At 37.1% G+C, this 72,089-nt stretch overlaps 2 protein-coding genes, 1 long non-coding RNA gene and 1 pseudogene across 3 annotated transcripts; all 4 read right to left on the bottom strand.

Moving 5' to 3' along the window:
* Window positions 1–27,690: 27,690 nt before the first annotated feature.
* Window positions 27,691–29,501, bottom strand: LOC113330185. The gene is made up of 3 exons (XR_003350106.1): window positions 29,007–29,501; window positions 28,233–28,397; window positions 27,691–28,139 (listed from the first exon to the last, which is right to left on the bottom strand). It is a non-coding gene; the product is annotated as an uncharacterized LOC113330185 (long non-coding RNA).
* Window positions 29,502–29,780: 279 nt separating this feature from the next.
* On the bottom strand, window positions 29,781–32,843 carry LOC113330181 (cysteine-rich receptor-like protein kinase 10). Its single transcript, XM_026577027.1, has 7 exons — window positions 31,925–32,843; window positions 31,518–31,646; window positions 31,265–31,389; window positions 30,960–31,170; window positions 30,625–30,694; window positions 30,386–30,536; window positions 29,781–30,294 (listed from the first exon to the last, which is right to left on the bottom strand). Exons 1-7 carry the CDS (start codon window positions 32,799–32,801, stop codon window positions 29,932–29,934), a joined length of 1,926 nt encoding a protein of 641 aa, XP_026432812.1. The 5' UTR covers window positions 32,802–32,843; the 3' UTR covers window positions 29,781–29,931.
* Window positions 32,844–33,980: 1,137 nt separating this feature from the next.
* On the bottom strand, window positions 33,981–35,995 carry LOC113330083. Its single transcript, XM_026576946.1, has 3 exons — window positions 35,711–35,995; window positions 35,357–35,631; window positions 33,981–34,095 (listed from the first exon to the last, which is right to left on the bottom strand). The coding sequence occupies exons 1-3, from the start codon at window positions 35,993–35,995 to the stop codon at window positions 33,981–33,983; spliced, it is 675 nt and encodes a 224-aa protein (XP_026432731.1).
* Window positions 35,996–38,460: 2,465 nt separating this feature from the next.
* Window positions 38,461–41,477, bottom strand: LOC113330082 (annotated as a pseudogene).
* Between the last annotated feature and the right edge of the window lie 30,612 nt (window positions 41,478–72,089).

Raw genomic sequence — 72,089 nt, 5'->3', positions numbered from 1 at the left:
ATTTTTTTCTGAATATATACATCGATTTTTTTTTTTTTTTTTTTTTTTTTTTTTTTTTTTTTTTTAAGGAAACACTTTTGATACATAATACAACAAGAAATAAAAATTACATGACACTTTGCAAGAGGTAGCCCTTTTTGATGCACCCAGTTAAATTCGATGGTTGTCTTTCTTAATGTAACCTCCACCTTCTATCCCAACCAACCAAAGAACAAGCTAGTCAAGTTTCGTTCAGTATTCTAAAGTGATTGGCAATCGTAACTTCCTATCCAACACCTTGAAGATCGAGGCCATACATGTATTGGTAGATCGTGCGCGTGCAAATTTCTTATCACTATGTGAATTGTGCTAGAATCAGGGTGCCTAAATATCTAGACTAAGACTCCTAATAAAAATACATATTTGCACAAGAGTCAACATTTCAAGGTAAATGAGCTCCATTTTTATGATTTTTCATTTTTTAATAATTTTATTTTTTTGAATTTTCAATTTTCAATTTTTTTCAAAAAGATGGAGTTTTGTTTTCAATTATGGCATATTATCGTGGTATCTACTCTATACCCCCAAACCTAAACTAAACATTGTCCTCAATGTTTCAAAATATGGAAAGAATTAAAATGCAACATATGGAAAGGGACATGTTGAGTAGAGTAAAAGGAGAGAGAATACCCGATTTCGGCGAAAGCAGAATTAAAACTCCGTTATTCAAGGCAAAAATCCAACATATTTCAGCCGAGATCATATTGGATTAGCAAAATATATACAAAAGGAACAAAAAGGTTTTTTAAAATTTTATCTACTGGATTATTTACAAAAATATTCACCATACACTAACAATCTAAAGAGTTGAGGATCAACCCAAAAGACGAAGTGTAAAGACAAAGGAAGTTTTAAAACACTAAAATTGGACTTAAATGGGAGTGAGAGTGAAAAACCGAATGAATTACCCCTAAACCTAATAGGTTTACTTTTAAGCACAAAATCTAACAATTTTAGGGGTTCAGGAGTCAAAAGGTCTAACTCATAATGGACTGTTTTCGGGATGGGCAAACATGCAATTTCCAACTGTGGCTCTTTAAAAGTGTTATATTTTGAAGCAAAATAGTCCAAGAGGACTTGGGAAGCACACAGTTCCAATCCTAGATTAGGAATTTTCAGAAAAATCGGTTTGACAATATGGGTACAAACCAAATCTAGGTTGGGTGGAAGGTCAACAGATTGTGACTTAGGTAGAAGGATAGGCATATCATTATCAATTAAATCAAAATCTTCTAACTCATCTACACACGTCACATCATGCTCACAATCATCAATCAAATGGGCAAGATTACAATCAGAATTATCAACATCATCAACAGATTGATTTTCAGGCATCGGCACATCAGGGGAAACATCACATGGAATACGAGAAGAAATATCATGCATTAAGGTCGGGGCAGAGAAGCCTAATGTATTTGAACCCAAAGGTTCCATAACATTTTTAGTATAGACATGTTCTTCTAACATAACATCATAATCATCATCATCATCATGATAGGCATTTTGCAATCTAGGATAATTTTCAATCCTAAGGTCGGAGTTATTACAAGAATAAAACTCTAATTCATGGGGATGATTCATATCATGTGGTGTTGTTCCTGTTTCCCTAACGGATTCCCATTGATGGGTTTTTTCTGCAATCTCGGCTAAAAAATTCCATGCATCATCCACAGATTTATCAATAAATTCACCATTACACATAGATTCAACCATGGTTCGAGATTTAAAGTCTAGTCCCTCATAGAGGATGACGACAAGTCTCCACTTCTCAATTCCATGGTGCGGACATTCACTCAACAAATCATTAAAACGTTCGAAATAGTAAAAAACAGTTTCCTCATCCAGTTGGACAAAACAATTGATATTTTGACGAATAGCGATGGTCCTATGGTGTGGAAAAAATTTTTGGAAAAATTGATTAGTGAGTTGTTCCCAAGTGGTGATTGATTGTGGTCTCAAACCGTAAAACCATGTTTTGGCCCTTTCTTTTAAAGAAAATGTAAACAAACGCAATTTCAGAGAGTCTTCGGACAAATGATCAGGTTGCATAGTCCGACAAATTTGCTCAAACTCTCTTACATGAGTATAGGGGTTCTCAGAATCGAACCCTCGAAATATAGGAAGTATTTGTATCATGCTTGCATTTATTTTAAAAGGGTTATTGGTTTGAGGTAAGACAATACATGATAATGGAATTTTTATTGATGGATACATGTATTCATGGAGAGCATGAGGTTGGCCCATTTTGAAATGACACAAAGCCCACTATTTGGTTTTAAAGGGTTTTAAAAATTTGGTTTTTGATGGGTTTGGATTTTTGGGAAAAATTTGGTTTTGGTGGGAGACATTTTGGTTTTAAAATGGGGAGCAAAAGACAAATTTTTTGTTTTTTTGTTTTTTTTGTTTTTTTTAAGAAATTAAGAAAAATAAAATTTGGTTTTTGAATTGGGAGCAAGCCCACTGTGCAAGCCTCTAATGAAATGAAGGCTGCGGCCCACAATCGGTTATCAGCTGGGTTTAAACCCAGAGTCCAAAATACAAGTCCAAATTTAAACAAGCCCACACAAAATAAACAAGCCCACAAATTAAACAAACAAGCCCAAAAATAAATTATTACAAACCCAAAATAGAAAAATAAAAAGCCCAAAAAAATTGGGTTAATTATTACAAGCCCACAATTAAATAAATTTGGAAGCCCACAGGTTGGGTTCTCTCAATTGAATGGGTTTAGGCTTACCTTTGTAGAACAGCCCAGCTGCTCTGATATTGTTGCAAAAACCCAGTTGGGTTTTGGTTCTTTTCCTTGGTGGCGTCCCAGCAGAGGAAAAACAGGTTCAGAATCAGCAAGTCCAACAGCAAATGAAATGAAGCAGATGCAGATGCAATTGCTATGAAATGAAGTACAAAATAGCTAATAAAACACAGATACAACACAACACCAATCCCCGGCAGCGGCGCCAAAAACTTGGCAGGTCCGGAAAGGTGTATAAAAATGAACGTGATAAAACGCGGGCCTACAGTAATACCGCAAGTGCACGGTCGTCGGTTGTAGCTCGTGCAAGTACGGGTCGATCCACAGAGATCGGGTGTGTTTCGGAAGTGTTTTAGCTAATTGGGTTCCTAGTTTGCTTTGGGCTTAGAAGCCTTTTGGCTTAGATTGGGCTTTGAGTACTAATGGGTTTGTTAACAATAAAATGAACTGAGCTTGGGCTCAGTTGGTCTTTGAAAGTGCAAATTGGGCTTGGCTATTTGAACTAGGCCTTTGGTCTTAACTATGGAATGGGCCTTAGTGAAGTTGGGCTTTGGTCTTAAACAAATGGACTTTGGTTAAGCCCACAGATGACTGAATTGGGCTTCATTTGAACTGAGCCTTGGGCTTGGTAATGAACTAGGTCTTGGGCTTAACTGGGCTTTGTTTTAGTGAACTGATTTGAACTTAGGCTCAGTTGGACTTTGGACTTGGGCTGAACTGTGGTAGTGGTTTGATGCAGGAACTGCAGCTTTGGCAGCAGCCTTGGCAGGAGAAATAAGGCAGCAACAGTGGAGCTGCAGGGAGGCAGCTACAGCAGCAACAGAAGGGGAACTGCAAGGGCAGCAACAACAACAGCAGCAGCTGAAGAGAACAATGCAGCAAAGGAGCTGCAGCAGGCAGGAAAAGGAGCTGCACAGCAAGATAGGAAAGCAGCAGGAATGGAAGACAGCAGTAACAGCAGCAGCAGCTGTAGCAAGACTGCACAAGTGCTGCACAGCAGAAGAAGCTTGCTTGACAGCAACAGACAAGGCAAAAACAAGGGAAAAACTAAACAACAATAAAACAGAACACAAAACAAATGAAGAAAAATCAACAGCAACAAAACAAAATAGAAGCAAAATGAAATGACACAAAGGCAATTAGCCTAAGGCAGGGGAAGAAGGTTAAGCTAACATGGAGCTGAACTAAAGCACTCTTTTAGAGTGGGAGGAGAGCTAGCTTGCTCATTGTCACTAGTGAGCACTAGTTTCTTCCCACTACTCAATTCACACTATGCAGCAAGTTTTACTCCATCTATCTAAACATGTTTCACACTGAATTCTACTATCATTCTTTCACCCCTAGAATCAGTTGTCTTCTTACAGCACAACTGATCACAGATGCATTCATTCAAGCAGATAATATCAGCCCTATGACATTTAAGCACTACAATGCAGTTAACATAACCTGAACTAACAATGTACACATACAAATTTCTAACACATTACTGGATACATACAATTATCAGGAGACAAACTAAACAGAACATTAACAGGATATAACATAACATAACAACCATGACAAGAGTACAACAATTAACAGAAAACACTATTAAGCACAACATGAACTGAAATGAGCATAACAGGAGGCAAATAACATGAGCAAGAAACTGAAAATTGAAATATAACAATTAACAGAACTTGGAAGTTCTGGATGTGGGCTAGTCCCAACATCATTTTTTACATCATACCCACACCACATATTTATACCCAGAACACAATTTGGGTTCTACCCATTTTCACTCAAAAACCCCCAAACTGACAGAGCTAGGGTTAGGAATTTCTCACCTAATTTGATGTAGCAACATCAAATTGAACGCAACCCATGCTTTGAATTAGTCTTCTCTTGCTTCCCATACCTCCAATTGCTCTCTTAACTCACCTAATTTACCAATTTTTCACACGTTAGGGTTTTGAGAAAAACGTGTATAAAAATGGGAAATTAGGTGGCTAGACAGGTTGTAATGATGGTAGTGGAGATGGGTTATGGTGTTTGGCTGATTTGAGAGGAGATGGTGGTGGTTGAGGTGGTGGTTGAGCGGGGCAGGGTAAGGTGGCGGATATGGCAGGAGGTGGTTCTGCAGAGAGGGGGGGATGGTGGTGGATGGGTTCGATAGAATGGGAGAAGGGTCCGTTTGGTTTGGGGTATAGTGTTTGGTCACTAAGGTGTTGAGCGGATGCATCAAGTCTCGATGATACGCAAAGCTGAGCTGCGGGATGCGATGATGGTTGGTAGATCTAACGGTAAGATAAGAGATGAATCGATGCAACCGTTGGATTTTGAAACACAACGAAGTCAACGGTTTTAGATGATGTTAGGTACTGTAGTGTTAAGCGGAAGTATCGAACTTTGATGAACAGCAAGGGAGCGACCGTTGGATTCAACTACCATCTAATCTGAAGGCTTGGAATTTCAGCGCTGTGGTGCTTGGCAGAGACATCAGATTTTGATGCTCAGCAAGGAGCGACCGTCGGATGCTTCTGAGAAATGATCTGATGGCTGAAAACGGAGGCGCTTTTGTGTGTAGAAAATGAGGTTGTGCGCACCATTCTTCGCGGCTTCCTTGCGTAATTTCTCCCGGCTTTTCACTACTTTTCTGCTCTTTTCGCTCCGCGACTCATCCGAACTTTATTTATTACCTAAAAATGCAAAATTAATTAATAAAAATATTTATTCTTGAAAACAATGAAAATACAGAATATGGGATAAAATGTAGAATTAATGCACAAAAGATGAGTTAAAATGCCAACAAAAAGGGATAAATATATACAATATTTGGCACTCATCAAATACCCCCAAACCTGAATTTTACTTGTCCTCAAGTAAAACAAAACTAGGGAAATCCTAACTATACCACTGTCGCTGGTCTCTCGAATGCATTTAGCGTATGCACTAAGCCTTTTAAACCACTAAGTGTCCCTAGTGGACGAGTGAAGTCTCGTGAAGGTTTACCAGAGGTGTGCCTACAAAACCTAAGGAAAAAATATAAGCTCATATTCCATCAAATGTGACATGTGCAAAACAGTTTAAGCTCACAGCAAAATGGAGATGTCAATCTAGCTATCGAAGGCACAATCCTAGCACTGATAACAAAAAAAGACATGTGATAAGAGTGTAAAGTGTATCTACACATGTGTAAAGAAAGATCTGAAGTTATGACTACTAATCACCAAGAGATAGTTTCTCAGGCTAAGAACTGAGGTCGAAATCTAGCTAGCTGTCCGGACTTTACGAGAATTGTAAATGAGTTGGAGGTATTTCACAATTACTCGCGTTGTACATCAATGGCATACACCCTCCTTGCTTATTACAATGAAACAACAAAATGACTCTTTACATGACTCTTATTTACATTGACTATTCTCTTTTTATTTTTGGAACAAGAGATGATGGAATTGATAAATACTTGATTTTTTTGGAAACACTTTTGATACATGTACAAAAGGAAACAAAAGATTACATGACACTTTGCAAGAGGTAGCCCTTTTTGATGCACCCAGTTAAATTCGATGGTTGTCTTTCTTAATGTAACCTCCACCTTCTATCCCAACCAACCAAAGAACAAGCTAGTCAAGTTTCGTTCAGTATTCTAAAGTGATTGGCAATCGTAACTTCCTATCAAACGCCTTGAAGATCGAGGCCATACATGTATTGGTAGATCGTGCGCGTGCAAATTTCTTATCACTATGTGAATTGTGCTAGAATCAGGGTGCCTAAATATCTAGACTAAGACTCCTAATAAAAATACATATTTGCACAAGAGTCAACATTTCAAGGTAAATGAGCTCCATTTTTATGATTTTTCATTTTTTAATTTTTTTGAATTTTTCAATTTTTTCAAAAAGATGGAGTTTTGTTTTCAATTATGGCATATTATCGTGGTATCTACTCTATACCCCCAAACCTAAACTAAACATTGTCCTCAATGTTTCAAAATATGGAAAGAATTAAAATGCAACATATGGAAAGGGACATGCTGAGTAGAGTAAAAGGAGAGAGAATACCCGATTTCGGCGAAAGCAGAATTAAAACTCCGTTATCCAAGGCAAACCTCCAACATATTCGGAGTCACAATGGATGAGCACAAAATATATACAAAAGGAAATTTAACTAACACATTATCTACAAGAAAATTTGGTTTTTAATGGGATTGGACTTTTTGGGAAAAATTTGGTTTTGTCGGGAGACATTTGGCTTTGATGGGAAAAAGAAAAATTTTGGTTTTTTAGGGAAACATTTGGAAAACTTTGGTTTTTATGGGAGAAATTTTTGGTTTTTGAAATTGGGAGCAAGCCCACTGTTGGTCCTCTAATGGAATGGGAGGAAGGCTGCGGCCCACGAAACACTAAGTTTTAATTTTGAAAGTTTAATTTGGCCCAGTTGGTTAAGGCCCGACGTTTGTTTTAAAACTTTGGTTTCGAGGTCCACTCTTGAGTGGAAACAAGCCCACAATCGGTTACAAGCTCAGCTGGGTTTAAACCCAGAGTCCAAAATACAAGTCCAATGAAAGAATTTAAACAAGCCCACACAAAATAAATACAAGCCCACAAATTAAACAAACAAGCCCAAAAATAAATTATTACAAACCCAAAATAGAAAAATAAAAAGCCCAAAAAAATTGGGTTAATTATTACAAGCCCACAATTAAATAAATTTGGAAGCCCACAGGTTGGGTTCTCTCAATTGAATGGGTTTAGGCTTACCTTTGTAGAACAGCCCAGCTGCTCTGATATTGTTGCAAAAACCCAGTTGGGTTTTGGTTCTTTTCCTTGGTGGCGTCCCAGCAGAGGAAAAACAGGTTCAGAATCAGCAAGTCCAACAGCAAATGAAATGAAGCAGATGCAGATGCAATTGCTATGAAATGAAGTACAAAATAGCTAATAAAACACAGATACAACACAACACCAATCCCCGGCAGCGGCGCCAAAAACTTGGCAGGTCCGGAAAGGTGTATAAAAATGAACGTGATAAAACGCGGGCCTACAGTAATACCGCAAGTGCACGGTCGTCGGTTGTAGCTCGTGCAAGTACGGGTCGATCCACAGAGATCGGGTGTGTTTCGGAAGTGTTTTAGCTAATTGGGTTCCTAGTTTGCTTTGGGCTTAGAAGCCTTTTGGCTTAGATTGGGCTTTGAGTACTAATGGGTTTGTTAACAATAAAATGAACTGAGCTTGGGCTCAGTTGGTCTTTGAAAGTGCAAATTGGGCTTGGCTATTTGAACTAGGCCTTTGGTCTTAACTATGGAATGGGCCTTAGTGAAGTTGGGCTTTGGTCTTAAACAAATGGACTTTGGTTAAGCCCACAGATGACTGAATTGGGCTTCAGTTTGAACTGAGCCTTGGGCTTGGTAATGAACTAGGTCTTGGGCTTAACTGGGCTTTGTTTTAGTGAACTGATTTGAACTTAGGCTCAGTTGGACTTTGGACTTGGGCTGAACTGTGGTAGTGGTTTGATGCAGGAACTGCAGCTTTGGCAGCAGCCTTGGCAGGAGAAATAAGGCAGCAACAGTGGAGCTGCAGGGAGGCAGCTACAGCAGCAACAGAAGGGGAACTGCAAGGGCAGCAACAACAACAGCAGCAGCTGAAGAGAACAATGCAGCAAAGGAGCTGCAGCAGGCAGGAAAAGGAGCTGCACAGCAAGATAGGAAAGCAGCAGGAATGGAAGACAGCAGTAACAGCAGCAGCAGCTGTAGCAAGACTGCACAAGTGCTGCACAGCAGAAGAAGCTTGCTTGACAGCAACAGACAAGGCAAAAACAAGGGAAAAACTAAACAACAATAAAACAGAACACAAAACAAATGAAGAAAAATCAACAGCAACAAAACAAAATAGAAGCAAAATGAAATGACACAAAGGCAATTAGCCTAAGGCAGGGGAAGAAGGTTAAGCTAACATGGAGCTGAACTAAAGCACTCTTTTAGAGTGGGAGGAGAGCTAGCTTGCTCATTGTCACTAGTGAGCACTAGTTTCTTCCCACTACTCAATTCACACTATGCAGCAAGTTTTACTCCATCTATCTAAACATGTTTCACACTGAATTCTACTATCATTCTTTCACCCCTAGAATCAGTTGTCTTCTTACAGCACAACTGATCACAGATGCATTCATTCAAGCAGATAATATCAGCCCTATGACATTTAAGCACTACAATGCAACATAACCTGAACTAACAATGTACACATACAAATTTCTAACACATACATACAATTATCAGGAGACAACTAAACAGAACATTAACAGGATATACATAACATAACAACCATGACAAGAGTACAACAATTAACAGAAAACACTATTAAGCACAACATGAACTGAAATGAGCATAACAGGAGGCAAATAACATGAGCAAGAAACTGAAAATTGAAATATAACAATTAACAGAACTTGGAAGTTCTGGATGTGGGCTAGTCCCAACATCATTTTTTACATCATACCCACACCACATATTTATACCCAGAACACAATTTGGGTTCTACCCATTTTCACTCAAAAACCCCCAAACTGACAGAGCTAGGGTTAGGAATTTCTCACCTAATTTGATGTAGCAACATCAAATTGAACGCAACCCATGCTTTGAATTAGTCTTCTCTTGCTTCCCATACCTCCAATTGCTCTCTTAACTCACCTAATTTACCAATTTTTCACACGTTAGGGTTTTGAGAAAAACGTGTATAAAAATGGGAAATTAGGTGGCTAGACAGGTTGTAATGATGGTAGTGGAGATGGGTTATGGTGTTTGGCTGATTTGAGAGGAGATGGTGGTGGTTGAGGTGGTGGTTGAGCGGGGCAGGGTAAGGTGGCGGATATGGCAGGAGGTGGTTCTGCAGAGAGGGGGGGATGGTGGTGGATGGGTTCGATAGAATGGGAGAAGGGTCCGTTTGGTTTGGGGTATAGTGTTTGGTCACTAAGGTGTTGAGCGGATGCATCAAGTCTCGATGATACGCAAAGCTGAGCTGCGGGATGCGATGATGGTTGGTAGATCTAACGGTAAGATAAGAGATGAATCGATGCAACCGTTGGATTTTGAAACACAACGAAGTCAACGGTTTTAGATGATGTTAGGTACTGTAGTGTTAAGCGGAAGTATCGAACTTTGATGAACAGCAAGGGAGCGACCGTTGGATTCAACTACCATCTAATCTGAAGGCTTGGAATTTCAGCGCTGTGGTGCTTGGCAGAGACATCAGATTTTGATGCTCAGCAAGGAGCGACCGTCGGATGCTTCTGAGAAATGATCTGATGGCTGAAAACGGAGGCGCTTTTGTGTGTAGAAAATGAGGTTGTGCGCACCATTCTTCGCGGCTTCCTTGCGTAATTTCTCCCGGCTTTTCACTACTTTTCTGCTCTTTTCGCTCCGCGACTCATCCGAACTTTATTTATTACCTAAAAATGCAAAATTAATTAATAAAAATATTTATTCTTGAAAACAATGAAAATACAGAATATGGGATAAAATGTAGAATTAATGCACAAAAGATGAGTTAAAATGCCAACAAAAAGGGATAAATATATACAATATTTGGCACTCATCACTCATTTAATGGGTACATTTCCCATTCCTCCATTAACTTTCTTCTCTTTCTTTCGAGTATATTAAGGAGAGAAGAAGAATTAATTTCATTCTCCTTCAAAATTAATTTCATTCTCCCTGTCAGTCTTCATTCTTTGTTCTTCAACCATTAAATTATCTCTGCCTTAGCATTAATCACGCTCGCTTCCAGTTGAGAAGATAAAAGAAATTACAGACCTAGTTGATTATATGGATAATGAAGATTATGCAGCTCAGTTTTGGGAGAAAGGCACGAAGAAAAATCATCCCAAGAAAGTAACATCAAAAAACGCTAAAAGAACTTGAGCTTCATCGAGCACTGAAGGTGTTCAAACTGAAGGTGTTCCAGTTGAAGGTGGTGAACATGAAAGTGCTCAAACACGAGGTCGTACAGGTCATGGAGGTATTCATGGTCGTAAAGTCAAAATTAGGAAAAAGTGACATTTGGTTTAACTTATATTTGTGTTGGATTATGTTGTTTTTAAGGTTTGGATGAGATTATTAGTTCTTATATTACGTAATGGTTCAATTTTTGGTTAGTTTTATGAATTATGAATGGTTTATCGTTTTATGGTTATGATACCATGAAAAACTGATTGTTTAGCCACCTTATATTCAGAGATTTAAGTAACTTATATCTCTTCCGAATTTAGCAATTCTCATAAACGGTAGCGATAAAATTCGAATAACTACCGAATTTGAGAACATTCGGAAGTTGTTAACTTAACTTATCTACCGATTCTGGGAACAAGTGAAGAACCTAAAAATCTGATTTTTTTGAGCCACCTTATATTCGGAGGTCTGGTTAACTTATATATCCGCCGATTATAGCAATTTACAAAATCGGTAGCCAAAATATTTCAAATAACTACCGAATATGTAAGTTACGGAGGTTTGGAACTAACTAAAGTACCGATTATGACAAGTCCAATTTTTGGAAATTTTCAGTTTTTACTAAAATCAGAATTTTGAGCCACCTTATATTCGGAGGTTTGGAACTAACTAAACTTCCGATTATGCCAAGTCCAATTTTTGAAAATTTTCAGTTTTTACTAAAATCTGAATTTTGAGCCACCTTATATTCGGAGGTTTGGAACTAACTAAACTTTCGATTATGCCAAGTCTAATTTTTGAAAATTTTCAGTTTTTACTAAAATCTGAGTTTTGAGCCACCTTATATTCGGAGGTTTGGAACTAACTAAACTGACGATTATGACAAGTCCAATTTTTGAAAATTTTCAGTTTTTACTAAAATCTGAATTTTGAGCCACCTTATATTCGGAGGTTTTTAACTAAATAAACTTTCTAATATTCCAAGTACAATTTTTAAAATCTGAATTTTGAGCCACCTTATATTCGGAGGTATTGTAACTAACTAATCTTCCGATTATGACAAGTCAAATTTTGAAAAGTTTCAATTTTTTCAAAATTTTGAATCGCCTTCGCAACGAGTATAAACGAGTCGCAGGACTAATCAGTGAAATTCGTAGCTTTGGGAACTCCGGTGTTCAGTCATGGACAACTATAGCCAAGATGCAACGTCAAGATGCACAATAGCCAGAAGTATCAAAATACTAATGCCAGAAAACAGTGAAGGCAGAGACGGCTAATCTGGTTTGTCCGGAAATAATTTTGTGGCATGCATATAGACTCTCAGTAGATGTCTACGTCTTAAGAGCCATTAGAAGTTTAGGTAATTTTACATTTGAAATCATACTGTGAATTCTAAGAAAGATGAAATGAAAGTGTTATTTGTTTGCCGTATCTTATTTGACAGAGTAAAGATTGGTAGTCATGATCTATCTATCACTCTTCACTTTTCTCTTTGATGTACAAATTTCTTTTGGAATTGGATAAACCTGGAGGTTTTATGTGATGTTCAAGTTCTGCCAAATCACTGGACGATCCAATGGACTTTTGTGCTTGCTGCTGGTAATGGCACCAAATGGACTGCGCTTAAATTAAGAAATGTCTCATCTTCTCCAATTGTCAGTTGACTCTCTTTTTTTCATTTTTGAAATAAAATAGCAGCCTATTGTGTTCTTTATGCAGAAAGGGGGTGCATTGGTATCAGTGGTATTGCCCAAGATTATATTTTTAACTCATAAGGCCAATCACAGGGCCACCTAGAAAACAACCCCTACTGTGTCTCAAATTGGCTTAGCCTATTTGGTGATGAATTTTTATTGTCAAAATCTTAATCTATGGTTTAAAAAGAAAGACAGCCCTTCGTGGGGGTCTTAGAGTTTTACTAAAAACACTTAGGTGGATGAATTTTTAAATGCGTTTCGTACATGGATAGAAATGTTATTATAATGCTAATAGAAGCTGAAAACATTGACACCATTCAGTCATTCGCCATGGTTCCCTGACAGTCTAATTGCAGAGGTTATTATTTTTGTGAACACATAAATTACGAAGGCATCTACATGTTCACGATTAATGTTCGTGTTCTAGATACAGACTCATACTGATGATACATTTGCACTGATTTTTTGGCTCAAAACCCTCGGATTTATCACAGCCTCGTCTAATAACACCGCGAGAGGCGTTTGCGCAAGGAATATGAGTAAAACAAAGAAAACAAAGTATAAAAGTAAAGATACATGGAGCATTAAGAGAATGTAAAGTACTGAAATGTAAATAAGACTGGGATTTACGTGGTTCAGCACAAAGGCCTACATCCACGGGGTTGTTGTTTCACTATGTACTTGGTGATTACAGAGATAGTCGAGTGACTTTGGAGTTTACATTGGTCTGTATATTGTAAAGGACGAACTTACACTCACAATCTCTCTCCTCCCTTCTTCCCCTCGTTTTTCCGATCCCCTCACTCTTGGTGGAGAGGGGGTATTTATAGGGTTAAAGTGTGGGGCCCATTTCCGAGGGCCATTGGAACCTTATCTTCTTGTGTCTTGTGTCCATCACGCGGAGGTGTTCGTTCCTTACTTGATCACGCAGAGCCATCCTCGTTCGTTCCACGGGTTGATCGACACGTATGCTGCTCAGGGTGTTTAATGCGGGTAGTTGAGGCGCCTGCTCGTGTCAGACAAGTGTCTTCTGCCCCTGTCACGTCCATGTCAGTTAACCTTCTCTTCACCGTTGATCCTGACTTCTTTTGGGGATGAGATAAAGTAACTCTTCGGGAGTTATTCGGTGCTCCGCGGTACATCGTGTTTTCGGTACATCTTTTAACTTCTGCCCTTAGATTGATTCGGGCAAAAATCCGACGTCGTCGGGATAGGCTTGTTGGTTATGGGTGTGTGTCATCGTGTTTTGATGACTTTGTCTGCATGTTCTCCACGTATCTTTCTACATACACGTGTTTGATGATGAAATATGTACACACAATTTTTTTCCACCGAATACTGGTGAACACTATCCATCATAGATCCATAGGGAACTGACATTTGGTATTAAAGAATTATTCAACCCATGACAATCATTGTGGAAAGATGTCCATTTTAAATGTGTACCCAAAATCTTGAAACGAAGTAATGCACATTTTGGGGACTATGGCCATTTAAGTATTTTAACTGAAACTTGGATGGAAATAAATTCCTCTGGGTGATGAGATTCATATGTGCCGGTGAATAACAGCTTCAATTGGGGTGCACTATCATCATATTGGAAATAAAGTGACATGCAACAACATGATGCGGCTCAAATAAAAATGAATTCGATAGTGGGGTTTTGTTGTTTCTTATTAGTTGGTTAATAATTACTACATTATAGGAAAAAGAAAAAATTTCCCTCATGAAGAACTCCCAGAAATATTACAGGGGAACGTTTTTTCATTCATGGATTGGAGTGGGTGGTGAAAGGATCAATCTGACGAGGAAAGCGATATGCATATGTTAAAAGATCAATCTAATATAAGCGTGTATGGTGGACATTTGATTTTGTACGGCAATTTTAGTTTCGGCGGTTGGGTAATGTTTTCGCGTGTTCTTTGTTTCGTCTGTTCTTTATCAAATTCGTTAACTACCAACTGTTTGTTCCGGACCATTACGGGATTCTAAAGATAAGTTTCCTAGACTGCCAGAGTAAAGCAAGCGAGAGATTGCAAGATCTAAATCAGGTAAGTTTCATCGTATTTTATCTTTTTTGTTATGATAATCAGTATTAACATTATATGTATGTACATGCCTTTGATAACAATGTTTTCATAATTTAATTATGTTTGTTTCGTAATTTAATAAAAGCAAACCAATTTTAGGCCTCAATTATGAACATAAATGACATGGGGACATGAGTAATACCCTCAAATGATGTCTAGACATGAGTAAGAAAAGCAAACCAAGTCTAGGCCTCAATTATGTCTTTGATACACGACATTTCTCAAAAAAACGATTGATAGTGATGTAGCATCTGTCGTCGTAGGGTGTTAAGTTACTCCTGCCTTGATATGGCGCCACGTATCATGATGTATTTTTTGTAGTTACAGTTTTTCCCTTTTCTTGAGAATTGTTTGGAGACGATTCTTAAGAAAAATCTTCTTGTCTTGCTTATGCCATGTTTTGATTACTTTGACTGCTCCTCGCCTCAGCTACGGGATGAGAAATTTGTTCGTTAATTCTTTCTGGCTGCATCAGCAGCATCCGGTGCACGGCGATTGTGGGTAGACGTAGAAGCTTTGAGGGTGCAGCAAGTGTGTTCACCACTACTTTTATTGTGGTAGTTGTTTGCAATTGGACCTCCGACTGGGGTGGACTGCTCTTTGCTAGATAATCATTTTGGTTGTATACCTGCATAAGAATGAAATAGGATACATTTATTATGTTGCCATGCGGATTGTTTTGAGCTGATTCATTGTTTCTGCGTAGTTGAGTTTGTAGTTGTATGTTGGCAGCAGCGGGATTGTACTGGTCTTTTGGTTGACTATGAAATGTCATCGCTAGCGTTATCGGGGTCGTTGTCTCTGGCACCATGGAGCTTCATCCGTATACCTTGACTCCGGAGGACGTGGCTGTCATGAATGCCGCCTCTCTTTTGCATCGAGCTGCTTCCGGGACCTTTCTCATTCTTGTGAGTTATCGATAGTTTATCTGGTACCAACTTCCTTGTATCGGGTACAGATTCTGTGTAGGCTTGACGACCGAAAACCACCTGGTATGAGTCCTTGGGCCGTTGAGTCATGGTGCGCGGCTTTGTTGTCGTGGGCTAGGCTTGATACATATGGGTCTTGGATTAGATGGGCACTTTCTTCGGATTGCCGATCACGAGCATCATGCCTTAGGCAAGGAACCGTTTTTTGGGCACTACTCCCTTTTTGTGGGGGGACTACTATGGGTGGATAGTGGTAGTAAACATGGGTCACCCCTTATCCTAATCTTTTGTTAATACCCAAAAAGCCCTTGAAACTCAAATTAGTGTTAATGTAATGATTTCTTAGTGTTAGTGTAATAATTAGTTAGTGATTAGTGAGTTAATAATATGATAGGGTTGTTCGAATCAGAATTATTGAGAGTAAGAAGAAGAAGAAAAAAAAATAGGGGTGAACCCAAAAAAATCTTCCCCAAACTCAATGTGACCAACCAAATGATGGATTTTATCAATCACAACCAGAAGATGAAGTTATGGGTACTCATGTATGGCTCAAAAATGTCAATGTAGCTTGAATTGTGCAAAAAAATGGCAAAACCGAAAATTTCAGGAAGAAATTTCGGCTAGGTCAAAGTGGTTCGGTTACCTAAACTGCCTTTGTGACGTAACCGAACTGTTCTGTATGTAGAGTTCGGTTACTTAGTTCAGAAGACGCAGATAACCAAACTCTATTTTAATGGAGATTTCTCAGAGTTCAGTTAAGTATTTCCAGAAAACGTTGTGAACTATATGATGACAAAGTATACAGAGAATAGTTCGGCTAGATCGTATATAACCTTAGGTAACCGAACTTATAAGAAGCAAATTAGTCAAGATTAGTTCGGCTACCAGAGTAATTTTACGAGGTTGCCGAACTTAACAAACCTAAACTAAATATATCAGTAATACACAACCACTCCAAACCAAACTTAAGAGTGCATTTTTGTGATTTATGAATGAAGAGAATGAGTCTTTCAACTTGTGGAAAAAGCAAAATTTGAGTCTACAGAGAGTAGTTCGGCAAGGTATCTGTACTTTGCGAGCTAACCGAACTCATTGTTCGGTGACCTACTAAAATTACCAGCTAACCGAACTAATCTCCTGAACCTGCAATTATATGTACAGAGAGTAGTTCCGCTACCTGAGATATTTTGAGGTCACCGTTCTCTAAGTTCGGTGCCCTAATCAGATTTAACAGGTTGCCGAACTTATTGTTCGGTGACCTACTAAAATTTCCAGATAACCGAACTAATCTCCTGAACCTGCAATTATATGTACAGAGAGTAGTTCGGCAACCTGAGATATTTTCAGGTCACCGAACTCGTAGTTCGATTCCCTAGTCAGATTTAACAGGTTTCCGAACTTGATGTTCGGCATTCTGCTTTGAGTTGCTGGCTAGCCGAACTCTTCCCTGTAGCCTTTTCAATCAAAACAATGTTGCACGCTAATTATGAACAAAATGTAAAATTGAAACACAAACCCGATTTAAATAAATATAAAAGTGTTATACATACCCAAACTCCCTAACTAATTGTTCAAAAACACAAAATCCATAATTGTTTTTTGAAACTAAGAAGGGATTCAACGACCACCACGACAAACTCTTTTACCACGAGTGTTGTGTTGAACTCCCTCATCAGTTGGGGATTGAACTTGTCCACCGGATCCACGAGCGGCGCGGCTTGAACCTTCTCCTTGTTGTCGACCCCTCTTCAATTGCTTAGATCGACTCTCCTCCACTATTCTGTGAGATAGAAGTTCCTCCCACTGCCTGTGGTACAGGGTTTGTTCCTCTACCGACATGGACTCTCCACTACGGATTTTAGTCATCCATTTTTCCAACAAGTTCTTACCCTTCTTCACCTATTTCGAATCCTTTTGACGACGAATTAGACGGATTGCATCATGATGATCCTACAAAAATAACATCACACTATTAATACTTCACGAAACATATGTACACAACATCTTAAACTTGTTTTACTAGTTAATAGTGAACTTAAGAATACCTTTGTCGCAAATATCTTCGCAGCCCATGAGTGTTTGTAGCCAAACAATATAGCCCCTCCATCAATTGGAGTACCATAAGTTGGGCTCACTGGTGGCAAACACAAATTATCAAGGGGAATGTGTGAATATCTTGGACCCGGCGGATTCGGCTTACTTTTCTCTTGAACGGGTACAATTTGTATATCTTGTATCTCTTCCTCATCTTCTTCCTTCTCTTGTTCCTCTTCTTCATCTTCTTCCTCTTCCTCATCTCCCTTCTTTCCCTCCTCTCCCTTATCTGCATCCCCTTCTTCCTCTTCCTCTTGTCCTTCTTCTTCCAAATCCTCTTCTTCTACATCTTCCACTTGTTCTCTTTGTTTTTCAACCTCTTCATTTGTAGTGGATTCATTTTCTTTCTCTTCTTCATCATCATTTTGTTCTTCATCATTCTCCATCACCTCTTTATTTTTAACATTACTAGCATTTTTAGTACCACGGTGTAGGAAATCCAAATGTAATTTACCACGAGGGGTGGGAGTTCTCATATCTTGATCTATATGGGGATTAGATCTCTTTCCTTTCTTCCTAATGAATGAAAATCAATAACACAAATAAATCAAACACAAGTTATAAACAGAGTAAAGTTCGGCAAGCTAAAAAGAGTTGTGAAACAACCGAACTAAAAGTTCGGTTATCTAGCACGAGTTGCGATGTAATCGAACTACATATTTGGTGTTAACAGATCAAAGTTCGGTTACCAACTAGAAATCACGAGCTAACCGAACTAGGCTATAGTAAAGTTCGGTTACCTATAAAATTTATCGACTACACAGATTTCTTCTTTCCCATACTAAAGAATGAGTTTGGTTAGGAATATCTACGGTTGTGTTTTGCGATATGACCGAACTACCCAGTTCGGTTACCTAACAATTTTCTAGATTGCCGAAGTGTTCTAAAGAAAAAGTTCGTTACACAAGTTTTATTTCGACCTAACCGAAATACACAGTTCGGTTACCTAAAAAAGGATAAAGTTTGCGACATAGCTGAAATGTTCTTCATATTGAAAGTTCGGTTAGGAAAAAACTAGAGTTTTCAAAAATTTTCTAGCCGAAAACTCTTTTGTAACTACATTTTTCAATGGGTTTTGATGATTTCAGCTGCAAAAAACGAATTAAAAGGAATGGGTATGAAGGAAATTACCCCCGTATCTGCATTTCACTTGAATCAGACTTCTTGGTTGTTGTTGGATGATCGTTTTTGCCTTTCGACCTTTTTTCAAGTCTTTTATCAATTGCCAATTCTTTTGGGAGATTGGCTATATGTGCGAGTCCCATACTTGATCCTGGAAGTCTTGGAGTTTGCTTGCTACGCGTTGTTTATGAAGATGGATTAATCGACGATGAATTTTTTTTAAATCGACGATTAATGTCGATGTATACGCGAGAGGAAAAGAAGAAGAAGAAACAGTGTTTTTGAAACAGTTTTTTTTAAAACTGTTTTTAGGTTTTAATATGGGTTAGATTAGTGGGTAATGGTTATATTAGTGGATAATGGTTAGATTAGTGGGTAATGGTTAGGTTAGTGGGTTATTAGGATTAATTATAACCTTAATTAGGATAAGGACAGATTAGTATTCCCTAATCTTTTAGGACACCCCTTAAGAATTTTGGGTGGACACCCTATCAATCAGTAGTCCCCCACCAATTTAGAGTAGTGCCCAAAAAATGGTTCTTGGCAAGGCTGAGACGTTATCTTTGTCGATGTTGAAACCGTCCTTCTTACGCTGATGCATTGCGACTACTGTGTTTAAGCTTGGGCCCTTGGGGTGTTGGGTTGCACTGGTATTTCATCACGACTACGTTTAACGTCGTTGCAGGCCTCAATGTTGCTAGATCCTTGCGCTTCTGTTGCTGCTACTCGTCGATTTCTGTTGCTAGATCATTACCCCTGTATTTGAGACGTTGCTCGTCTTTTGGACTGGAACTTCTTCGTCGTTTCTGTAGGTAAATGAGAGCTCTATGGGTACTGGTTGCTTCGTAACATTTACAAGTGCACGTACTGGTGGGAGCTCTTGGGTGGTCGAGCTACATTGTGTCCTTCCATGAGCTGCTTGTAGATCGTGGGCCCTAGACCTGCATAAACTCCTTTAGATGTGCACCATTGCCTTTGCCAGGGAACGAAAGTGCCATTACTTGTCTATCTTATGTCAACTTATCCTTCTCTGGCCCTATCATAGTCTTGCGTTCGTTTATCGACAGAACCTCCCCCATATGCGGAATAGCCTCTTGAGTTGAACTGTGCTTATTTTCTCGTATTGATCCTCGTGTCCATTTTGTTAGAAATGTTGTTTTTCTGTATTTTTTTTCTATCTAGAATCGGATCACACGTGCATTTATATAAACTGATTATTGTCGGTGAAAATTTAAATTTTTTAATTATCTTGGTGGAAGAAAAACGTAATCGGATCATATGGACCTTCGAGAAGGCTGGTTGATCCAAATCAGTTCACTTGTTTCAAAAGAAAATAGTCGTTCGGGTCTTTCTCTGTATATAGAGACCTCATCCTTGGACCCCATTTTCCCCAAAATTTCTCATTTTATTCCCTCTCACTCCATATACTCCACAACTACTCATTTCATACTTCCACATATAAGAAATGATATCGTTTGACTCTACCGAAGATTTGCCACTCACCAAAGAATGGTACGCCGAAACTTGAATTAAAATTATCTCCTCCATAAGGGTAGACTCCGAAACCTTTGGGACAAAGATATATTACAAATATAGACAAGATTTTTGGAATCTGAATGAAAGAAGCATTCAACAAATTCGTGATAGGCACCAAATCATCGCTAATGCGATACTTGCTTATTTAACTATCGAATATCGGATTTTGAACTCTAGCCACTTTATCTTTTCCATTTATCAATTTGTAAGTATTTTTTTGGATTATTTTACGTAATCCATGTTGTCTTATCTTCCAATGAAACACCACCAACTAAGTAAGTTTATGTTGTGTTTTTGTAGCATGAAGTTGTGAAAGCGCGCTACTTGGAGGAAAAGGGGAAAGCATTCACATTCGATGCAAGCTATCACTTCATATGTGTAAGGATCCGCAAGCTCGTCAACGCTATTAGACCAGTCAAGAAACGATTTAGTCGTTAATGACTCGATGAGTTTAACACAAACGTTAACTATTAGAAATTAATCTAACAATGATCTAGATAGGATATTAGTGTCTTTATATAGATCTCGAAAAGTTACGTGGAATGGACTACTCGAATGTGTCAATCGGATATCAGATGAGGAAGTAATCATCAGATTTGTTGAAGGGGGAAATAGTCATCTTGCAGTTTAGCCGCCTTGGATGCCCGTATCAAGCTATCGGGTGCCTTTGGCATTTTTGGTCGGCCTTATCTCAATCGAGTAGATTAACTCTTTACTTTATTCTTTCTTCTTCTTCTTCTTCTTCTTCTTCTTCATTATTCTTTCGTCTTCTTCTTTCTTCTCCTTCCTTTCCTTCTGCTAGTGAACCGAGAGATGAATTGAGATTTAATCTCGAGAGAATCAAGCGATTAAACTGTGAAGATAAAGTAAGAGTTGAAGTTTCTGTGTACCTTGAGGAGTAAGGTTGTGTTGTTGCGAATCATGAAGAAGAAATAAATGAGAAATTATTAGGGTCTCTGTAATTGAATCCGAGAATTCGATTAAGGGTGAATAACGAGAAGTTGGAAGGTGGGTTTGTTCTTATTCGGTGTTTAATATAAGCGGTGGTGCTGTTGGATGATTGAATCAAGAGTTAAGGTTTCATAAGAAGTTCAAAGATGAACCATAAGATGAGCTTGTTGGTTTAGGAGGTTGAATTAAAGGATGGGTTGATTGTCTTGAAGAGTTTGATTGATGTGTTGATTCTGAATTAGATATTGGAGATAATTAGGGTTCATGTTCTTCCCCAAAATTAGAATTAGAGTTTCCTGAGTTGGATGGGAATTCGAGTTAGGTGAGGACTGGGTTCAGTTAATTGAGGTAAGGGTTGGATCATGAAAAATTGAGAAATTAGGACTCAACTGAGAACTGTTGGTGATGATGGGTATATTTTCATGTTAGATGATCTTCTGAGTTGAGGATTCTGGAGTGTTAGATGCATAAGATGAACTGAGTAGTTGGGATTTGGTCAGTCTTTGTTGGATTGCAGTTGAGTGTGTTCAACTGATATTTGTGGTGAACTATGATGAGTTGCTGAATTGGGTCTAGGTAAAGAAGAACTGGCTTCTATCGCTCGAACAAGACTAACTTGAGGTAATTGTTCTTCAGCTGTAAATTTAGTAAAGTTATCTAATTTCTGTTTTAGAGTTGTGTGATTGTTCATGAACTTAAGGTTGAGTTAGATAAAATAAATATGTGGTGGAGATGTAGTTCTACTATAGAGTTGTGTTAGGTTTAAGTGTTATTGCAGAGAAGAGTGGATTTAACGAATAATTGTGGATGTTGCTGGTGGAGATGGAGTCTGGGTGTAGTTTTGAATTACAGAGAAGGGAATTGAACAAGGGAATGGTACTGGTGGATTAAGTTTAGATTGGTGGCTAGGATTGTTGTATTGCAGTTGTAATTCAAGCCGCAGGTGGGGATCATAAATGAGTGGTCGCTGTTCATGGCACAAAAGTAGAACTACTACAGGTGGTTGCAGGGGCAGTTGGGAGTATGAGATGATGTTGCTGAAATGAGAGTTTCAGATTAGCTGAAGACTTTGTGTTGTTTTAATTTATGTTTATGTGTGTCCGTAATGGGAGGTGGTTCAAGTTAAGGCTTAATAGTATTGGTTCCAATGAGTTGTTGGTAATGACATTGAGGTACAAAGTTATTGGAGATGCAATGAACCTATATCAGTGATGCCTTGCTTATAAATGGGTATTGTGGTCATGGTATTACAATTATATTTTAGTAGTGGTGGTTGAGATTAAGTGACTGCTTTTGAATATTTAGAATTGGCAGAATGAAGATAGGCTTGAGTAGTGTTTGTATGAATGTACAGTGATGGTATTGTGGTTGTTTGAGCCCGAGAGAAGAAAGAGATGATTAGACTGTGTTTTTGCAAGTAGAACTAGAAATGCATCTTTTGGTCTTGTTTCTGCTTTGTATTATTTCTTGATTGTGCATTAGAATTTTGGCTGTGCAGTGGCTCAGGCCTTGTGATTCAAACCTGTTAGTCATTCCTGTCAGTTGTCTGACCGACTCTATTCTCAATTGACTCAATTTATCTGACTGAGTTGAATCGGTGTTAACTCACCGAGTTTTCTGTCTTGACCTAAGGTGACCCAGTTGACCGAGTTAACTCCTTTGAACAGTTGGACCGTTGACCCGACATTTGATCAGACATGGACCATTAATTGACTTCCTCTGATCATACGTTGACCGTCAGTGACCTTAATAGACCAAATGGACCAGACTTAGATTAATGGGCCGTGTCAGTTCAGGTCCAATAGGCTTGGGCTTAGTAACATGTATTCCTAGTTTGAAGAATGAGAAATTTCTTGTTTGGTCCTAAGTCCATAAGATTATTTATAGCAGGGTCCAACTAGATTTTACTCTTATTCTAAGGTCCAAAGTTATTTGAAAACATGGAAATGACTAATATACCCCATTGTTTAAGTACGGGTGAAGTAACATACTTCTACCAAATCGGGATTTTATTTATCTGGAGATCCAAATTTAATTAAAACATATAAAGGACCGATTTGAGTACATATTTGCTACACTGTTTACAAATTTGAGTACATATCTGCTACATTGTTTACAAATTTGAGTACATATCTGCCACACTGCTTACAAATATGAGTACATATCTGCTACACTACTTAGGAATCTGAGTACTCCTCAATTCACTTTACTTTATTGCAGCACCAGCAGCTCTGCAGTCAACCATTCACCACTGCCTTCAGCTCCATCTTCTCAGTAATCTTCTATCTTGATGCATCACAATCTTCTTAGCTTAAACCACAATTGCAACAGCTACATCAACACCATTGTCATTTCAATTCAGCTGCAACACAGACTTGTTCTTCTTCCCTGTTTAAACAACACTACTATCTTCATAAACCCATTGAGACGAACATCTCATCCACTGATTTTGTTCACAGTAATCACCACCTATAATTCCTCATCTATCTCATTTGTATCTTCAGTTTACATCAGCAACCCAACCTTCTATGTTCCTCCAAATCCATTTGCAGCACACCTTCTTTCAAACACACATCACAACCAATTTATAACTTCATCAAGACCAGCACCAATTTCACAAGCTTGCAAATCTGAACCAACAACAACTCCTGTTCCTATCATTCAAAATCTGTCATTTCTTGCAATAAGTTCTGAACTGCAGCTCCAGATCATCTCCATATCCAATTCCAGTACTGAATCAAACGTAACAAAGAGCATTTATTTCAGTATTTCGTATACGTACTGAATCAAACATAACAAGGAGCACTTCCTATCAGTATGTGACATATGTACTGAAGATTCATGAACTACAAATCAACAGTATGACAACAACAGGTGACAGATCTATGAAAAATAAGAGAATCGAAAGACATATTACAATATTTCACATAAGTACTGAAGGGTAAGACTAAAAAAGGAGCAAAAACACAGCAAATAGCACTTCCTATCAGTATGCGATATATGTACTGAAGATTCATGAGCTACAAATCAACTGGATGACAATAATAGGTAACGGATCTATGAAAAATAAGAGGATCGAAACAAATATTACAGTATTTCGTATATGTACTGATGGATAAGACAAAAAAAGGTGAGAAAACTTCAGTATTATACATACATACTCATGGATCGAACCAAAAAAATTGGAAAAACTTCAAATAAAACAAAATCAGAAGATTTTTGTATCAGTATGCCATATATGTACTGTCAATTCATACACGAAAAACAACTGTAACAAACCTAAAAACCATAAAAGCGTCAATCAAATGGATTTGATTATCAGAATACAATCAAAAAACAAATCAAAAGAAGAAAAACCGAAAAAAATAATCAAACAAGATGATTAGAAAGCATACCTGGAAACAGAAAACAAATATTCTCCTCGTAAATCATAACGATGCACCATCTTGTTCTTCTTAAAAGTAGATTAGGTTTCTGTCAGTACGGGATATACGTACTGTTGGTTCATACACAACAATCAGCTGCATGTCAAAAATAATTAACGAATCCGTGAAAAACAGTATTGAAACACTTCTATTTCAATATTCCATATATGTACTTCTGAATCAAATAAAAAAAGGTCTTCAAAACTAGGTTTCTTTCAGTATTGCAGATACGTACTGTTGGTTCATACACAAAAATAAACCGAAACACATCTAAAACCAACAAAATGAAACTGATATGATCAGATCTAGTGAAGAAATTGACAAAAAACATGATTATCCATATAGATCTGAACTATTTTATAATAAAATAAAATAAACAATCAAGCAAGGAGATCAAAACATAATCAAACATCCATTAAACGATTAATACTAGAAGCCCTAAAATAAACATTACTAAATGAAAATTGATTATAAAAAAAAAACTAGACTAACATCAACAGTAAGAAAATCAACCTATATATCTTGCAAAAATCTTGCAAAAATCTTCATCGGAGGAGTTCTTCTATAATATACAAAACGATAGCTTTGGGATCGAATTGGCGACTCGATTAACGAAATCTAAAAAATCTCCAGCGTGAAAGCTTCTTTGGAGCAAAATCAAAAATGGAAAGAGAAGGTGACGATAAGAACAAGGAGCTTAAATATCTAGAGGTGGAAGGTTAATTTGGGAATTTCGAAATTACGCATTACCGGTCCCGCACGTGTACCGGACCAGGGGATAAAACTTTTGGTCCAATTTTCTCTTTTTTCCTTTTATTATGGACCTCTGGTTACTGGGCTTTAGTGGGTGGACCTGCCATTAAGTAAGACTACCATAATAGTACCTATTGGTAATTCCTAGTTGATGAATTGGACCCTTATGGTCCGAATTAGATTTCAGTTCCTTTTACAAGGTCGTGGTTATTAATTAGACTTATGAAGTGGACTATAAATGGATTATAGAACCAACCTAATTGAATTAGTAAACATGAAAAGGTGTTGAATCATAAATGTGTTTAGAATCATTAGATAGTTCACTTAGAATACAATTAGAGCATTGTATGAGATTATGCTATGAGCCATGTGCGAGCCTTTTGGCTAATTTCTTGGAGTGCTTATGTGATTAACAGTTAGTATTTATTAACAATGATCGACTCAAAGGATGAAACAGTGGATCGTGTATCTCGAGGTAGGCATGGCTTGTCATCATTTCAGGTGGGAACTCTGTAACCTTCTTGTAACCATTAAGCTATCTTATATCTACGAGCATGATGAGTCTTTACTATTTTGTGAGCATGGTGGTGTGTACTTTGATGTATTAGTCTTGTATCTTTAAATATGATGTATATGTTGTATTTTTATGATGCTTGAAACAAATGTGTTTGTGTGTGATATGCATTGTGAGATTTCCCTGCGAGGTGTGTGTGTGTTTCCCCACGACTCTTAGCTAAGTTAAGTAAGGCGGTAATTCATCCGTCGACAATATTATTTAGTAGGGCGGTAATTCATCCGTTTTAATATTATTATATCTATTATATTTAGTGGGGCGGTAAGTCATCCGTTTTAATAGTATTTAGTAGGGCGGTAATTCATTCGTTTAATAGTATTGTTTATTAATATAGTAGGGAGGTAACTCATTCTTTTGAATATTACCTGGTAGGGAGGTAATTCTTCCATTGTGATATTATATGTACTATTTTATTTGAGGGAAATCACTCGTGCGCATATTACACTTGTTTGTCTAACTTTCTGATTTTAATGGTAATATTCTGAATCATGGTTTGTATGGGCACTCTGTATGGACAATGTTATTATTATTGATTAGGGTTGCTTTCGCGTCGTCTTCTCCAATGAGATTGGCGAGGTTAGAGTGACACTTGCTTCGTAATGCATAAATGGTTGTATGATTAGTTTCTTCTTGTTTTCTTTCGATTTATATTCTTTAGTACTATGAAGCATGTTAGTGATTACTTGAAAGTTATATGTTTCCATTGGGAACCCCTGAGATGATGTGCTCACTTGTTCCCACTTCAGTTTCCGTTTTCCGAAGAGATGGTGTACTTGAAGACATCCGCTTCTGCAGTTCGAACCGATAGCCGATTAAGAACATTTCTTGTATCTTTCATATATATGAATTCTTTTTGTTTGAAAAATAATACACATATATATTAATATATTTTGGGAGTTTTAACTATAAAGTATAGAGAGCTTGGAAATTATTTTTGTTTTACTTTATGTAATTATGTTCCTTAAGGCCGATGGTCTATATGTTGTTACTTCAGATTTAGGATATAATCCTATTGGCTAAGCAAGTTTAAGATTAGGGGCGTGACAATATGATCCAAAATTCCGGAGTATGCCCCGGACTTTATGGTAGGTGAATAGAACTCGGATTCCTCCGACGAAGATTGATGTTTTAGAAGTTTTTGTGTAGGCTTTGTGGGTAGATCTCTATGTAAACCCTCACGGGACTATAACTTGTCCACTAGGGTCACCTAGGGGTTCAAAAGCTTGATACACATGCTAAGTACATCCGCGATTCCTACGAAAAAGGAGTAGATATGAAATGAATGAACAAAAAAAATTATGAAAAAGGTAACAATCGGTTTACATTGGACCTCAAAATATACGATTATAGGAATCAGATTTTATTTATGCATGAGTCAACCGATTATGGAAGTCCTCTGTCAATTCCGAAAACACTAACCAAAATCGGTTTACTACCGCATGAACGTACATAAACCAATTCTGGCTAGTGTTTTCGAAGAAACAAATAAAAAAATTCAGTTATTTGATGTTTTTGAAGATCGATTTACATCAGTTGATCTCACATCTAAAACATAATTAACACCTAATACGATTAATTAATTATAGTTAATCAGGGATAAAATAGGTAGTTAGAGAATAGTCGGATAAAGAGTTGTGTGAAATTTATTTCTAATGATCTTTTTTGTCATCTAATAACAGATCCAAATAAATGGACTAGGCTCCAAACTAGCCAGGTAATTTCTTGTGAAATTGTATTAAGTATCATTGCGATATATTGAGTACCCCAATTCTTGTATGAAAAATGCTTAAAATTCACGAATTGCCAACAAAAAAAAAAGGAAAAAAAGAATAGGAAAAGGAGAAAGAGTGCCATTCAACTTGGGAAAGAGACTCTTAGAAAGTAGTAATGTCCTCATCGAGGGTAAAGTTCAGTAACTGAAACTTCATTCACGGTCCACCTTACGCTTTCACTGATCGACTCGTTCCTCGAGCTTCCTAGTTCTTCACTTCTGTTTGGATATAAGTTCAGATGGGGCTATATATGTCGCGTACTATCAACCAAAAATGCAAGTGATGAAGGTAAGTAATCATGACTTGTAACTGAGTTGTTAAGCATTTGAACAACAATGCTCATTGTGAGTCTATCTGCAACTGTCTCTTGAACACATAATAATACGACATGGATGCATCTCATCACTTCACTTCCTGAACATGTGTCTTTTAAAGCTTGATTTAATATATCTACCGCAGTTCCGTTATTCCACTGTCTCCATGCCTGCATGCATCAGTTTCTCCTCCGTTACACGTATCCATCTTCTAAACAAAAGTAGGGAAAACTGGATGCAAAAAAGTTATCAGTAATACTCACATAGCTTAGAAGGTCCCGAGCAATATCTGATCAATGAAAAGAGTTGTTCCAGTGTCCACTAAGAATCTCTAAAACTAAGACACCAAACCTAAAAACATCTGATTTCACGGAAAAATCACCATGCATTATCCCAACACCCAAACAAAATTATAGACCTGGAGCAAACTGAAAAACAAAAATGAATCAATAAAAAGCTGGAATTTTTTTTCAAAACTACAACATAAACAAATTGCATAAAAAGTGTAAATCAATTAAAATACAAGCAAGTTCACAAAAACATAAACAGAATTACAGAAAAACATAAAAAGAAAAAGTTCATAAATACATAAAATAAAACAATCATATGTACATTCAAGGCGATCGGTAGAAAAAAAATATGAAAACCTACATTCCTTGTATACATCATATGTAACAGGTTCAACTACTACATTGTTGTATCACAAAATAACACTAACAATAAACATCAATAACTAACAATATGATAAAAAATTCAGTTTCTTAATTGTTTTGATATTCACTAACAATATGACCTAAAACTAGTAATTGACTAAATGTTTTTGATAGATAAAAAATCATTTTAATCTGGAAAATACCCTGGTCATTGTGAATCATGGTTAAATCACTACATAAAACTATAAATGATAACAATAAATTGAAAAAAACTATTTATTCAAAAGGTGATCAAAATTAATGGTTAATCACAAACTATATGTACACAATAAACATTATTCAGAAAAAAAAACGTCAAAATTAAAGTAAAAAAGTAAATCTTACCTGTTAACATGATGAAACTTGAATAATGAGAAGAAATCAAATCGTTTGATCTCTGAAAATACTGAATCAAGCTTCGTAAGATTTCTCCAATCGATGATTCAATCAAATCAAATAATAAATCAAGCTTATAACATTACTCAGTTGAAATAAAAAACGAAGTAGATCTTCAAACAAAGAACTTTCAGTTGAGTTGAAGTAATTCAAATCATGAAGCAGATCAAAATCTTCCGATCAAAATCAAAATAATGAAGCAGATCAAAATCTTCTGAACTTCAAAGAATATACAAAATCTTCAGCTTTCAGTCACTGGAACTGCTTCAACGATTTTCGATCAAAATCAATGAAAGAAAATCTTAACCGAGATTCAAAATTGCATGTAAAAATCGATAGAAAAATGATGATTTTGGTCCTCAGTTTGGATTTCTCTTAACTCAACTCTGGATTTCTCTTCCTCTCTCTCTAAAATTCTCCCGAAAAAACTGAATAAACAACCCTATTAAAATTCCGACATAATAAATTTGGTGGAGGTTAAAAACGGACACTAACATGTTAGTAGATATTAAGCCCGTTGCAAAATTGCCCCCGAAGGGTATTCGTGCAAAGCCAACTAATTCAGGGGCATATATAACATCCCCAATATTTTATATTGCATGAAAGACTTTTTTTGTAATTGATCAATGACCATAATCGAAGGGAATTGCTACGTTGTAAATGCTTCCGACCAGAAATGATTAACAATAGGTAGATTTCCCATAGTTTCTAAAGACATATGCCAAGATCATTCATATATTAACAAGGGTGCAAGTTTCCAAACTGCAGGTTCAAACCTTAAGATAGCTCACAAATTAATAGAAACTAAAAAGAAGTCTAATTTTCTCTAAACTGAATGTAATTCTGAAAGTATTTCGATTAGTATAGAATGTAATCATCGAGGGTATAATTCAGTAACTGAAGCTTCATTCACGCTCCAGTTTGGTGTATTCGTGTTTGACCTGTTGTTTGCGATTCCCTGTTCTTCACTGTAGCCTGGATATAAGGTTGGATGGGGATCTATATGTCTCGCAGTATCAGCAAAAAATGCAGGCGATGAAGGTAAATCATGAATGGTACTGACTGAGTTGTTGAGCATTTGGACAACTGTAGGCATTGTAGGTCTATCTGCAACATTTTCTTGAACACATAATAACGCAACATGGATGCATATAATCACTTCACCTCTAGAACATTTGTCTTTCAAAGTTGGATCTAATATTTCTGTAGCAGATCCATTATTCCAATGTTTCCATGCCTGCATTATTTTCTCTTCAATTAACTTACATAACCATGGTGTAACCAGATTACAGAACCTTGGACTTACACAAGAGATTAGTAATACTCACATAGGTTAGAAGGTCACGAGCAATATTTGTTTTATGAAAACTGCTATTCCTCTTTCCACAAAGTATCTCTAAAACTAAGACACCGAAACTAAAAACATCTGATTTCACAGAGAATTCACCATCCCTTATATACTCTGGAGCCATGTAGCCACTGCAAATCCCAACACCCAAACAAAATAGGAACATCACAATTTGTTTCGGTAGAGTTACATGTTCAATGATTCAAAGTTCGTACTTACTGCGTTCCAACTATTCTGTTAGTACTAGCTTCAGTTTGGTCAAGTACAAAAAGCCTAGCCATGCCGAAATCTGCAATTTTAGGATTCATCTCCTTATCTAATAATATATTGCTAGCCTTGAGATCCCGGTGGATAATTTTTAGTCAAGACTCCTCATGGAGATACACAAGTCCTCTTGCGACCCCTCCAATTATCCTGTATTGTTTCCCAATCCAGATATGTACTTTTAACTGGATCTATACATTCATTCGACCAGAAGATACAAACTTAATTTTGTACCACCGTTATAGTCTAATAAATCTATATATAGAGAAGAAAAAGAGTGGGAGACGAACCGAAAAGAAATTGGTCAAGGCTGGCATTTTGCATGAATTCATAGATGAGTAGTTTTTCTTCACCAGATAGACTGAAACCAACAAGCTTCACAAGATTTCTGTGTTGCAGTTTTGCTACTAAGGTAACTTCATTCTTGAATTCTTGTTCGCCTTGACCGGAATTTTTTGATAGCCTTTTCACGGCAATTTCCTGGCTGTCTGAAAGTATGCCCTGAGGACATTATAGGAACCAAAAAGGGGAATTATAAGCAATTTGAAATTCAGTTCCAAGTTTCAATTTACATCCATTTAGATGTTTTTAGTACCTTATAAACAGAGCCAAATCCACCTTGTCCGAGTTTATTAGCTTCGGAGAAATTATTTGTTGCAGCACCAACTGTACCAAAGTTGAATTGCAAGGATTCTGTACTTCGAATTTCATTATTGAAATCTATATGAGCAAAACAACAATAAATGCGAACCAAATAAGCAAGATTTTCAAATTTGTAAAAGCTACCAAAGCATAAGAAGAAGTATATATGTACCCAAGCGTTATGTTTAAGGGATAACACTACTTACAATCAAATTTATTTGTCTTGGTTTTCTTTCTCCATAAACAGAAAAAGCAAAAGGCAATAGCAGAAAGTACTGTAATAATCAGAGGGACAATTATACCAATTGCAAGTATAGATGAGTTATTCCCATTTGCTGCATGAATATGAGCTTTTATAAATTAGAACAGAGTGAAAGCATGGATAAAATTGATAATTTTAAATGAGAAGCAACAACCAAAACAAGCATAAATTGTGAAATCTTGGTTGTCTAAGAAATGAAAATGAAAATGAAACCAAATTGAGTTTATTTAAAGCGTATCGAATTCTGAAATCATTCAATTTTCGATTATAATTCTGCCGGGGCTGAGATGATCAAATCTATATACCAATATACGTTACTGTATATAACAAAAGGAGAGGAGTACTACTTACATTTTGGTGAGGTTGTATTCGTCGTCAATGGTGGTGACCCGAGAGAAGGCGGTGGTTGGAGAGGAGCAGGAAATGCTATAAAAGGTGGTGATGGAGTATTGATATGTCCCATGAAAGGATATACCTCATATCTAAAATTACAACTAGGTCTTATAACTCTTCCACCTCGTTTCCCATCACAACAATTTGGTATTTCAGATATGGCTCCAAGAAGACATCGATTACAAGTATTTGAAGGCATATCTGCAGTACACTGTACTAATCCATATACTTTTCCAAAATCATCAAAGTGTTTACCTAGAGTAGCAAAATTAGTAGAAGAACTAGATGTAGCTTCTTTTACTAAATCATTCATTAAATCATCTAAAATTGGGTTAAACTTATCCGGATTAGAAACATTATTAGTATTAAACAAGTAAACTGCTGGACTTTCTTGCATAATATTAAAGTAATATTGGTTTGAATACCTTAACATACACACCTCATACCAAATAATTGCTTGTTTAGAATTCGGGCATCTACCTTTGATCTCTTGATTAGCCATTTCAACACAACTTTGGCAATCACCAAATGTCACATCAGGTCTACGCTGCAAAGATTCGTAAATTGTATCGGCGCTTTCCCCAACTGTGTTATTATAGTATGCGTTGTTTATGATTGAAGTCTCGGCTAAGGAAAGTGAAGGAAGAAGAAGATTGAGATTAGTCTGAAATCTACTGTTAGTGGTGTAATTTTCTCCCAAACAAAAATGATAAACATAATCTGGCTGTGCAGTGGTGTACTGTATGGTGATCGACACCTTAGAAAGAATAAACAAGTAGATGAAGAAGATCAATACTGAGTTAAAACTACCCATGTTTTTGCTTTTGATGATCATAAATTCCAATAATTTGTTTTTTCTAATAATACCCAGCCAATCTTCAAGAGGCTGGTTTGGCATTAAAGTCTATGAAGACTAGAGAACTCATTTATATCCACAAGTTTGAAGAATGTGATTGGATATGGTGATGTCACAGCGGAATAGTCATACTAGTGCAAAAGACTCATGAGCCGAGCAATTTGGACATATTCCTAGTTTACTCTCCTCTAGTTATTCTAGAAGAGAAACCAGAATTATCTTAAACTAGATTTGTGCCCGTGTTGTGCATCGCGCGTTTTTTCCTTCTTTTAATCATATTTTTGATTTGGTGGCGCATCGGCCCGTCCCGTGACGATACATTTTTGCAGTCGGGCGAATGCTAGGTGGAGAAAAAATATGAAATTTGTATATCTTTTTCTTTTATTATCGCAGATGTGTGAAATATATGAATTTGTTTCCCTTTATGTATTAATTTGGAAAAAGAGTCCAAATATATTATATACTCGATTTCCATATTGAGTTTGGACTTCCACAAAATTCTGAACACGGTATTGTCTACCTTAGACGGTGTTAGTAATGTACAATTAAGTATTTAGTGTAAACACGGTGTAAGAAAATTATTTAGATAATAACTCTAACAGAAGTGTTGTCCACCTTTTTTTGGGTTGATGGTGTTACTAACGGATTGTTACATATGGGATGTAAACAAAGTGTAACTCATTTTTTAATATCCCGACCAATAAATTTATGTCAAATATCCTCATCATATCTTTTATATTATAAGAAAATCTATTTCCACCAATAAAAAACGAGAATTTCATCACCAAAGATACGATGGACTCAGTATCTGCAGAAGAGTTGTTAATATAAGCTCTTTTACTGCCATCACAAGTAACAAAAAAGAAAAAGTGAACAAGGCCTTGCAAACATTATTCATTCAAACATCAGTGGGGCACATTCACAGTCATGTTGCAAGCAGACAATCAAGCAGGAACTCGGAGCTAAATATAACGGGTAAAAAGAAGTATTTTAACCAAGGCGAAAGGCTAATAAATTCCTAAGAGAGACAGTAATCAATGGGGTCCTAATTAACTAAAGAAAATTCTTAAGAATAAAAATTTATAATTTGAATCAGCAAACAAAAACAATTTGAAAAATCACAAAAAAATCTAAACAGCACAATTTGTTTTCAAGCATTCAATTATAAACTAAACCAACTCCATGATTATCCATCCACATTAAAACAAGAAGAAGATAAGACAACAAGAACTGACCCTTTGTTACCTTATCTGAAATCTCAATATCGGTGTTACTGAAGGATTGGTCGAATCATTTATCAATGAAACCCAAATTGAACTAGAACCCTTTCAGTCTATCCCTCCTATTTATCTTCAACTTTCATGGACAAGGAATACTGAAGGGGTTCTACCTATAAGGATTTTCATGAGTTCTTGTTGTAGATGCAGATTTTCCTACAACTACCTCCACTGATAATAATTACTGAATAAGTTCAGATTAATATTTTATTGATGCTGAACTCCCAATTACAAACCTTAACTCACCACATTTGCTCTCATGTACTCCTTCCGTTTTGAAAAATTGAAAATATTTCTATTCTTAAAACAGAAGGAGTATTTTTAAAAAATTTTCATGTAATACCAAATACGCTCTTTTACTATCAAGACCTTTGGTCTTTTATATAGACGTTTTACATGATGGATTATAGCTAATAAGACAAACTATGACAGCTCATGCTCTTTCACGTGCTATAGGGATTCTGGGGTTCTGGTATGATTACTCTTCTTGATCGTCTGTCTTCTCGCTTATCTATAATTTTACTATTCTTCTCGAGTGGTTAGAGCAACCACAGCCATGAGACGGACCAAATACCAAAAGTAAGACTAAAAACCAAAAAAATTTGGTATTCTAGGTGTTCAAGCGCAGTGGTATAACACCAAATTTGGTGAAGCGTAACTTATACACACGCCTGATGTCAGACGGAAATTATATTCACGTTTGTTGATTAGGCGGCTTTATATTATGCGTTTGAGTGAAACGTAGGTATAATGCGCGTTTGATTGAGGCGTAGGTATAATTAACGCCGGATATGGGACGGGGATGGAAAGTGCGTCTACAGGGACGGGGATTAAAAGTGCGTCCCATTCATACGGAGATATAAAGTGCGTATGTTTCGGGCGTTAATGGCTTATGCGTCTGGGTGAGACGTTTATACAAGATGCGTTTGATTGGGGCGTTTATAGAAGGAGCGTCTGAATGGGGCGTGCATTGAAGAAGCGTCTGTGTGGGGCGTGCATGAAAGAGGCGTCTGGTTGGGACGTTTTTAATAAGTGCGTCTGGTTAGGACGTTGTTAATAAGTGCGTCTAGTTGGGACGTTGTTAATAAGTGCGTTTCGATGGGGCGTGCACAGAAATAGCGTTTGTGTGGGGCGCTTTTAGAAAGAGCGTCTGAATATATACTTCTTTTATCCTCTTCTCCTCCTCTTTTTACATAACCTACGTTTTTACAGAAGAAAAAAAAACGACGAAACCTAAGTAAAAATCTAGGACAATACCTAAATCTCATGTGACGACCATTTGATTGGGTGCGGAGAAACGAGTTCTCTATATCTCCAATATCTAGATCATCACTGGACTCGCCTGGAATTGTTTCCTCAATATCAGCGTTTTCCTCACCACTCTGAGAATCTTCCATTTCTTGGCCTGAATCAAACACAAACGTCGACCGTCCTGAATATTTGATACTATCTTTTAGAATTTCGTAGCACTCTTCGTGCTTAAATTTTTTGTTACCATTACTTTCTTTGAATCGCTTTCTTATCTCTTCAACCTGTTATTATTTTCAATACTCATCAGTTCCAATTACATGTATATAATTATTAAGGGTGCAAAAATTGACGATTACTTACCCTCAAGACTTCATTCCATCCGCTATGATATTCACCATCAACTTCCAACACTTTTGCAGAATAAAGTGAAACCTGTCTACTTATTCCCTGAAATCGACTCTGGATAGAAGTCCAAGTACGTTTTGGTTTACAAGGCAGGGCTTCTTCCAACTTATCTTTGATCCGACTCCATAATACTTTTTCTGGTTGATCGGTTCCGGTAGCAGAATCTTGAGATATGGCTAAATGGATTCTACATATCATTGTATCTTCTTCTGTTGTAAAATTGGGACCTCGTGGTGCCATATTTCTATATTTCTTGAAATAGAAATTATAAATGATAAGATTATGCAGAAATAAGTTTGTCAAATGCTATATATAGATACGAAAGAGCCGTTGCAATCTATCAAACGGTCGGAAAATCAGAAAACCAAAATCAGAATTCCAAAATATAACCGTTGGCGCACGTAATACATGCGCCTGGTAACAGACGCTCGTAATACATGCGCTCCGAACAAACGCTCATAATACGAGCGTCCGTCCCAGACGCTCGTAAAACATGCGCCCACTCCAGACGGTCCTAATATATGCGCCCATCCCAGACGCTTCTAAAACATGCGCCCACTCCATACGGTCGTAATATATGCGCCTCACTCATACGCCCATAAAACATGCGTCTCACTCATACGCCCATAAAACATGCGTCTCACACAGACGTTAATAATACGTCCGTCTCCCGCATACGGTCATAATACATGCGCCCGGACCAGGCGCTTTTAGTAACTGCGTCCAAACCAGGCGTTTTTAATAACTGCGTCTGCTATGGGGCGTAGGTTTTATCTACGTATGGCCCGGCGGTGTTTATAATAACGCCTAACTCAAACGCTCTATATACATCCGCCCCATTATCATACGTTATTTATACGTACGCCCGATGTGGAGCGTCCACTATACTTCCGTCTGAAATCATACGCCCACTATACTTCCGTCCCACTATTAATCATTTTAGTCTGGGTTGGCGACCACATTTGGTCGCAAACCCCAATTAACTGGACTAAATATGGTTTTAGTCAGTACCACTGCGGCTGAATTTGGGACCAAATTTGGGTATAGTCCCCAAATTTGGTCATGACTGTGGTTGCTCTTAGTACTTTCTTGGTGACTATATATTCTCGATTAACTATTCCCTTCTCGATTATCTTTTGGACGGCTATCCTTCTCGACCAGTTTACTTTCTCGTATCCTTAACTTGTTCTCGCTTTTGTCCTATTATAATAATCTTGTCGATTGATCTTGTATCGGTGTATTCAAGTATGTTAATGGTACCAAATCTCATAGGATGCAATTCAAAATAGCTTATGCTCTTTCGCTTCAAATGTTCTGTTATGTTGAATGGGGTGGTGATCATGTTGATAGACGCTCTACAAGTGGCATGACTCTATTTTTAGGGCCTAATCTCATATCTTGGTGTTCTCGGAAGCAAGAGTGAGTTTCTAGATCTAGCATAGGGGATGAATAATTGGCTATGGCTGAGGAAACATCAGAATTACTATGGATTCAATCTCTTCTCAAAGAGTTGCTGCTACCTTCCTTTGGGTCTCCTATTCTCTGGTGTGAAAATATGGGTGCCACTTACTTATCTGCTAATCCTATATTTCATAATCACACGAAGCATGTGGAGATTACTTTTCACTTTCTCAGGGAGTTAGTAGCTGCTAAAGCTTTGCAAGTCCGTCATATTTCTACAAAGGATCACCTTGCTGATACTCTAACTAAGGCCTTGACCTCTACATTTTCAGTTCATCAGAGACAAGGTTTTGATATTGAGGTGTCCAATTTGCTTTGATAGGAGTGTCTAAACCGTTCACGATGCAATGGAAGATGGTTTGTTGTAGGGTAGGTGTGAGGGAGGCCATTTATTTCCATAGTGGGCTGAATGAGGAAGGAATGGGAGTGTTTTCCTGGAATATCAGTTTATTGTGCTGATATTTCTCATTGTATAATCTGGTGCAAATAGAATTAGGTTGGTTGTGTATGTTTCAGATTCTTTTCAGGGGTGAGGCTTTATTTTTATGATTACTTTTCCTTATGCCGAGACCCCCTTCTACAATCGGTTTGTTAAGTTTGGTCCATCCGAATGGGTGGAGTTTTTTAACTGATGAATCATGGCCTCAGAAAATATTCCTAGGAAACCTATCTATTTGTTTGTGTATATGGATGGGGAATAACTGTGTTTGCATAAGGTGGTTTGATGTAGGTATTAAGGAGGTTTTTATGAGTACTAACCTTCCTACTTGAGTAAGGCACTTGGTCATCCATCCTTGAGCCTTTCTCGCTAATCGTTGAAGCAGTGGGTTGAATATGTGACTAGTAGTTCTCCCGTGCTTGAAGTGTACTCCCAGTTATATTGGTGGAGTTGATAATGTTGGCAAGTCAAAAAATTGTTGAATATCATCCGTCTGATATTGTAGCAGTTATAGTTGATTTCCTGGTCCGCCGAAGAGTTATGGGATTAAAGTAATCTCTTGAGGTGGTTATTGCTTTCCCGGGATGCCTTGTAAATGGTTAAGAGGTCGTCCACATACATTATATGCAATATAGGTGGGGCTTTTTGAGAAATGTTCAGCCCTCTTACAGAATTTTGGGTCGTCCACTTACATTAAATGTAATTTACCTAGCTAGAGGACACTCATTGCCACCATTCCTTGTACACAGTTATCAATTTATAGAAACAAAAGTTTATTTGTTTTGCTTTTTCATTTTATTTTTTAAATTATTGAATAGATGATGAACAAAGATCAAGTCAAGCCCAACTTCGAGAAGACAAAGAACAGAAAAACACAATAAGAATATTTCATCATCGAGGGTATAGGTCAGTCACTGAAGCTTCTTTCATGCTACAAGTCGCTGCTAGACTGATTGACTCGTCCTTCGAACTTCCTTGGTCTTCACTGTAGCTTAAGGTCGAGTTTGGGTACATATGTGTAGTACTACCAGCAAAAAGCGCAGGTGGTAAAGGTAAATCGAGATTGATCCCAGAGTGGCTGTTGAGCATTTGGACAACCGTCGGCATTGAGGGTCTATCTTCGGCATTTTCTTGAACACATAATAATGCAATATGGACGCATCTCACCACTTCACTTTTAGAATATGTGGCTTTCAAAGTTGGATCCAATATTTCTACAGCGGATCCATTATTCCAGTGCCTCCATACCTGCATCAGTTTCTCCTCCGCAACATTATCCATAGTAGGGGAAGGTTGGACGTAGAAAAGAAATAATTGATACTCACGTAGCTTTGAAGGTTCCAAGCAAAATCTGATTTTTGAAAACAGCTACTCCTCTGTCCACAAAGTATCTCCAAAACTAAGACACCGAAACTAAAAACGTCTGATTTCACAGAGAATTTTCCTTGGAATATATATTCTGGAGCCATGTAGCCACTGAAAATCCAACACCCGAACAAAATAAAATATCACAATTTGTTTTCATACAGGTATGAAAAATTAGATGCTCAACAGTTTGAGTTTATACTCACTGCGTTCCAACTATTCTTTTCGTATTACCTTGAGTCTGGTCAAGCACAAAAAGCCTAGCCATGCCAAAATCTGCAATTTTAGGATTCATGTCCATGTCTAATAATATATTGCTAGCTTTGAGATCCCGATGGATGATTTTAAGTCGAGACTCCTCATGGTGATAGACAAGTCCTCTTGCTACCCCTACTATTATCTTGGATCGTCTTTCCCAATCCAGTTGTATGCATTTAATCGGATCTACACATTCACCAAAGCAAAACAACCAAAACACTAATCTAACATAGGTATCTTTATATCTAACTATGCTAGCTTATAGAATAAGAATGAATAGACAGAATAGGAGGCAAACCGAATAGAAATCTGTCAAGGCTTGTATTTGGCATGAATTCATAGATGAGTAGCTTTTCTGCACCAGCTAGGCTAAAACCAACAAGCTTCAGGAGATATTTGTGTTGAAGTTTAGCTAGTAAGGTAACTTCGTTTTTAAACTCTTGTTCACCTTGTCCCGATGAATTTTTGGATAGCCTCTTCACGGCTATTTCTTGCCTGTCTGGAAGCGTACCCTGAGAAAAAGAGAAAATTCTTAACATGAGGTGTTTGAATAAATATCACCTAACTATGAATTATATTATAAGTTGCCCTTTACATGGATTTTGTATCTTTTTAGTACCTTATAAACAGAGCCAAATCCACCTTTTCCAAGTTTATTAACTTTAGAGAAATTGTCTGTTGCAACCTTTACTGTACCGAAGTTGAATTGCAAGGATTCTGTAGTTAGAACCTCATCAGTGACATCTTCAGATAAATAGTTTGTTCCAGCTGTTACTGTACCAAACAAGTAATTATCAAATTTGAGAAATGATCGGACTACGTGTTAACATATATATACATATATCCCTAAGTGTTGTTGTTTAAGGGATAGCTACTCACAACTGAACTCCTTTTTCTTTGTTTTCTTTCTCCGGAAACAGAAAAACCAGAAGGCGAGGGCGGAAATGACTGCGATAGCCGATGGAACAGCTATACTGATAGCAAGTTTGTATGAGTTATTCCCCTTTTCTGCACGATTAGAAACAATTCTTAATAATATTTGGCACAAACATAATCAGATACCATAAGAATGAAATTTTTGTTGTGTAAGCAAACCCCTAAATTGCTAACATATCAGAAATCATGGTAATAAACAAGGACCCACAAAGACATACAAAATAGGAATGTTATCAGTTATAAACAAAAACGGATTCAATATGCTTTAAATAAAAATCGATTTTAACACTTATATTTATTGGGCTGAAACAATGAAACAAAGATTATCAAATGACGGAATAGTTGTGATTACTTACAGCTGGATACATCTGTAATCGTTGGCGATGGCGGTGATACAAGAGGAGGTACTGATAAGACAGGATCAGGAGAAGATAAAGGAGGAGGCGGTGAAGGAAAAACTGTAGGTTGAAAGAAAAGATTTATTTCATATCTAAAATAACAGCTAGGTGATACAACTCTTCCACCGTTTGCCCTATAACAACATTCTGATAATTCAGATATAGCTCCAAGAAGACATCTACTGCAACTACTTAAAGATATATCAGCCGTACACTGAACGAGTCCATATACTTTTGTGGATTTGTCAAAATTTGTATCTCCAGTAGCAAATTTAATTGAAGTAGTAGAACCATTGTTGGACACAGCTTCTCCTGCTAACCGTTTCAAGAAATCACCTACAGTTTGTATAAACTGATCTGGATTTGAAACATTATTAGTTCTCCATATATGTACGGATGGTTCAACTTGCATAATATTAAAGTAATACTCATCTGAGTACCTAACCATGCACTCATCATACCAAATAATTGCTTGTGTAGAATTTGGACATTTATCATTTCCTTTTATCTCTTCAGTACCAATTCTAACACAACCTAGACAATCTTCTAATGAAATATCAGCTCTGCACTGAAAAGACCCGTAAATAGTATCCGGGTTTCACCCCACTGTGGTGTTGTAGTACCCATTATTGATGATTGAAGGGTCAGCTGAGGAAAGTGAAGAAAGAAGAAGGTTGACATTAGCTTGGAGTGTACTGCCAGTAGTGTAATTATCTCCTAAGCAAAAATGATAAGCATACTCTAGTGCAGTTGTGTATTGTATGGTGATCAATAAGTTGGAAAAAGAAAACAAGATTGCTATTAGATTAAAACAACCCATGTTTTTATTTCTGATGTTCATACTTTTCTATCTTTTGATTTCCAATAAGAAGTAAGAAAAATCTCCAAGGGTGTATTTACTAATCTAGCATTGAAGTCTATGAAGGCCAAGACTTATAGACTGGCTGTGAATGCTTACGTCCCAGTGAACTAGTCAGAATGAAGGCCAAGTCTCATAGAATGCCGCTTCCAATGCTTACCTCTAAGTGAAATAGTCATAATGAAGGCCAAGTCTCATTAGATGTGGGTGCATGGGTATGGTTACATATCAGTGAACTAGACATAATGAAGGTCAAATCTCAAAGAATATGGCTGTGTGCGTATGATTATGTCCCAGTCAACTAGTCATAATGAAAGCCAAGTCTCATGTGCGGATGCATACAATTTGATTATGTCTCAGTGAACTAGAAATAATGAAGGCCAAGTTTCATACATCCAACTAGTCATAATGAAGGCCAAGTCTTATAAAATGTGGGTGTGTGGGCTGGTTACGTATCAGTGAACTAGCCATAACAAAGACCAAGTCTCATTGAATGTGACTATGTCAGTAAGATTATATCCCAGTGAACTAGTCATAATGAAAGCCAAGTCTCATAGAATGGGGATGCATACGATTTGATTACGTCTCAGTGAACTAGACATAATGAAGGCCAAGTCTCATTGAACGTGTCTGTGTGCATCCGGTTACGTCTCAGTGAACTAGTCATAATGAAGGCCAAGTCTCATAGCATACAATTATGTCTCAGTGAACTAGGCATAATGAAAGCGAAGTCTCATAGAATGTGGCCGAGTCATAATGTAAACTAATTTAGTGCAGAAGTCCCCTGAGTCATGAGTAAACTAATTTCGACATATTCCTAGTTCAGGTCATACAATTCCTGAAGAGGAGTGGCTAACTAATGATCTCAATTTTACTTTCAAAACTCGTGTAACATAAAAATAAAAACAAAACAATACAGGTCTCCAGTGAGGTATGTTCCCATTCACTTTGCAAGCATCAATCAATCATTTTCACATGAGAGAGCACCAATCATGGGCTAAACACCACCATTATATATTCTTTTTCGAGATTAAGCATTCAGTTAGAAATTCAAACAAATAAATAAGAAGATAAACACACCTTTAGAGATTTGATATTATTTTTTGCCAATCACCTTGTTTCTTCAGCATGGCCACTTCGTTCTATTCCTTCCTCTATTTCCATGGTATCTTACAGCAATTGAAGGAGCTAACAGAAAACATATCTGCACTCCATATTCATCCAGGAATTCCTTAAAAGAAAGAAATGGAATGCTGCTGGCCAATTTTGAGAGAGTGGTATTTCATTTCCGGGATATATTGATTTAGACCACTTGAATGAAAAAGGCCTTTCTTGAAAGACGTGAAACCACGTCCATTTTTTCAAATGCATGACGCGTGTCATGTATGGTGCTCAGATTGTTTTTGAAGATCCGACGGTGGTTTGAGGATTTGTCCCCGAACCTATGACTTACCAAGGGATTTTCTTTTTTTCTGATTTGTTTTTTTAAAGTGGTTTTATTAAGACGATAACTAAATACAGCGCTCAACCACGTTATACAACAGAAATTTACTTTTAAAATTTCATAAAATTAGTCAACTAATCCAATAACTATAACTTTTAAGAGAAAAAAAATATATTTCCTCTGTTCTTTTTAATAGGCCAGTTTTGTTTTTAGTAAAATTTAAAGAAATTAAGAGAAGTAATCATTGAAAGTGATCTCATGACACTTGTTAATAAAAGAAGTGAAGTGAAATGGTCTCCATGACACTTGTTAGTAAAAGAAGTAAAGTGAAGTGGTCCACATGACACTTGTCATCAAAAGAAGTTAATAGAAAAATGGTCCCAAAAAATTAAAATAACATTTGACTTTCGCAATTAGGAAACTGGCCTATTTTTTTAGAATTTTTATTTATATAAACTGGCCTATTAAAAAAGAACGGAGAGAGTACTATATTTATTAATAGGACCACTTTGACTCTATTTATTATAGAAATTATAGAATGGAGGGAGTAGTCATTTATAGAAATTAAAATAACATTTGACTTTCATCCATACTAATTTTTACTCCTCCGTTAGAATCATGTTATAATATTTGGGCGCCAATTTCTCTTTAAATTTACATTTTTTCTAATGTATTTGGCGTTTTATCTATATAAACAGAGTAAGAAGAAAATCTCAATCAATGAGTCTAACCGTACCAATCAAGAGGACTAATTCAACTCTTATGAACATCTGAATTAGGTTTAAATTAATAAATAATTGGTTTAAATGGATGTCATCGTATACTAAACAAGTATGTTTATGTTTGTAATATCAAGAATTAGGGTTTGATGGTGGTGACGGTTTTAATTTTTGCTTCTTATTCAAGATTCAAGCTAAATCAGTGTTCCCAATGATGGCGTAGCTACTGGAAATCCTGGCCACACCCGACTAATGATAAAAGATAAATCTAAGACATGATAGAAATAAACTTGAAATATATATTATGGAAGATAAATTATTATAATATGAATAAGCACAAACACTAACTTGGAGCACAAACAACTTTCTTTTTCTCTAAGATAACACATCTCTCTTATTACAACGGTCCTTCGTCTCATATATAGGGATTTACATAGTGGATGACAACTAATACACATACTAGTTTACAACTAATAAAGCCTTGTATTTCGGTAATCCTTATGCGATCCTATCACAATATCATAGAAAAGTCATCACACTTATCTTTACACGTTTCATCTGACCCTTATGATGTCATCGCATTGACGTAGTAGACTTGTAACTTCGTCCTTGATATTTTCTTATTGTGCTATTAGATACTCCAGGCACCCTTCACATAGGTTATCCGATATTTTGTATCCACATTTTACCTCTTCTCCCACTGTTCTTGCAAAGAAAGAATAGCGACGTAATGCTAATCGATTTTCGCCTTTGATTTTGTCTTTTGGTATTCTTCAAATCTCCTTGTGTAACTGTTAACACGTGTTAATGGTCTTTCCCTTTTGACCAACACATCTTTATTTCTTTCATCTTTTGACTGGTTACTTCTCGCGGTCTTCTTGATTTGATAAATACGGAGGAGAGATGTTATCTCCATAATCACTCTTTTATTCCCCAATCTTCTTCTGAGTTTTTTGCGTAACTTTTCTTTATTATCTCAGCTAGTGGATTCGTTTCCGGGTGAGTTAACTTTGCTTGGGTTGATTTCATTATGTTGTTTTGATCTTTGTTTTTTGGTAAATATTTGGGTTAAAAATTTTCCTGCTATTGTTCTTGATTTTCTTTTTTTGCTACCCTTGTTATCGTAAGTCATTTTTTACTCTTTTATATTCCCATACTTTTATTTTTATTTTTGTAGCTTTGTTGCTCCTGATCTGATCAAAAAACTTCATCAAATACTAAGGAGACTTCGGGTGAAGATAAGTTACGGATTAGGGTTTGTTCAACTTCTTCATCTGCTACTGTTCATCTGGATAAGAAAGGGGAAGATACTCGCAAAAGGAAATCCTCGCATGACAAAGCTGCAAGAAATACTATTTTTCTTAGAAAAATAATATTGTTGTCTCTGTGTCATATCTGATTTGTGATGCGAAGGATGATGCGGGAGATGGAGTTTCTTGAAAAACCAAAAAATCTTGTCGTTACTCGAAGGATGACTCACAAGTGAATCTGCAGTCAATTAGTGTCATTTTTCCATCTGATCCCTAATTTCCTCAAGTGACAATTAGCTGTTAGCTTCCAAATATCCATTTGTCATCTAGTGAAAGTGTTAGAGTTTTTGGTATAATGCCTTATCCTCTTTTGAGAGATAATGACCATATATATTATTATTATTTTGGTCAATTAAGGAGAATATCCTGTGACCGTAAATAAGGTAGAGTATCTTCTATTACACCCCCTTAGTCTGAGCGGGAGAGGAACAAACGCTAAGACTAGAACGAAAATTAATAAACAATTGTCTTGGAAGACCCTTGGTGAAGATATTAGCGTATTGATGTTCGGAAGGAATGTGCAAGACACGAATATCACCAATACGAACCCGTTCACGAACAAAATGAATGTCAATCTCCACATGTTTTGTGCGTTGATGTTGGACCGGATCACCAGACATGTAGACAGCACTCACATTGTCACAATACACTAGAGTGGCCCGTTGTAATGGCATATGTAACTCAAGAAGTAAATTCCGGAGCCAGGTCGTTTCAGCCACAACATTAGCGACACCCCTGTATTCTGCTTCAGCACTGGAGCGAGACACCGTTGCTTGACGTTTGGAAGACCAAGAGACAAGATTGTCTCCAAGAAAAATGCAGTAACCAGATGTTGATCGGCGTGAGTCAGGACAGCCCGCCCAATCAGCATCAGAATAGGCGGTGAGGCCAGAGATAATCGAAGCCTAGAGAGACAAACCATGATCAATAGTGCCCTGTAGGTATCGAATAATGCGCTTAATGGCTTGCATGTGTGGCTCCCGAGGGTCATGCATAAATAAACATACCTGCTGAACCGCATAAGATATATCCGGTCGAGTGAAAGTGAGATATTGTAACGCTCCGGCCAGACTACGATATAAAGTAGGATCCGAAAGTGCTGGTCCAGAAGTAGCACTGAGCTTAGAGTGCGTGTCAACCGGAGTTGCTACTGGTTTGCAGTTCGTCATGGATGCACGAGCAATGATGTCCTTTGTGTAGAGTGACTGAGATAAAAATAACCCTGAGGAAGAACGAGAAGCAGTAATACCCAAAAAATGATGTAACGGGCCAAGATCAGTCATAGAAAATTCCAGTTTCATCAGGTCGATAAAGCGGGCTAGGAGAGCATTAGTAGAGGCAGTGAGTATGATATCATCAACATATAGTAATAAGTATGCAGTTTCCCGGCCGAACCGGTAAATAAATAGAGATGGATCACAAACACTACCCCGAAAACCACAACCTGTGATGAAAGTCGCAAACCTCTGGAACCACGCCCGAGGCGCCTGTTTGAGACCATAAAGAGAACGGCGAAGACGACAAACATAATCAGGTCGAGCAGGGTCAACAAATCCCGGAGGTTGATGCATATAAACTGTCTCAGATAAGTCCCCATGTAGGAAAGCATTCTTAACGTCCAATTGGTGAATCGGCCAAGATTTTGATGTGGCAATGCTGAGAACGGTACGAATGGTGGCAGGCTTAACAACCGGACTGCAAGTCTCAAAACAATCACCCCCAACATGTTGAGATTTACCATTGGCAACAAGACGGGCTTTGTATCGTTGCAATGTACCATCAGCATTAAACTTGTGACGAAATAACCACATGGAACGAATAACATGAGATCCAATAGGTCGTGGTACTAGATCCCAAGTGTTAGTTTTTAACATAGAAATAAACTCATCTAGCATGGCCTTGGTCCAGTTGGGATCCCTAAGAGCATAAAGGTGAGATTTTGGCAAATTGGAGATGTGCTGTTGTGTCTGAACATTGAGATTCAATCTGTGAATGGGACGGAAGATTCCACGAGATGCACGAGTGACAGGACGAGAGGAGTTGGCTGAAGTGCCAGGCTGAGCAGAAGATGAAGGCGTGACCGCTTGGATAGTGCAGTCAGGCGCTGATTGCAGGTGCTGAAGTGTTGCTGTCAGGAGCTGTGGGAGCTGACTGCTGCTGTGGGGGAATGTGGAGGTGAGGTGCTGTAGTGGAACGACGATGAGGAGGTGTGTAGGGATGTATTGCAGGAGACGGAGTATGTGCAGTGGCGGAAGATGGTGGAGCAACGTCAGGGCGTTGCTGTGCAGTAGAGGAAGGAACTGATGTAGCAGCGGAAGGAGGCTGGACAGTAGGATTAGGAGATGTTGGGTAACAGAAACGAAAGGGAAGGAGAGTGGAAGATGGTGTAGAGAGTCTTGACAGTTTGATGAAGTAGAGACAGTGTCTTGAATGGAAACACGTTTTCATCAAAGTCACATGACGAGACAAGATGATTTTGTTAGTGGCTAAGTCGAGACATCGATAGCCACGGTGATGGTTGGAAACCAAGAAAAACACACTTAGTGGAACGAGGAGAAAGCTTATGAGTAGTGGTAGCGGAAAGATTGGGGTAGCAAAGACAACCAAAAGTACGAATATGAGAGTAGTTGGTTGACGTTGATAGAGAATGGACACCGGAGAAGAGAAATTTAGGATTTTGGAAGGAAGAATGTTGTGGAGGTAGACGGCCATGTGTAGGAGTCGGCCCAATATTTGGGAGGGATAGATGCATGAGACATAAGTGCGAGTGATGTCATTGACACGACGAATCATTCGCTCAGCTTTGCCGTTTTGAGAGGAGGTATGAGGGCATGAGAAACGGAAAACTAACCCATTTTGTGAGCAAATCATGAAACGATGAGTTGTCGAATTCACGACCCATGTCACATGAAAAGATTTGATTTCACGTTCGAACTGAGTTTTAACGAAGGAACGAAATTCCAAGAACTTGGTATAAACTTGGGATTTTAATTTGAGAGGAAGATCCATAGATAATTTGTGAAGTCATCTAACAATATAAGATAGTAATTAAAACCGTCTCAACATGTAATGGTGAGGTCCATAAGTCGCTATGAATGATATCAAAAGGAGCAAAAGTAACAGAATTTGATTCAAAAAATGGCAGACGAACATGTTTACTAACTTGACAAGAATGACAAAGTTTGGTAGACTGAGTTTTATTACATTGAATTGAAGAGTTTGCACGTAAATTATCTAAGATAGCTTTCCTGGGTGCCAAGACGGCTGTGCCAAATGTCATGAGAGCACGGCAAGGGATATAGGATGAGACAGAGACGATGTTGAAGGTGATACGGCAGAGGCAGTAATAGGATAAAGCTCCCCGGAACTGTTACATCGAAGGAGAATCTTCCTCGAATTCAAATCCTTCACATAAAAACCAGACGGATCAAATTCAACAGACACATGATTATCAGTGGTGAATTTACGAACAGAAACCAAGTTTTTGATTATGTCGGGAGCAACAAGAGTATCTTTGAGTTTTAGGGCGCGGGACGGAATATCTATGAACTTGGTACCGGAGGCAGTGACTGGAATACTGTGACCATTTCCAACTAAGATGGAATGAATATTACTAGTATTAAAAACAGTATTCAAGGTACCTGAATCCGTAGTGAGATGCGATGTAGCACCGGTATCCATATAGAAAGCGTCGTCAGGTGAGTATAAACTCATGGAGCTGTATGCTTCGGCAATGTCACTTGGTTGAAGATATTCCGTGGATGGAGTAAGGTATGCCTGTGCACGTCCAACGCCAGATGTTCGACCACGTGACTGACCAGTACGGCCACGGCCTTGGAAGGAACCGCGGCTGGAAGGTTGCTGCCAATGTGTTGCCGGAGGTGCTGTAGGATACGGACAAGGTGGTACTGCCCATTGTGGTGGACAGTGGATGTTGTACGTAGGATGAGGTGCACCGTAGAGCTGATAAGGGGACGGAGGTGTTGGCAGCAAGGGTGGTTCGGTGGCTGGAGCAGATGAGCGATGACCACCACGTCTGGCATGACCACCACGATGTGAGCGCTGGTTGTTGTGATCTGTGGGTGGAGCTGCAGCGGCAAGAGCCGTAGGTGCAGACTGTGATTGCTATTGGGAGCGTCGAATCTCTTCGGTACGCAGCTGGGATCGAGCGGCATCAAACGTCGGCATTGATTGTTGGATAAAAGAGGCTACCGTGTTGTATTCCTCCGGAAGGCCGTTGACAAGTTGGATCACAAGGCGTTTGTCATCCATGGGAAAGTCAAGATCAAGTAATCGATCGGACAGGGATTTTAGCTTATCGCAGTAATCATCAATACTAGTGCAATCAATAAACTTAAGATTGACAAACTTACGTTCAAGAGTCGCAGCGCGGTTACCTTTGTTGTCTTGAAAGAGTTTCTTAAGATGATCCCAAAGCTCTTTAGCAGTTTTGCCAGATTTGAGGACGGTGAGCATTAAATCCTTGGCCATGGTGGAGAACATCCACTGTCGACAGAGAGCGTCGAGTTGGAGCACGGTGTCGGCGTCAACATCTGCAGGGGGTTTGTCTCCATTGATGAGAAAAAGAAGGCGATGAGCCTGAAGATGGAGTTCAAACAGAAAAACCCAAGATGAGTATTCATCCTGTTTGATGTCTAGGAGAATAGGGATTAGGGTTTTGATGTTGTTGATAGCAAACGCCGGATGGATTGTCTTTTTATCTCCTGCCATTGTTGATTTTGGTGAAGTAGGTGAAGAAGAAGAAGAGGATCGGATATTAGGTCGATACCATGTTAGAGTTTTTGGTATAATGCCTTACCCTCTTTTGAGAGATAATGGCCATATATATTATTATTATTTTGGTCAATTAAGGAGAATATCCTGTGACCGTAAATAAGGCAGAGTATCTTCTATTAGAAAGCATTCATCTTTTTTATATGCTATCGTAGATCTTGTAAATTTTGAATATCATGTAAACAAGCATATAAGGTCAGACAATAATATAGTTGTTCGAATAAGATCGTTGAGGACCACTGGCTTCGTGATTGCTTGTAAGATTGTTGCTGGACATGGAGATGAGGGTTGAGCTGCTCTCTAAGAAGCTGGTGTCCAGGTCATAATCACTGAAAAATGATTGTAGAATCTTTGTAAATTGATTTAGTTTTTTCTTTACTTATTAGTGAACGTCTAGTATATGGGAAAGTACTGAGATCTAGGTTGTCAAAGGCGACCAAGCCGCCCAGCCGCACCATGCAGAGTTTGGGCGCCACTCCAATAATGTGCCAAAGGCACACTATTACTTCATGCATAGAGTAACTGTGCCATTGAATCCTTTTCTACTGGATATGTTCAGATTTCTCAAAAAAAAAAAAGAAAAAAAAAGAAGAAAGAATCTGAAAAAATCTGCTGAATAAGTACGTAAATTGTCTATTACACTTTCAGGTTACAAGGCGGCTTGTGTTTTGGGTACATTGAAGCCTCAACCTCTTGAAATTTCTCATCCAGAACAACTTTGCAGAGCTCACCTTTTTCATATGCTCGGTCAGCTCTTAAAAACTTATCACCTTTTGTTGCACTAGAAACTGTGACCTCTGCTACAGCTTCCCTGTAAGTTCACTTCCTTGAGTTGGTGCCGAATCTGGGTAGATATTTTCAGTGGGCATCCCAACTTCAGCTAGCACCCCTACACTTTGATCTACTTCCATTGTGTTACTCTGGTCAACTTCCATTGTGTTACTTGTGTGCACCCATACACTCTGTTCTACTTCCATCGAATTACTTCTTTGCGCCTAAAACGCACGTGAATATACCGTCAAGTTAGTAAATTACTAATGGAAATGGGTAATGCATGCCAAGGGAAAAAAACAGAACAGGGATATGGTTCTTGCAATTCAGACTGGATCATAACAAATAGGTCATTAAGGTCCTCCTCATTGTAGGATGTTGATGATTATATCTAGATCACTCTTTTATCATTAGTCAATTTTACATTCCTTTGGATTTTCTTATAATAAGAAGAAGGAGATGAGTATGATTTCTAAATTTGATACTGAACCCCAAAACTCAATTCCGGATAACCCATTTGATTTGGTCATATAGTGCCATTACCTAGTTTCATTGTACTAATTCACACAACTGTTGCTAGTTCAGATCTTTATGTATGATTTTGTAGAGACGGCACTAATCTCTTTACTTACTCCCTCCGTTTCATGGGTAAAACGTGTCGTTAAGTATCCTAATTACTTGACCAGAGAACGTGGTTGACTAAAACGGAAAAACTTACGGTCCAAATGCAAAGTTATACCGAAATCCACGACCCAAACACTAATTTCCTCAAATTGCTAACTCTTCTAGAGAATTTTATCAAAACTCTTTTTAACTTCTTTCAAGATTGGAAGAATCGACTGATCGCTGTACATTCTTAATTGGATTTATCATATCAAGGATTAAAGATAAGTAGATAACAAAACATAGCGAAAGTTTAAAGAACATTTCATTGCGAACAAGAGAATTTTTTAATATACGATCGGCGAAGTAATATTGTAAACAAAAGATCATCAGCCACCTGCTATCATGTCTTGTACAACCTGAATCTCAATATCCTCCCCCTCTTCTTCTCGATCGAGCTGCAAGGATTCGTTCATACATCCCAATAAAAATTTCAAATTTAATAACCAAAAAACTTTAAAAAAAAGAAGAACACAGTACAGAGATCATCATCATAACATTACCTGATCTGGGGTATGATCTGGCTTTATCTGAATACCATCATATAAGAATTTGATAGTCTTGATATCAATATTTTTTGCTTCGCCGTAATCCTTCATAAGTTTCCCTAGCTTGGCATTGCGCTTGACCCTGAAGGTAACATCAGTATCACCATAACCCTACAATCATAATAAAAACAACAGTTTACAAGAAATACATTCAAATTTCACAACAAGCATTAAGCATCACCATGAGCATACATTAAAGCATCTGAATAGAGATTTATCAGAGACTTACTTATGACCGTGATGTTAACGTGACTAGATGGTCCAACAATTGTTCTTTCCCCTTGTACTTTAACAACGTTTGTCACTCCGGACATATTTGTGATCGGGAACGCAACACTTGGAAAACAAGAGAGAAGAGTTTTTGTCAAGTCCAAAAGACTTTCTTATTAATAGGAAATTGCATTTCGGACGGAATTATAATAAATTGGTCACTAAGGTCCTCCACATTGTAGGATGTTGAGGATTATATCTAGATCAGTTCTCTTATCATTAGTCACTTTTACATTCGTAACATATTAACAATGCAGAATCATGAAAAGAAAACGAAGTTCAAAAGACATTAATACATACTGTATATTACTACAAACGGTTGAACCACTTTACAAACCAAATGAAAAAAAAATTTACAGTATAAACAAACGTGCATATGATGAGAGACAAAATAGAAATAGTCACTCTCTGTCGGACTGTAATCATCACTTGTTTTTCTTCTTTAAGCCAAAAGAGGGGAAACCAGAAGAAGACATGCTAAACTTTTCTACTTGAGAAGTACACAGAAAGATAACGAAAATGGACTCTACTCACACGTACCTACCTTTTTTAACTTAAAAGGTTGCTGGAAAAATTGACAATACTCATTTATGTGGTGTTGTGGTGCTGTGGTGATGTTAGATTATGGGCTAGAACACTTGGCAATTGTTGACATCAGAAGAGAATGCTAAACAACTATTGGACAGAGAAGCTCTTTAAGTCCACCTACATAGTATACAAAGATCCTAGACATGCACACAGAAAAGAAGCATTTTGTATTTATACACAGTGTTTTGACGCTATGAGAGAAGATAAACAAATTATACCAAGTGCATGAATAGAGATATTATAGAGTTGAAATCATTTTCCAACATAAACATATATGTAGTTCTCCTTTCTTATTTTTTACTAACAAAATTAAGAATATTGCATTTTGGACGGAATGAGATGAGTATATCAATATCACTGTAGGATGTTGATGATTATATCAATATCACTCTTTCATCATTAGTCAATTTTATATTCCTTTGAATTTTCTTCTAACAAAAAGAATGAGATGAGTATGATTTCTAAATTTGATACTGAACCCCAAAACTCATTTGATTTGGTCATGTCCACTAAGTATAGGCCTGCCATCACCTAATCCCATTATACTAATTCACAGAACTATTGCTAATTCAGATCTTTATGTATGATTTTGTAGAGACGGAACTATCTGAACCGGTCACCGTTAGAACATCTCGGCAGATCTAAAATTGAAAATGACAAAAGTGAGACATACACAGCAACATACTTCACATTTTACACACAAGACTGCATCAATGGCCGAAATTGGTGCAGCTAATTGTGCTAATTCAGTTACTGATCAGACTAATTACAGAATTGAATTGGACTCAAGTGATGAAGCAAAAGACAGACCGATGACGGGATACATTCAAAATCCAACACATACTCAGTAGATGGTAATTAATATCATGCAATAAGAAGAAGCGGAATTTAGTTCCAATGGACAAGTAAACACCGGGAATCGGTGAAATGGACACTAAAAATACAAGACAAATATATCCCTCATCTTTATTTGATTTCTCCATTATATCCCTTTCTCTCTCAAGTTTTAAAAAAACCAATGACAAAAAAGATCACAACTTGTAATATACAAGTCCAATTTTAATAAAATTTATATTTTTTGGAAAATATTTTTAATCATTTATTAAACAAGATCCATTGTTGATAGTAAGTTCAGAAGTTCTTTTTTTCTTCGAAAATAATAGCTAAGATGAAATTGGTTCCTAACTTACACTAAGATGGAAAAAAATTATTCAAAAAATTCATTAGGATGAAACTAGGATACATCCTGACTTAAATTGAGGAAAGAATTTTGTTCAAAAAATAGGTAGAATGAATCTGAATTTATCCTGGCTTAAAATAAATATTAGAAAATTATATAAAATAACTAGGATGAAATTGGATTTATCCTGGCTTAAACTAAAATTAAGAAAAGTAATTAAATATAGCCAGGATGAAACTCGCTGCACCATGGTTAATCTAAAGTAGAACAAAAAATTTTTAAAAATAGTTGGGATGAAACTGAATACACCTAGGCTGTAACTGAAAATAAGAAAAATTATTCCAAAAATTAGCAGTATGAATCTGGATACATCCTTGTTTAAATTATGACGTAAAAAATTTATTCAACAATATTAAGATGAATCTGGTTGCATCCTTATTTAAACTAACACGGATTTTGGTTTATCCTTATTTAAAATTGTTAATCGAGATTCATCTTCCTCATATACGTCAACCGTCGGCACCGTGACTTTTAATACAAACAGAGACCCCAAACACCATGTATATAACTGCCAAACATTACATACTACCACCTTTAAAGGCATCAGCTTTATAATGCCCACCACCACTACCAAACACTACTGCCACTATTACATACCACCACCAACTAACTATATATATGCACCATTACTAGTTCAGTAATTCAAGCTATAACATACTCCGTGTTAAATGATATTCATAATAAATTTATCTCTTGCCTGTACATATGAAGTGTGCTAACATGTTTGGTTCATGTATTCTACTCTTATGCACATGACTTCCCGAAGAAGAAAATAAGGAGGGTAGTATTTCTTTTCTTTTGCAAGATTGAGTCTTCGATCCGTTTTTATGTCGATCCCAAAGCTTATATCCTCATAGATTTGTGCCCTTATAGTTTGTAAAGAATCTCTAAAGTGTTTTCTAAAATGGGTATGAACTATGAATCATTGGAAGGTTTGATTAGAAAATCAGATGGATTTAATTGATATATTCTGATAATAGTTTACGACACTAACAAAGGATAACAGATGGATTTGATCTCAACAGTCCGATCAAATCGTTGTTTCTAGAAGTAACTGAAGCCAATTTTGATTCTATTTAATGCAATTGATTATTTTTTTAATACTCTAATAAAGTCGGTCAAGCCTAAGAATCATGTTCAACCATACTCTTCAAATGTGGGTATTCAAAGAATGCACTTCTGCTAAGAAAGCAAAGCCGTTGAAGAAAGATGGGAAGAAAAAAAAACTCATGGAGTTCCAATGCAAGAGGATCCACAAAAAGTTAACATTAAAAGTCAGACTTTGTATGTTACTAAGCATTGTTATTATTATGGTAATTGATATAATTTTAAAGTTGTTTGTAAAGTGGTAAATAAGTTGTCGTTCTTCCACTTATTTAAGTCTAAAATAAGCATTGTCGTTCTTTAACTTATTTTATCGTTCTTCAACTTATTATGGTAATTGATATCATATTTGATTGAGTTTTCTATTTTAGTGTTCGATTTTAAGTCTAACATATCCTGCACAAGTAAATTGTCTCCATTCGTTTAAAATAAATTGCCATTAGTGTAATTATCTCCTAAACAAAATGATAAACATATTGTTGTGCAGTTGTGTATTGTACGGTGATAAATAAGCTAAAAACACAAGACAAGTAGGCGAAGAAGATAAATCCAAAATTAAGACAGCCCATCATATAGGGTTCGACTCAAAATTGAGTTGCGTGTTTAGCTGAACTGTTCTTCACAAAAGCTTCCTGTTGGTGTATATGAACAGTTCGACATGAAATTTCAAGCCGAACCTAGTCACAGATAAAGATGCATAGGGGTTCGGCGTATTCGATAATCATAATATGTGCCGAACCTCACATAATTTTTCTTCCAAATCACACATGACTAGGTTCGGCTCATTATGATATTTTTAAACAAGCCGAACTAGTTGGTTCGGCTCATAATAATAACACTTTCAGCTTGTCGAACTGTTCATTAGTTGTCAACATCCAGGTGGGTTCTGCTGATATATTTTGGTGAGTTGTGAGCCAAACCTAGGTTCGGCGCATAATTTAGGTGAGTTGTGAGCCGAACCTAGGTTCGGCGCATAATATTGTTGTTATTTAAGCCGAACTGTTCTTCAAATTTTCAGCCTGAAAGTGTATATGAACAGTTCGACTTGTTATAAAATATTGAATTTAAGCCGAACCATGTATTATCAAAAGGTTCGGCGCTTACGATTAGCCGAACCCTAATGCATAAAGGGAAGATTTGTCACTATAAAATAATTTGGTTAAGGGGCTTTCTGATTTTGCTATTTGACATCCCTTTTTATCTTCACTTGGTATGCCTAGAAATTTTTGGGTAAGCCCTATAACAGCCTTCATTGTTGTTTCCTAATAAGCGCCAGCCATTCATGATGGGTTTTGCAGTCAAGTCTATGAAGACCAGAGAATCATTCTTATCCACAAGTTTCTGGGTGTGTAGACTAGGTCATATTAGTGCAAAGACTAATGAGTCAAGCAGACAGATTTGTAAATTGAAAAGAAGGTGAAAGGTCGAATCAATTGAAAAGATATGTATATCTGATACATGTCAAGGTGAATTAAATAACATATTTTTTTCATTGATATTAGCTATTTTGGTTGGAAATACAAAATCCTTAGATTAAATAAATTTACAATGATAGCTTGATTAAATTTCAATGAATACCCCTACAACCAAACAAAGAATCAAATGTGCGTGAATCAAATGCGGAAATTGGATCAAATGTCCAAATATTCTTAAAACATGGTTCAAATGGACGAGTAAAAACTAATATGGGTGAAATGGATACCAAAAAAATAGCAAGGATGAAATTGGATTCATCCTGGCTTAAACTTAAAAAATAGTGAGGTTGAAACTGGATGCATCCTGATGTAAAGTAAAAATAAGAAAAAATATTTGAAAATGGGCAGGATGATATTGTTTACATCCTGGCTATTTTTATAAATTCGTCCATTTAAACAGTATCAAATCTTACATGTCTTTTTCACCCAGAAATTGTTGGTTTTGGTCTTTTTAACCAATTTTGTGAATCAAATATTGGTAATGTTCCAACCAGGTCAGTCATACGTGAGACACAAGATGTCAGTCATATGAAGTTTCAGCTTAATGACAGTGTGTATATCAGATCAACTAGTCGCATGAAGCTGTGTGTTGATGCAAATTTCAATATGTATGATTAACTTGTTTACATACTTCTCGTTGAATTACTTCAAAGAAAAAATTGTGTATACGCATCCATTTCAGATTTAATTCAAAGAAAAAATGGTGATTCCGTGAATAAAGGGAGTAGAAAATTCGGTTAGTTTTCATTTGATTTTTCGATTTATTTCCATATAAAGAGACGACGATAAAGAATACAGGTCACCGAGTTGTCAAAACAAATTATATTGATAGAGAGAGAAAACGGTGACAAAGGAAACGACCCTAATATAAACTTAGTAACGACGCTAGTAGTGGTTTTGGTAGCTTTATTTTTCATAAATTAAGCGTTGATATTCAAAAAGGTGTTGGAGTCCAGCTTGTTGCTAGGTTACCAACCAAAAGATTTGTATAATGATTTTTTTTATCAAAGGCTCATATTTTCACGATATTAATTATATATTCATTATTAAATGCTTCTTAACATATACCCGTGTATATAAATTAAAAGGACCCTTCTTACTTTAATTTTATGAATAAAGTGATCTTTTTGACATTTTTAAAAGAAATATATATGAAAGTCTTTTTAACAAATGGTCCCCCACTTTGTTAAAGGGGAGGCTCCGTAAAAGAGAGAATTTTTTGTGGAGTTCATTTTTAGACCTTTATTCGTTGGGATTTTCAAACATGAGTCTAAATAAGACCATTTTCTTAAAATTCACCTCCAACGGTAAATGTTGTGTAATGTATTTTAAATTTGGATAAGCATAAAAATAATATTTTTAACATGACTGTGTATTTTTCACGTTTAAGGCACTTTATAAGAGCCCTCAAAACTAAAAGCTTGGAACCCTTATAATAGGCTTCTTTTTTTATGCGGTAAATTTGTGTTAATATTAGTACTCACTTATGAATTTAAGGTATTATTGAAAGTGAAGAAGAAAACGGGGCAAAGAGGTACTTGTTCAACAATGTGCGACGCACCTACTGTAATGTCGAATATGTGTTTGCTTTCCTACCCTTGACATCAACTTGATTTACTTTTGTTGAATTCAAAATATATGTTTGATTTTTTTTTTGAAGCATAATATATGTTTGATTGTTGAAGGGTTGAAGCATGTTTATTACTTTCTGTTTATTCAGCTTGATTTATGTTTCACCATCAGGTAGGTGTTGATCTTAACGTTATTGATTAGGATTCAGTCTTAAGTACGTCTTATGCCATCCATATTGTCGGATAAATTGTTTCCTTAGTTTCAATGATTCCGGTTTAATAGTGGTTACACCCTTCTTAATTGAAGAAGGAATATATATATTTTTAGGTCTGTTTTTGACCCTCATTTTCATTTCAAAACCTTTTTTTTATTTCTCGCAAATTTAAGCCTGTCAAACGGAATTTATCCACTTTCGTTATCTCAGTCAATTTATCGCGTTGACCCATCAATTTATCGTCAATTACTCATGCAGTGATATCTCATGGATGTGGTTAGATTACCAAAATGTCCTTCCCGTACGTGTGTAAGTTGCACGTGTGCGGATCTGAAAGCCTAATCTAGAACGCTGAAATCTCGATGATTATTAAACGGTCAGGATGGACGTACATTGTAGTTATCGATACATGTATCGTGCGCAGGAGCATGCATCTAATATCAGAAGAGAGAGATCGAGATTTCATTATCTTCGTTCTTCTTCTCTCTTGTTCTTGAGAGAGTGTTTTATTTTAAAACCAAGAGGGTTTGTGTGGAATTTTGATTGCCATGGATGAAGATTACAGTGATGAGATGGGTTCTGTGAACCGAGATATCTGAGAAGAACAAATGGGATCTACAGCTATGATTGATAGAGAATCCGAGAGTTATTACAAATCAGAGGAGATGGGTTGGTGGTTGATGCTTAATGAAAATGGGTAATCTGCTGGTAGTTAGGTTAAGAATTGGAGATTAAGGTTTGGTGAAATTGAATTCACGGAGAGGAGATGATTAACAGAAATTGAAGTTAGGGTTCGATTTGAAATGGTTTTAGGTTCACAGACGAGATGGTGTTGCTGTTGAGCAAAGAAGAAAGAGGAGAAGTTTCTGCTGCTGGTGGTGAAATTGGTGGAAGAAGGAGATGATCTGGTGGCAGTGATGAGTATCTGAAACTGGTAGTGAGATGAGATTTGAGGTTGCTGTTGCTAAGCAGAGAAGTGGTGTGACTGTGCATCTAATAAGAATTGGAGGCCCTTGTAACTACTTTGTCCAGGTTTCCGATCGGACCCAATTGCTTTATGCTATCAGGTAATTATGAATTTCTCCCCAGACATTCTTAATAATTATAGTTTAACAAGAAGCAATTAGTTTTTAGCTTTGTTTACAGTGAATAGAGAATTGTAAGAAGAAATGTTTACAGTGAATAGAGAATTGTATGACCTAGTAAGTTGTGTAAGGTCCAGCATGCTGGAAATGTTTCTGAGATAGTTAGATGCATATGTTCATGTAGTATTTTGATGTTGATGGACTATATAATTTTCTGCAGGGTAATGATGTCTCATTGAAGAAGGCACTAAATGTTGTTCAGATATGGTCATGGCTATGTAGCTGTACTCTTTTACGCGTCTTGGTGTCCTTTCTATAGAAGTACTAGGAAAACTTTTTCTTCCTTGTGTTAGAACTGAGATTTGAGTTGTGGTCAGCTGAGACATGGTTTTGAAGTTGAGTTTACAAAGTCAGGGAATGTGCATAATGGTTTGTATGGAACTGCAGGTGGTGATTGCAGTAGAAGATGTTTGTGGTTGATCTTGGTGGTGATTTAAGACAGGAAAATTGGTGGTTATATGCCATGGTTTGGTGTTGTTCTTGCCATGGATGTGCATAATGGTTTAAGTATGGGTTTGCGAAGAAGTTGAATTCAAAAGATGAGTTCAGGGAAAGATTGATGTTGGAGGAAATTCAAGGGTTTGAGTATTCTGTGATGCAGTGGGAGTTGGCTGAGAAATGAGGATATTGTGGACAGAATTGCAGGCATGAATTGCTGTGGTGATGTTCTTGGCAGTTTGATTCTCATATTAAGAATTGGCAGCAGCAAGGTTCCAGAAGGAAACGAAATTGGTTGAATCGATGGTGTTTACACAGTAACATCGATGGGTTTCGGGTTTTGGAGTGCAATTAACAGCAAGAAGGAGAAGATGGTACAAACTTGAGATAGGTTGAGTTCGATCTGTGGTGTTTTGTGGTTGAGGTTCAAGAAAACTATTTCAATTTCTCTCAACAATACATCAACAGATTTTGAGAGCTCACAGGTTTGATGTGGTTTAAAATTATATGGCTCGTTGACAAATTCTTGAGCTTGAGGAAAGGAACTGAAATCTGAAATCAGGTGATGAAATAGTTACCGGTGATGATGGCTTGTGTCTGCAGTTAGCAAGAGAATACAAACAAACCTATCTTCTACGGGCGGCGTTCAAATCTGCATTATGGGGTCTCTGCACTTTGTGATTTTACAACAACATCAATGGGTATTTGGGGGTTTCAGTGTGTTGGTTGTATGAGAAATTATCAAAATTTCAATGAAGATTATGACAGCAACCAAGTTAGGGTTTATATCAATGAAGATTTATCTGAAATTGATACTAGAAGTGTTGACCGATTGAATATGCAGTGGTGGTAGTTGGTTGAGCTGGTAAGGAAGGTGTTGGTGCCTTGGTCATGGCTGTCAACAGACCGAGCGAAGATACTGTGTGTTGCCAAAGTTGATTGTTTATGTTGTTTGTTTGAAACTGTGTGAAGTGTTGAATCAGTGGAAGAAGGTGTTGTGGCTGGAATATTTAGAAAGACGGAAGATACCGAAGAGAGGTGTTGTTGTTTAGCTGGTCAGGAAGTAGGGTGGACTGGCTTCATGGTATGGAGTTGGCAAGAAGAGCAAGTATCAACTGATATTGTTGGTGGTTAGACAGGCAGAATGTGGAATAGGTGTTTTGCCGGAGTTGGCTAGTGAATTTGGAGTTAAGTTCTGTTAGTGGATTGAGGCCTTTGGAGTTTGCTGGAATGGTCCAAGTAGGGGTCTTTAAAATGGAATATGTGCAGTTGATGGAGAAGGACTAAAACGTCTTTTAAGATGGGGAAATTTGAACAGCTGGCAGATAATTGTAGCTAACTTTCCGTTCATTGTTTTTGGTCAAATAAGACCTAGTTTTGTAAAAAATAAAAAAACTGGCCTAGTATTGTAAACTATAAAAAAAAGAGACCTAGTTTTGTAAAAAGCCCATTTAAGAATCAATTGTCAATATAAACTGCTTCCAGTTCGAACTTTACTCACCTAATACTTTTTTTCAACAGGCGGCATTGGAAGAATTGGTCCCAGCAGTTGCTCGGTTAAGTGTTATTCTTGATTGTCGGATGAAATTAACGAGTTGAAGGCAGTGAAATTAGGTGTCTCAAGTACAAAATCAGTCGGATGAAAGTTTACTGATGCTATGTGGATGTTACGAAGTTTGTAAATTGGACCTGGAAGGTGTTCCAGGAAACTGCACATGGATTCTTTGTCCTTGATAGCCATGCCAAGTATTATCCTCTCATTCAAGATATCTGCCTCCATGTCATTGAGCTTGAAAGTCAACATCACGGCCATTTCAGTGTGAATTCCGGAACACAATATAGTAGAACCTAGGACTTTATGGAAAAGTACAGCAAAGAGGAGGATATGTAGATGCCCCAAGTGAATCTAATAGAGAGGTTCTAATGTGTTATGAATCTAACAGAGAGGTTTAAATTTAGATCTTCTGAAGAATTATTTGTATGTTTATTAAAATTCACTTCTAATGATTTTGTCATAAATGTCTTTTAATTGATCTATAGTAACAGCAAATATAAATATATAATGATCCTTTTTTTTGAAAACATATTTGTCCAAGTTCCAGCATAGAGCTTCAGTGGCTCGAAATTACACTACAAGTATATCTGTATATGTCAGTCTTTCTTATACTTGGTGTAGGTGAGGGATTTGTAGTTTAGTAGACTGGGTAGAAGGTGGTGGTTAGTATTTCTTAACTTGGGAGGTGATGTTCTCAGATATGTGGTGGGTTGGTGTAGGCTTTTACAACCGGGGCTCTCAAAATTTAGGACTTAAAACACTGATTTAGGCTGGAGGCACTGGGGTAAGATTGTGAACTAGAGTTTTAGAGAATGCAAAGTGGTTTTTTCATTTTTGTCACTACAGGTTTTGTAACATCGTCCATAAACATTTTTTCAGCTATTCAAAAAGAGTGCCATCAATTATGATGTAAACATGTTTTCTGTTTACCAAGAAAAAATACCATCTAGAATGATGGTGGGAGAAGTTTTAAACTATGGAGACTGTGTGAAGCTGAAATCTAACATTTCTCTCTATTGAAAGAGTGAAAAAGCCTATCTATATTCGGATTTTGGAATTCTAGATGTCATTCCACAACCTCATCTTTGTGTGACAAACAGACATTTCCGTCTATCTATCCCTTGCAACAAGACTCCCTATGACTTCAATCTCTACTAAAATGTTAGAACAGTTGTACCTATGTAGCGTTTTCGATAGATCCTCCACTACTCAAAAGTGATTACTTCAACTCACTTGTCACTCAAAAGTGATTACTGATTGGCCATGTTGGGGTGTCCACTTCAAGGCCTAAGTTAGGGTAGATTTGAAGGACAATTTGGTAAATCAATATTTGAGTTGTCTATATAAAAAGTAAAAATGCCCTAAGATGATGTTGTTGAAAGAAAGAGATAACAGTGACAGAGTCGAATTAGAGAGAGAGCAAATTGAGGCCGGCGGCAAACTCTGTTGGGTCTGATCGTCAGGGTTGTTGTTTCTATGAATGTAATTTTGGTTTTGTATGGGAAGCTATACACATGCCCTGATGGAGATCACAGAGATTTCTCCTCTCATGGTTTCAATACAACGTGTCTTGATCTTTGTTTCTCCTCATCTAGAAAAGTGGTAACCATGCTTAGGGATCATATTCACAAATTAGGCAAATTTTGCGGAGGTACGTTGTTTCTCTACATAGATTTATTATTTTTTTATTATTATTTTTTTATTAACAGTTTGTAGGATAAAAGAAATATTAATACAAGATAAAGATCAAACAAAGTTTTTGATTGGTAACCTAGCAACAAGCTAGGCTCCAACTTCCCTTTGAATAGTAACGCCTAATCTATAAAACTTAAACTGCCTAAGCTGCTACTAGCATTATCGCTAACTTGAGAATTCTTAAAACGCTTGAAAAAAACCAAAGTATCCTCGCTAAGTTCCCCTAAGGTGGAGAAGGCCAGGACACCCAAACCATACCCATTTGAAATACACTTGTCCAAATATTTAGTGCGTTTTTGTGAAACAACACAAGAAATTGACTTTCCTGAGACAAAAGAGCAAACACTATCACCAGTAAATGGAGAGACACTTGTAACATCCATACAAACATCTTGTCCATTTTTCCAGTTAAGAATAAGGATATCAGGTGGCTTTAAATCTCTATCATCATCGTCTGAAGGCCAAGAGAAACTTCCTTGCGCATAGGCACACCAGCTTTGTAACAAATGTCAATAATAGCATCACGAACAAGATCATGCCGAAACTTGTATCCAGCATCTTTAGCACAGTGAAGAGTGTGATCTCCAAAGATGTCCATAGATTTGTTATAGCTTGGGCATAAAATATTCTCAACAAACAAAGGGATACCAAGGCGATATGAAAGTACAACCCTGAATTGTCTTGGTGAGAGACACTGATTAAGCCCACTGATGGGTATAGCTAGCAAATAATTTTGCGGGTGTCTAACACGGTTGCACTTCCAAAAGATGGAATCTCTTGCAGATAAAGAAAATTGGTCTGGGATTTGTTTCTTAACTGCATCAAAATAAGTTACTGCTAGGGAGTGCATCGAAGGGGGGGAAGTATCGTCGACACAGTAAGTAGAAGGTAGTCCACATACCAGGATGAAAGTCTGAAGATCCAACTGGTAGGCTGAGCCTTTGTCCGTTGAGAATAAATTACCAAGGATCGCCTTTTGCACCAAAGCAGTCTGTCTCTGAGAAGCGATAACATTAGGTACGGGTGTCAGCCATAGTATAAATACCAAGTCCATCATCTTTGATAGGCAAGGTAGCCAATCTCTGTTGTAAATGACCAAAACCCACACCATCCCCATTAATTAGGAGTCTCAAATAATGAAATAACTGGTCATCAAAAAGATCAGTGGCTGGTTGTAGGGAAGCATGATTGGTAGTTCGCATTGCAAAGTGTAGTCTAGACAAACCAGTGCAATTGCGAAGTGATAGCATCTCACTTTGAGGATCCTTGAGATTTTTGATTTCATTCATTAGTTGAACAGTCTTATGCACCCTACTCAACAACATATCACTAATAAAGTCCAAATCCAAACTCACCAGTCCGCCCAAAAGTTTAACACCCTTAGAAGGCCTACTAATATCGGAGGGGAATACACCATCAGCTGCACTTCTAGGATCAAAAGAAAGCCAAAAAGACCTCCATTTTCTTTATATTGAGGTGCAACCCCATGCTTGGTTGTGCGCAAAGCCTTAGCTACCTCTAGGATATCACCAAAAATTGTACCATCATCAAGGTACCAGGCGTGTAAATCGAGTTTGTAAAGAGAAGCAGTAGTCTTCACTAAGGGGTGAAGTGTCAACGCAAACATCAACGGACCAAGAGGGTCACCTTTTTGGGCACCAAGGGCAGAATAAAATATATATTTGGCATAATAAAGCTTAGCCGGTCGTAAGTAGCAAAATTCTACTAATCAAGATTTTTTTTGTAGTAGTAAAAGGGTTGTCGTTCACTCGGACTTGTAAAGATTAAAGTTTTTTTTTAAAATAATAAATAAATAATTTTTATACAAAAATATTATTAACACTGGTGCGAGAAACTGGGACTAAGGATTCGGCTGTTTTTCATATTCAAGTGGTTCAGAAATTAATCCTAAGCGATTATAGTTGAAAACAAAACAAATATTAATTTATTCTTTGCCAAAGTAGATTCTATAAAATATTACTTGTATTTTATGAGCATGGCGCATCAAGAATCCCTAGGACTAAGCATGCTCCATCAAACAAAATCACATGTAATTAATTAAAATCTTAATTCAATTAAAATTGGTGCAAAAAGTAAATAAAGAATTATTTAAGTTACCACATGGATGAAACAAAGCTTTCTCCGTCGTCCCACTGTTTGGGTTTAGCTCATCATGTTGAAATACCTCTCAAAATATTTTATTCAGCTCAAATGGTGTTTACAATGAAGAGAAAATGGTAAAAATCGGGAAACTGCAACGCTTATAAGCGTTACCGAATCACTATTACAGAACGATAAACAGCAAGCGTGGCAAACACTGCGACAGTTTTCAAAGATTTTCCATTCGCGTCTTATGTTCTTCATGTTCTTGAGTTGCAGCAGCAGGAAGCTTTTCCTGCAACTCGATTTTTCTTCATTCCCTTAGCTCTGCTAGCTCTCCCAAAACACTCGAAACCTACTCTGAATCCCAACAGCCCCTTTTATACTCAATAACAATGAAATATCTCGAGTTAATTACAAAATATTTTCAATTATTATTTTTATTCTTCTCGTCAATAATTTCCTGAATAATCTTCTCCACGCGATATTATTCAGCTGTAATCATTCAAACACGCTAATTTCCAGTAACTAATTGAGTATAGCTCGTTCCTGGAAGATTTCCACACGTAACTTTCACAAATTTTCTCAACAGAATCTCGAGAATATCTCGTGCTCTGTTTTACGCAGCCTCCCTGTTTTGCTCTAATTCGATCTCTAGCCAATTTGGGTGCGATCCAAAGACTTCACCAGGCCTGTTTAGGCCTAAGGAGTAAACCCATTTCATATCAGCCTTTTAATCTCCCTCTAACTCATCCAAAAATCGATTGGAAAATCCATCAGAAGTGTTCTTCATTTTCCCACCAAAACAGATAATTTGAATTCTTTAATTTTTGGCATTCCAGCCAATTATGATCGAACCCAACACCCATAACAGATTTTTTATGATGAATCACAAAGTTTCAGCGATTTAATCGCACAAAATCACGTCCAAATGTTCGATCAAAATTCTGCCAGTATTCATGCAAGTTTTCCCGGCAAATTTCAATTTTTTGAATTTGAGAAGAAGGGTGCCCCTTAACCAGAGTTGTGGTGCGAATAACAATTGGGGTGGAAATAGTAATTTTTCTGGGTTCCTCCGGCACATTTCTAGGGTGCCTCCCGTGCATTTATGGGGTGCCTTTAGTAATTTACTCCAGGGTGTAAAACACTACTTTTCGAGCCCATTTTGCCGCAAGAGCTTATTTCTCTAAAAGTTCCTACAAGAACATAAAATAACAAAATAAATACCAAATCAAGCACTAACAATGCATACAATTGAGACATATTAGTCACATAAATGTGTCTATCAGCACCCCAAACTTATTATTTGCTAGTCCTCGAGCAAAACTAATCTAGAAAAATAAAATCCTAACTCACTAGGTGTCCCTAGTGACCGAGTTAATCTAGTGACCTAGAGTTAGGATTATTTACTAGAGGTGTACCCAGAAAAATTTTACCCCAGACCCTAGCCGTCTACGAAAAACCTTGGAAGGCACTAAAGAATCTCCTTGGTTGGCATACAATTATTGACTCTAAAAGGAAGAACCCTGATGCGAAATTCCAATTGATGTACACGAGTTTGCACTCAAGCATACTAAAATTCATATAAGTGACAGAGCTCTACTAAGATAGTTTCACTATGGACAACATACTCGGAGTCAAACTAATCACATGAAAAGATCAAGAAGATAGAAAAAGAAAAATGTAGATGGTTTAAAGGTGAACGGTGTTTCCCATATTTGTCTGAAGGCCTCTGCCAAGATGAACCTAACCTAAATGACTGAGATACCGGTCTGAATAATATCAACACACTGGCATATACAAGGGAACCAGTGGTCAATAATCCTAACTCTAGGTCAACACAACTGGCATATACAAGGGTACCAGTGGTCGACTTTATTGAACACAAATTTATTTAAGAACTAACAACATGATTAGATCTTGTGGATCCAAGTGCATGCTTCTTGTAAGCAGATTACATGGTAATTCCCGTGGATCCTGCATTCCAGGCTTGTTTAGGCGACGGAGACAGGGAGAATACACACATATTGCTATCCAAGTGTTAGTATTTATTCTGGTTGGTCTACTGGTCTGGTCTATTTATTTATTTATTTTATTTATTTTTTGGTGTCTCAATCACTCTATTTCACCCTAGCAATGGTAACAACTTGAGTCATGTGCCCCACCAAATCACTTAAAATAAAATAAAAATAAAAATAGAAAGTGAAAAGGACTCAACGAAATGTGGCGAAACTATCATGTTATTTCTAACACCTGAGGTCTGTGCTTTTATGAATAGACTCTATAGATGTTTCCATCTAGTCAGATTGGTTCCTCAACTCCTATAACCAAAATGCTTCCATCCACTTAGATTGGTTAATGCTATCCTTAATAAGCGTAAATTTCTAGGCTCTGGAGTTTATTTATTGCAAATAAAAAGTTTCTCTCACACCCCAAACTTAAACCTAACCTTGTCCTCAATGTTCTAAATATGAAAAATTAAAAGCATGAACAAGGAAAAACGGTTACTATTTGAAGCAAAAGAGTTAAGGAAGGATATTACCGTGTTGCATGAGAATGGGTTACCTCCCAAGAAGTGCTAAGTTAACGTTTAAAGTCTTCATCCAGACTTAGGAAAGGATTAGTCAACTCGAACCGTATAACAGTAGCCGGAATAACTGTGGGTCTTTATAACCAAATTGAGTTGACCACAAGAAGAGGAATTGGCAACTGACCAAGAGGATACCTAATATACCTTTATCCAAATTTTTGTATAATACAACTACATCTAGCTGTGGTTCAGGTTCAGGATCTATTAACGGGTCTAGATAAAAGGTTCTCATGGGTTGGATTTCCTCAAAAGTGAGATCTAAGTTATTAGGTCTTAGAGTCTGTAAGAACTCATTTAAGAACTTTGAAGAACAAAGTAATAACCTAAATAATTTAGAATCCTCTAAGTCAATTAGGTTTGACTTACATAGTTGACCACAGTGAGAGTAGTGGTCATTCTTAAGCAAAGGTGTCGATTCTAATTTCCTAAAGCATTTAGGTTTAGTCTCATAACTTAATATTCGACACATTTGAAATATAAACGTTCCCACATTTGGAAAAAAACTATTTGGTGGGAAAACAAAGTCAATCTGGGTATCATATCCTGGGCGAACCACATCAACCAGAGGATAGGTTTCTAATGACTGAACTTCTTCGGAAAACGAGTATGAAGGTAATCTTGTAAAATGGTCGAGGCATAGATATCAAGTCCTAAGTGTGGGGAATTTCTGAGAGTTAAAGGTAACACAATAGGGAAGTGATAATCACCCCCAAACTTAGAGTTTTCAGTGTATCTAGCTAGACTAGTCACAATCTCCCTAATTTCTAGATCATCAGATTCTTGAAAATGGTCAATTGATTCTTCTGAGTTATTATCAGGTAGTGCATCTTTACTTATCTCTACGGGTCTATCTTCTTCATATAAGACTATTGTTTCTAAGTCGCTAGACTCTAAAACAAAATTTTAAGAATGAAACCGTTCCTCTAAACCACTATCGGCTTCGTAATCAAAAGGAAAAACTACATCGTCTAAAACGGTGGTATCCCTAATCAAATCCTCGTCCTTTTGAATATGAGAATAATCATAAAAATTATTTGGATTTGAACTAGAAATAATATGATCATTATAAAACTCAATTGGATTAATAGATTCCTGATCACTATGCCTACATACGTATGATTCTTCATCAATATTATTTTCATCATAATCATCATGAACCTCATCTAAAGTAGTTTCTCCAATTCTAACCTCATCATCTTGATTAGGTGAATAATAACTATCCTCATTTTCAAGGGTGAAACTGGGAAAACTATTTTGGAATTTAAGTTTATCTTGAGCAAATTTTTCCGCCATCCTAATTGAACTCTCAGTAAATTGCTTGAGAGCCTCTTCTAGAGACATCTCATTTGACTGCTCTATGGACTCTTCTGGAAGCAGAATATTATAAGTTTTTTTCACTAATTCATTAAAACTCTTGAGAGCCTCTTCTAGAGAATTAGATGGAACAGGTTCAGAAGTATCATAATAAGGACTAGTTTTGAATGTATTTTCCAAAGACGAGTTACTAGTACTATAATGTTCTTGATTTTCTTGCTCGGATGACCAATTCATGTGTGGATAGAAACTACTATTCTCACCAGGGTCATGATGATGTCCATATTCAAATTCAGGTCGATATTCATTGTATTAGCTTCTATCATACGAGTTCGACATTCTTAATTGCAATGGAATTCTACACAATCACAAAGAAGGCCAACTCGACCAAATCAAACCCATAAAATCTAGGAAACAAAAAACATGATGGATCCACTTAGATTGTTTCTAGACCAGCTTCTATCTTTCGAAAGGGAATTCGTTGCAATTTGAGCACACCCCTCTGGAATCAATCCGAGATAATGTAAGTTAAACAGAGGCGAGGGAAACTCAATGGATCTTTACCCAAGGCCTCACCGGCATTACAAGGCGACACGTTTCAACTTACAGAAACCTTCATGAACTTCGAAGAGTACTTAAAGAGCAACCAATATTTTTCGAACGAGTTTCCTATCAAGCTCGTTACCCGATCAGTCTCGTTCTATTCCAAATTTTAAAGCTTAGGTTCGTGTTCGGTTTTCATTTTCCTATGGCGGGCAAGAAGAGAACGGTGATGAAACCCGAACCCTTATCTTGTATGGGACAGACCTTTGCCTTTACTAGGAATTTAAAAACAGCCGGTTCAGTCCTCAATCAATTAATCACCTTAAGGCAGACAGTAAAACCGCTTGCAGGAGATTCGCGTGTGTTCCGATGGACTTACCTCCCGTACCATACGGGTGATGAACCGCTGTAGTCGACTCGGTCCACTGACTCCGATGTCAGTATGCAAACCCGAGGGGCCAAGACGATATCGTAATCGCCGTCCTTCCCTGCAAACAATTTAATAATATTTTAATTTTAATTTTTTTAATTATATAACCCTTCCGTAGGGTTTAAAAAAAAATTAAGTCCAAAAGATGTCCAAAAATAAAAAGTGCAAAAATTACAAAAATAAAATCCTAATTACAGTTTCTAAAAAAAATAATAAAAAAAATATCTAAAAAAAAGTCCTTCATCTTCTTTTCGTTCTTTTTGCTTTAAGCTCTAGCTCTAAGTCTTTATGAAATCGCCAAATTTCTTGACAACTTCTCTTTTTTTTTTCTCGATCCAAGCTTCAAAACCTGTAGCACACAAACAAATACCCAAGGAAACGTAAAAAAGAACAAAGAATAATAAAATAAATAAATAAATAAATAAAAATCTAAAAACTCTAGCCTAAAGACAAGTCCGCGTCGGCGGCGCCAAAATTAATCAAGATTTTTTTCGTAGTAGGAAAAGGGTTGTGTTTCACTCGGACTTATAAAGATTAAATTTTTTTTTCAAATAATAAATAAATAATTTTTATACAAAAATATTATTAACACTTGTGCGAAAAACTGGGACGAAGGAATCGGCTGTTTTTCATATTCAAGTGGTTCAGAAATTAATCCTAAGCGATTATAGTTGAAAACAAAACAAATATTAACTCTATTCTTTGCCAAAGTAGATTCTATAAAATATTACTTGTATTTTATGAGCATGGCACATCAAGAATCCCTAGGACTAAGCATGCTCCATCAAACAAAATCACAAGTAATTAATTAAAATCTTAATTCAATTAAAATTGGTGCAAAAAGTAAATAAAGAATTATTTAAGTTACCACATGGATGAAACACAGCTTTCTCCGTCGTCCCAGTGTTTGGGTTTATCTCATCATGTTGAAATACCTATCAAAATATTTTATTCAACTCAACTGGTGTTTACAATGAAGAGAAAATGGAGAAAATGGTAAAAATCGGGAAACTGCAACGCTTATAAGTGTTACAAAATCACTGTTACAGAACGATAAATAGAAAGCGTGGAAAACACTGTTCCGAATTCGCTGGAAAGGTGTTGCAAACTGTCGAGAAACTGCAACAATTTGCAACGACTTTCCTCTCCGCGTCTTATGTTCTTCACGTTCTTGAGTTGCAGCAGCAGGAAGCTTTTCCTGCAACTCGATTTTTCTTCATTCCCTTAGCTCTGCTAGATCTCCCCAAACACTCGACACCTTCTCTGAATCCCAACAGCCCCTTTTATACTCAACAACAATGAAATATCTCGAGTTAATTACAAAATATTTTCAATTATTCTTTTTATTCTCCTCGGCAATAATTTTTCGAATAATCTTCTCCATGCAATATTCTTCAGCTGGAATCATTCAAACACGCCGATTTCCCGTAACTAATTGAGTATAGCTCGTTCCAGGAAGATTTCCACACGTAACTCACAAAATTTCTCAACAGAATCTCGAGAATATCTCGTGCTTTTTTTTACGCAGCTTCCCTGTTTTGCTCTAATTCGATCTCTAGCCAATTTGGGTGCGATACAAAGACTTCACCAGGCCTGTTTAGGCCTAAGGAGTAAACCCATTTCATATCAGCCTTTTAATCTCCCTCTAACTCATCCAAAAATCGATTGGAATATCCATCAGAAGTTTTCTTCATTTTCCCTCAAAAACAGAAAATTTGAATTCTTTAATTCTCTGCATTCCAGCCAATTCTGATCGAACCCAACACCCATAGCAGATTTTTTATGATGAATCACATCTTTCCTCAAAGTTTCAGCGATTGAATCGCACAAAATCACGTCCAAATGTTCGATCAAAATTCTGCCAGTATTCATGCAAGTTTTCCCGCCAAATTTCAATTTTTTGAATTTTAGAAGAAGGGTGCCCCTTAACCAGAGTTGGGGTGCGAATAGCAATTGGGGGGAAATGGTAATTTTGGGGTGGAAATAATAATTTTCTGGGTTCCTCCGGCACATTTCTGGAACGCTGCCGGTGCATTTCTGGGGTGCCTCCGGTGCATTTCTGGGGTGTCTTTAGTAATTTTCTTCGGGGTGTAAAA

The sequence above is a fragment of the Papaver somniferum genome, unplaced genomic scaffold (genome assembly GCF_003573695.1).
Source record: "Papaver somniferum cultivar HN1 unplaced genomic scaffold, ASM357369v1 unplaced-scaffold_117, whole genome shotgun sequence".
Classification (NCBI taxonomy): Eukaryota; Viridiplantae; Streptophyta; class Magnoliopsida; order Ranunculales; family Papaveraceae; genus Papaver; species Papaver somniferum.
Note: the sequence above shows the minus strand (reverse complement) of the source record. Positions and strands in the feature narration are given on the sequence as shown.

Coding starts and splice junctions, on each gene's coding strand:
- LOC113330181 (XM_026577027.1), bottom strand. CDS start 32,801: ATGATCATCAAAAGCAAAAACATGGGTAGTTTTAACTCAGTATTGATC. Junction 31,647..31,924: donor GAATACAACCTCACCAAAAT/GTAAGTAGTACT, acceptor ATATTCATGCAG/CAAATGGGAATAACTCATCT. Junction 30,295..30,385: donor CTCGTGACCTTCTAACCTAT/GTGAGTATTACT, acceptor AAAATAATGCAG/GCATGGAAACATTGGAATAA.
- LOC113330083 (XM_026576946.1), bottom strand. CDS start 35,995: ATGGCACCACGAGGTCCCAATTTTACAACAGAAGAAGATACAATGATA. Junction 35,632..35,710: donor GATGGAATGAAGTCTTGAGG/GTAAGTAATCGT, acceptor AAATAATAACAG/GTTGAAGAGATAAGAAAGCG. Junction 34,096..35,356: donor GGTCGTCACATGAGATTTAG/GTATTGTCCTAG, acceptor CCAATCCTTCAG/TAACACCGATATTGAGATTT.